We start from the raw sequence: 72,089 nt of genomic DNA, 5'->3' as shown, positions 1-72,089 counted from the left end.
ACAAAAAAGGTGATATCGGTAAGACTCCTTATGAATTATGGTTCGATCATACTCCTACTATCAATTATTTCTAAATTTTCAGAAGTAAATGCTATATCATAAGAGATGGTGGAATAGAGAAATTTGATCCTAGATATGATGAAGGAATATTATTGGGTTATTCTACTAAGAGAAAAGCATATAGATGCTTTAACAAAACATTGAAAAGGATAGTGGAAAGCACAAATGTCAGAGGGGATGAGCAAAGCAACAATCAAATCAAATCATATGACCATGGACCGGAAGATGAGATTGTCAAATCAGAACCAGTAATGCAAGAAGCAGATCAGAGCATTGATCTAGTTGCTCTAGTAACATCAAAAAATTCCACAGTAACTGTTGAAAAGTATAAAGAGTCAAAAAGTCAAGATAATCCAAAGACTCCCAGGTATGTAAAGTTGAATCATTCTGAAGATCAAATCATTGGAGATAAGAGAAAAGGTGTGATGACAAGAAGAAGGTTAGCTACTAAAGAGGTATGTTTAATCTCTCAAATTGAACTAAAATCAATTATTGAAGCATGCAAAGATGTGAATTGGATGAAAGCAATAGAAGAGGAATTAAATCAAGTAGAAAAGAATAACACATGGGAATTGTTTCCTAGGCCTAAAGATAAAAATGTTATTACAACTAAATGGGTATTCGAAAACAATATAAATGAAGAAGGATAGGTTGTAAGAAACAAAGCTAGATTGGTTTGTAAGGGATACTCACAACAAGAAGGAATTGATTATGATGAAACTTATAATTTGGTTGCAAGGATTGAAGTAGTACAACTATTTCTTGCCTATGTTGCATACAAGAACTACAAGGTATATCAGATGGATGTCAAATGTGCATTCCTAAATGGATATCTTGAAGAAGAAGTCTACATTGAGCATCCCGATGGATTTTTACTATCAAAGGACAAGGACACAGTTTGTAGATTGAGGAAAGCCTTATATGGATTGAAACAAGCTCCTAGAGCCTGGTATGCTAGATTGGATAAACATCTTTTGAAGCTTGGATTTAAGGTAATGCTAATAGAAACTTATATTATAAGATTGAGAATGATGACATATTGATCATTGAAGTCTTTGTTGATGATATCATTTTTGGAGGAAAAGAAAATCTATACATGACATTTGTCGATGACATGAAGAATGAATTTGAAATGTCTATGATTGGTGAGATGAATTTTTTCTTAGGTCTACAGATCACTCAGATCGATAAAGGTATTTTCATTTGTCGAACAAAATATATGAAAGAATTGCTAAAGAAACTTGGACTTGAAAACTCAAAACTAGTTGGAACCCCTATGATAACCGATTGCAAAGTGTCAAAGAAAGATGAATCTCCTACAACAAACTCAACTAGATATAAATCAATGATTGGTGGACTACTGTACTTAACTCAGACTAGATCGGATATAATGAATGATGTCTTCATTGCTTCTAGATTTCAATCTGATCCAAGAGAAAATCATGAAATTTCTATTAAAAGGATATTCAGATATTTGAAAGGAACAACAAATTATGGGTTATGGTATCCGAAGGATGATGATTTCATATTATGTGCATATACAGACTCAAACTAGATAGGAGATGTTGATGACCGGAAGAGCACTACAAGTGGTGCATTCTTTTTTGGGAATAAATTAGTCTCATGGCTTAGCAAAAAATAATCATGCACTTCATTATCTACTGTTGAAGTTGAATATGTAGTTGTTGCAACAAATTGTACTTAGATCTTATGGATGAAGCAAATGTTGAGGGATATAAGGATAATTTATGATGAGAATATTCCTATTCATTGTGATAATACAGTTGCTATTGATATGTCAAATAATCTGGTATTTCATTCCAAAGAAAAATACATATCTATAAGATATAATTTCTTGAAAGAAAAGGTTGAAGAAAAGGAAGTCAGATTGGTATATGTACCCACTCAGGAACAACTTGTAGATATTCTAACAAAACCATTGCCTAAAGATACTTTTGAATATCTCAAAAATCAATTGGGGGTCACCACCCCTCCGGAAGAGACTTAGAAATGTAGAGATGCATCAATCCAGCGAGCTTATTAGAAATATCTTCTGACCTGGGTTGATGAGATGGTGCTACCACTTAGGGAGAGTAGTTAGCTGATTGGCTCAATACCTTGGCATCAACCCTTCAACATTGATGTCAAAGGGGTAGAGATGTCCATGTGAATAGAAAAACATATTCCAGTATGGGGGAGAGATATTGCGAAAAGTGAGAACCAGATATATCAGATCAGTCAAAGATCAGTCGGTTCTTTTGTTATTATCTTGCGAGAGATTTTTACTTGGCTTCCGTGGGGAAGACTGTTTGAGAGTTTGATTTTGATTGCTAACATTTCTTGATTTTTGTGAGAGAGTTTCTTGGAGATTGTTGTCATTCCTTGGCACTTGGAATTTTTTCACATTCAGTGTTGTCATCAATGCCAAAGGGGGAGATTGTTGGCAATATGCGGGAATTGATTATGTGTTGTCATTGATGTCAACACAGCTTCGGTTGGTTGTTGACCTGCTCCAATTGGACATGGTTTTGGCAGAGGATATCAGATATTCTTCTCTGGTATGTCCAGATTGTTGGATTTGATTTTGGAAGGATATTCATGATGATTATATGTATGTCATAATCAATTGGTTCATGATTTGGTTCTCCGAAAGCTATTGATTATGTTTTAGACTGTCGGTTGATGTTCTTGGTCCCGGTTGGTGATATTTGATGAAATGGTTAAGTGGTTTTAATGTGGCTTCTAGAAATGGTTCTTAACATGCTAAAGGTGTTCTTGATCATGTCCCAATTGTTTGGTGACTTTTCATTGGCTAACGTGAAGATTTGGTGATCCTATTTGGGTCCGGTAGGATATTCAGTGTTATTGACACTAAGGGTTTTTTTTGACTAGTGTAATGTGTTGCCGTTGATCCATAATCCTCTTTTAAAGTGTTTGATGATTTGAGGATATTATTTGGGTCCCTGGTCGACATGGGTTGTGATCCAATTATTGTTTTATGCATTGTAATGATAAATTTATATTAGGGTGGCCAACCTACTTCTTTAGGTCTATGTAACGTATAAATATGATTGTAAGATCTCATTATAGATCATGATGGATGGATGGATTGGATGCATATATGAGCGATTAATGAATATATGTAGATGTGAAATAAGGTATGCAAGGTTGATAGAGGTTGTCGATCAAGTTGTATAAGGATTTAGTCCTTTGGTTGTGTTACAGACAATATGCTTAACTAGAACTGTAACCAAGCATTAGGAGATGCTATTTCCATAGTTCATTTCTCTGGATTGTAGTCTGATGACTATGTAAGTCAATGAGACTTCCCTTTTGTGTTGAGGAGTGTCCTCTAGGTAGTTGTCCTGATTGCAAGTGTAATCCCCATTGTAATATTTTCACATATTGCTACAGAAGTATTATTTGATTGTGGGTAGGGTTTTCCATCATGGTTTCTCCCTTCACCTGGTTTTCCATATTAAAATATTTGTGTTGTGTGTTGTGTACTCTCATGCTTTATCTTTCATAGTGCTATTCTCATTTTGCTCTAGTAGAAGGTTTATAATCTACAATAATTGTTTAACATGTGGAAAAATGATTACCCCCCCTCTCAATTTTCATTCGGTTAATTCTAACAAAAATATGTTTTTGGATTGACTGAGTGATCTATTGTCAATGATGTCAACATATTCCTCTGCATGTTCTAATGTTGTAGTCAGATTAAGTGAGTTGGTTTGGACAATGTGTTGCAGATGATTTGTTGCAGATTAAAGGGTTTTGAGATAAGTGTATCTAGTCGATTTAGCTATAGTTTCAGTCGTTCGTAAGGATATTTGATGGAGTTATGTGATCCAGTATTGTGGTTGCTTTATCAGTTGTTCGATGTTGATCAGTGTTCTAGATTTTTCTCTGTGTTGCAATATCTTGGTTTGCAGATTTGGCAAAGTGTTTGGGACATTCTGGTGTATCCTTAATTCATATGGTTCATGATTTGGAGGTCTGCAAGTGAATCTTTTGATTTGACAGTCAGTTCAATTAGTGTTCTTGAAGTTCAATATAATGGTAATGAAGATTCTAGTAAGTGGTATTGGTGCAATTGTTTATGTGGTAATTCATGATGCTTGTGGATGTTTCTAAATTGTGTCCTATCCACGTTGGTGGTCTGCATTGATCGTAGTATGTGTTATGGAGGATTTTCCTTAATCTGGTGGTGTTCTTCACATTCTTAGCTGACATAATGGTTGTAGTCTATTGTGGATGTTTGAGGCATAATTATTGGAGGTGTTTCATGTTTGAGATGTTGATTTAGGTTCATACTATGCCTTAGCTAACATTGTTTTGGTTTGCATGTAATTTTGTAACATCTATGGTTATAGATTTGTAATTTGTGATGTGTATTGAGTTGACCTTGAAAGATATGTTAATGATATGTATAAATAAATGTAATACTCATGTGAGAGTGTGATCTGTGTGTGTGAATAATGCTTTGATCTTTCAAAAGCAATGAAGTAGTGGAGATGCTATTTTCTCAATTCATGATCAGTTGTAGCCCTCCTTGTTATGTGTTTTGAGCAGTGAGCTCTAGGAAGTGTGCTTGAATGCATGTGCATTCCCTATTGTAATATTTCATATACCTCTAACAGGGTATCATCATATTGTGGGTAGGTTCCCACCGTGGTTTTTCCCTTGATCGGGTTTTCCATGTCAAAAATATTGGTAACATTATGTCTGTTATTGGTGTGGTGTTGATTTATGCTTAAATTGTTAATTATCAAATTTGAAATTATGTTTGAGGTAAGAAGAGATTTTGAAAAAACTGATTCAGCCCCACCCCCCCTCCCCCTCTCAGTTTTCTGCCTTGTTGCCAACACACCTATCATTGTTAGAGAAAGATCCCATAATAAAATTGGGGTATAGACCTAAGAGAAAAGAATCACTACCACTTAACATACAAGATGACACTAAACTTATGGCTTTAAGTCATGGATTAAAACATACCTATATTAACTTTATGTTATATGATAAATTGCAACATATTTCTTTGAAAATATAGATATCAATGCTAGTTAAAAAATAATTAAACTCATATCTCCAACGACATGAATGAATCCTTTGTTACTAAATATAAAACACATGTAAATTTCAGCCATAATTTGAATAAAATAATTTACTCTATAGCATATAAGAACCATAATGGTTAGCATTTCTATACATGCTTACATCAAATAGTTAATACCACATTCTTAATAATTATATTATCTAAAAAATTTATCTCAATGGAAAGGGATATTAAACACAACATAATCTATTATAACACTAATATTATTAGTGCTAGCATTATCCATAATTTTAGAATTATATTATTTTTTTCAATTCAAGAGATCTCTAAAATAATATATAATTATCAAATTGATTAACATCTAAAATTTATCAGCCCAATCCTCATAAAAGATGTATATTTTAAGAAATTATTCAAGTCGGTTGCACAAATGAAATCACAAGGATCCTCATGATGATAACTCATCCTTCCTCACATCAACAATAATATCCTAATAAAAAAATATTGAAGTAAATGAATTAAAAAATTAGATGATTCATCCTCTATCCAATTATCACTTTTCAAATCAATGTCTTGAAGATATTTATTTCTTTCCTTTCCTCTTCCTCCAAGATGACTATAATAAAATAGAATATAAAACTATTATTAAAATTATACACAATTTTTTTTACAATTATAATTAAACTTAAATTAAAATATATAATATTCACATACATATAAATTTTTCAACCATAATCTTCTAACATTCCAACTATAATACTTTCTAAAACAATTTAAACATTAAACTATAATCTTATTAAAAAAATAAAACCTTAAATTTAATCAATAAATTAACTATTTCAACTGCCTCTTACTAATTAAAGATCGATAAATATATTAATTAATATGTAAAGAGTATGAGAATATATAATGCCTTAACATACGTAGAGTTTTTAGCTTGGCTGGGAGAATACTATACCAGCTATTTTCTTTATTCTACTCTATATCTATATCTGTATCTATAATTATTTGCTTTAAACTCTGACTAAGCCGGAAATAGGTGAACCCTATCAACGGATTATGTTAACCAAACTGATAAATCTCTCAAGAAGTGAGATGAACCCAAAACAGTTTGAAACAATCTAAGCAATAGTTGATTAAAAAATATAATATGGATAAAAATATTATGAAGATGTTGTGGAGAAAATCGATGACGGATAAATCAGAGCAATTACTTAGGGAAAAAGCTATCCAGCACCCAAAATTGGACCCATCATCCATCATGCCTGATGATGGATATCATACATAATTCGAGCGCAAAATTAAGCGCAAAATTAGTGATAGTAAAATCTAAAAGACTTCAGTTAACTCCATTAAAACTTCGAGTCGAGACTTAAGTGATGTAAAATCGGGAAGACTTCAGTTAGGCTAACTCCCTTAAAACTTGTATTTTCAAATTTTAATTGCCATAAATTGTGAATTCTATCTTTCTTTCTATTGTTTACTGCTTTCTGAGAAAAATCATTGCAGGTTTTGGTGAAATCAGCTAGAACTTCGTTCTGTGCATGTCGTCCTTTTAAATGGAACTGGCTATCATTGCCGTGAATTACGATTTAACTCTTTTTTGCTGCCGTAAATTGTGAATTTTCTTTACTTTCTATTTTACTGGCTTCAGAAAAATCATTGCAGGTTTTGCTGGAACTTCTTTTTGTGCATATCGTTCTTTTGAATGGAAGCGGCTTACCGTAAATTACGATTTTACACTTTTACTCTTTCTTTTTCACTACCGTAAATTGTGAATTTCCTCTTTGTTTATATTCTTTACAAGCTTTGATGAAATCGGCTGGAACTTGTTTGTGCTTCTGGCTGCAATTCATTCTGTGCATGTACTTCTGAATGGAAGAGATTATCTGTTTCAATGAAAGTTTCATTATCCCAGTTCCCCAATCAATGCCTGTTAATTCTGACCTTGCATGCATTCTTTGCATGTAGTTAAGTGTTAAAAATCTATAAAACCAATTTTATTACTAAAAGAAAGAAAGAAGCGGATCACCTTCAAAGCTGCAAATTCTCTGGATCACGTTCAAAGCTTCAAATTCGCTGGGTTGCTCATTACCACCTCTGTTCATTTCTGCGAATCCAAGCCACTCGTTTTCAGGTTAGAGTGAAGCCAATGCTATGTAACTTAGATCAATTTTAATATTATTTGATTTTGTGTTGATCAATATGTATTTATACATTTAGCTGTGATTGTACAGATTTTTTAACTAGACTTCAATGGCTTTAATAAAGGATTGTATATCTTTGTTTTAACTGAAGATTATAATTTTGATGTACTATTTTTTATTTTTTTTGACACTTTAAAGGCAATTAAAATTCCAAACAGAATGAAACTAAATTCAAGTTTGATCCATAAATAGATAGAGATAAAGAGATCAGATTAAATGATCACAAAGTTGTGGAAATTTCAAAAATAAAAATTAAAATTAAAAATTAAAAATAAATAAATAAATCAGATTTACACGATATTCATCTGCATTCATCAAATTATCAATACAAAATTATTTTATCTTTATAATATTTATCTTAAAATAATGATTTTTCTAGAACTAATTACTGCCTAGAACAACTAAGGATCATAGCCTGTAGCTATGACTTTGGCATACCTTCAGCCAAGGCCATTTTAAAATATTTTTGTGTAGCCATGCCAACATCTTCCTTGTAGCCAGTAGCCAACGATGCACTTTAAAGCCCATACTGCTTCCTTTTCTTGTTTCTTTTATTATGCTTGTCCATACTTTGTTATCCGTGATAATTATGAAATTATTTAGTTAAAGATACAACTATTCTCATATTTATTTTCTTTATATCAATAACATATTTCTACAAGTTTGATGTGAAATGATAAGAATACTTATATAGTGATCTTATATAGTGATCAGATTTTGTAGTTGTCATAAATCAAGCTTTATGAACTTTCTTATTTATTTTTCTCTTTATGCAAATTGTAATTTAAGAAAAATAATATAATCATTGTTATTATTTTTGGATTACATTGTGTATATTTTTATTACATCAAATTTCATATCAAATTCATTTATCCATCATCTGAATTACAATATATAATTACAACCATCACAACTCTATTTGTTTTGTCCAAATGTAGTATCAACATTTAAGTAGGTTTCTCATAATCATGATTTTGCTTCCAGCTATCAAGCAACCTCTTTTTTCATAGTCACAACTCCCCAAAACAAAGTACAAAGTAGAATGCTTATAGAATATTTTAGAATTAATAACAACAATTTTTTTTATTATATAAATAGTTTTAGATTGAAATAAAAAATGAGATGTAATAAAATGAATGTATCATGATCTAAAAGTTCATTGCTTGTCAAATTGCTCATTATTAGGGGGAAAGTGTTTATCATATGAATTCATTTGAATACAAATATGTACAAAATGAACTCTATTAAACATCTATATATATTATTTGTAAAATATTATAGTTTATACTTCATTTGATTGTCAAAAATTCATTTTTTTTGTGTCAATTTGCTTTTGGAAATCTTCATTTATCATGCAATATCTCTAAATTGAATTGAAAATTTAATAAACACATTTGCATTATCTTACTCTAATGATTGAAATCACAACCTTATAACTTATATATTATATTTTTATCCTTGTTTTCGTGTTAGTGTCTATAATATATCTGAGGTTGACTTATAGGTCCTATTGCTAGTCATCTTGGTGAATATAGTTTAACAATGCAAACTCATTAACTCTTAGCCAAACACCTCTAACCACCTCTAAGAAGTAGAATAGGTCTATAACATGCAAGGTCATCTATGTCTTAAGGAATCCCTTGATCTTGTGAATTCTTCAAACCAAACATGTAAGGTCATCTATGTCTTAAGGAACCCCTTGATCTTGTGGATTCTTCAAACCAAACATGTAAGGTCATCTATCTCTTAAGGAATCCCTTGATCTTGTGGATTCTTCAAACCAAAAATATAAGGTCATCTATGTCTAAAGGAAACGATCTTGTGGACTCTTCAATCAAATATCCCCTACATAATTTTCCTAAGCCTAACAATATTTTTTTAGTCATTTATTTTGAAACTTAGTATAAGTGTACATTTAAGCCTCTTTTATATAGAACATTTTATTAATTAGACCTCATTGTTAAAAAAACCTACTTTACTCCCTCAACTTCAAAAGGCATTTTGTAGGCACATTATCAAGGAAATATGAAAACATTTTTTAGGTGCTAGAGAGGGGACATGCCATATGAATTATTTATTTCTATCCATTAATTTACTCCTAAGGGGGTTATGTAATTTAAAATGTTTAATTAAATATATGGGACAAGACCACAACTAGATTGTATTTAAAAATTTATTGTATTTTTTATGATATCCTCATAGTCAATAGTATGCATTTAGTTCATGGAGTGAATATAAAAATCAATATAGCTCATAATTTTTTTAACAAGAGTAGGGACTATTGATCATCTTTTTTTTTTCTTTTTTTTTTTCTCAGAATGGTCAAAATAAATAAATGGGAATCACTCATTGAACTACATGTGCAAGACATTTACAACCAAGGAAATCACTTCTCAAGTGAGGACCTTGAATTGACACCTATTGGAGCTGATAATGGTGAAGAGGACTTATGTGTTGCAATCCCTCTTGAAAGACTCCCTCATTTTATCAAAGGAGAAGGTTTGTTGGATAGTACAAAGACATCATTTATACCCAAAATGCATAGAGAGTACAAATTAACAAGCCCTACAAACCATGCTACCAAGATATACACAAGGTTTGTCTAGATTTGATATAACCAATAACTATGTTATTTTTAGATTTAATTTTTGTTGTCTCTAAATTTTTTTATTTTTTGTGTGTGTATAAATAGATATTGGTGTGCTTATGGCTTTGAAGACAATAGAAACAAACCTGAAAACACAAAAAGGATAAGAAATTTTACCCAAAAAAGGGGTTGTCAAGCCCACTTTCATGTTAAGGTCATGTATGGTAGACCACAAGTTGCAATAATTAGATATAATGAGTGGAGCCATTGTGATTATAACAATGAATTTTTTCATGGGAAAAATGACTGTTCTGCTGATCCAAGAGTCAATTTTGCACCAAGGTTATCTAATGAATGCAAATCATATTTTGAATCCTTATTACTAATGGGTGTGGGGATTGACACAATATGTGAAAAAAACTACTTATACCATAGTTTGATTAAGCTAATGAATAAGAGAGATGCATGTTTATTAAGAAAAGATGTATTGAATGCACGGAAAAGAGTGCACTCCATTCGATCTCAAAAGAATGAAGATGATGCAATAAGTGTCAGCTTGTGGCATGCATAGGAAAATGATAACTTATTCTACTACAAAAGACCAAACAACATAGATAATGTTCCTTTTATCATAGGCATCCAAACACAATGGATGCAAGAAATGATGGTTAAACATTCTCACAACTCAATTATTGCAATGGATTGAACATTCTCAACAAATAAGTATGGTGTAAATGTAAACATGTTATTTATATTTATAAATTTTATTTGATCATTTATTTTACTTGATTAAATATATTAGTTTAACAATGATATACTTATGTGCAGTATCCACTATATACCTTGCTTGTTTTTGATGAACAAGAGGCTGGTGTACCTATTGCATGGGCCATATCCTCAAGAAATAAAGTTGAGGATATAAATGAGTGGCTAACAAAAATTTATAAATGAGGGAAGCAATATAAAGAAGATTGGCATGTCAGTGCATTCATGACAGATGATGCCAGTGTTGAGATTGAAGCCATCAGGTTTTTATTACCCTTACTTTCTATAGTTAAAGTAAATTCAACTCATCATAATTACTTGGTATTTAAATTATAAGAATATATCTTTTAATAATTTACAATTTAAAGCAATTTCAAGTTCAAAATTTATTTTGTTAGAATTATACTTATCATCTTCTTTAATGTAACTTGTAGATTATCCTTTGATTATTGAGTACTTCTATGCATTTGGCATGTACGCAGAGCATGGTTGAAAAATGTGTATAGGTAAGTCAATATTTGATAAAATTATGTAAAAAATTACATGTGTTGAATTCTATTGGTTAATATTGTCTTTCACAATCTAGGTATGTCAACAATAAGGATGTTGGAACAAAAATGTTTGATAGATTGGGTGAAATAATGTATAAATTGAGTGATAAAGAAGATATCACTACTCAGTTGATAAAAAAATTCATGGAGGAATTCAAAGAAGAGAAGAAATTCATTGATTATTTTCAAAAAACTTGGTGCCATGATGAGGGTCATATTGGTAATTTTGTCAGATTATTCAATTTTCTCTTTTATACAATTAAATCATTTTTGTTATTTTTTGTATTTACCAAGACATTACTATGTTTGTTTGTATAGAAATGTGGGCAAAAAGCTTTCGAAACTTCTCTCATGCAATTTAGGAAACTGATGCTTCTATAGAGTTGTACCATTTTCAAATCAAGAGTCGTTATCTAAGTGATCATGCTAAGAAATGCACAAGGAGAATGGATTGGCTTATTCATACACTTCTTCATAGGGTTGAGCCATTCTATAAAAACAAAAATATATTTGTAAATATCTAGATTTTTAACTAACTTCAAAAAGGGAAGATATTATACGACTACATTAGAGAGGTTAAAACTAATAGGAGATGCAGATTGTCATCCACATGAACTCCTCCCTAACACATATAAGATAAAAAGTCAATCTATTCCAATGAAATGGTATCTTGTGAGAATATTTGGACTGAATTTGCATGTGTGTGATTGTTAGTGGGCACAAAGGGGGAATACATGCAAGCATGTGTTAAAGATTTTGGATCTCCTAAAGAGAAACAAAACAAATGAGCATGAACAAGTTGTTGGTAAGTCTCATTCAACATTGAAGTATTTTATATCTATTTTTTAATAATTACTATACTTTTTTTGTTAAAACTAACTATAATTTTTTTGTTGAATTACAGGTGTTTCTCTATTGGTTAATGATGATGACGTTAGAGGGAAATTTAGTCATGGAAATAATACCATTGGTAATATTTATGTGATCTTTGTAATACAATATTAATTGAATTTCATGGTGCTTAAAATTTAATGAGCTCTTATTCTAATTATAGATTGTTGCAATCATTTTGAAGATCAAGATATGAATGAGGTTGCCACTGGTGAAGAACTAAGAACAGGTAATTTTATTATCACCATTTTTGTTAGTAAATTATTATGTTTTTCCATTTTTTTTGACATTATCTTTTTGGTTTATAGTATAGATGCCTATAAATCATCTAATACCTCCAATGTTCCAAAATTCAATTGATTATTTAAATTCGCTACTCCAAGATTTACCAAGCAAAGAAGATTAAAAACTTATTTTCAGTGAATGTGTGAACAAATTTAAAAAAGGTCTCAAAGTATCTCTTGCTTCATCTTCCAAATTTACATTGATCCGTGGCTTGAAGAATATACTTATGAAACGAATACCGCCATGGTTTAGTCCAAGCAAACTGCGCAAACATCATTCTATGCATCCGAGAGGAAATGCCATTCGTCAAAGCTTAAATGAAAAATTCCAGTTCCCATCTATAAGTGGTAGAAAGAAAAAGAATAAAAAGGTGTTCAATCATTTAGGCATAGCAATATGTTACTACTTATCAAGTTGCCATTAGTTTAATATCCAAATTCATTCTATATACTCTAGTCGGTTACCTCTACCGAAACATGCAGTCGATATGCACAAAATAGTCGGTTAAAGAAGAAAGTATTCACAAAGCCCAGTATACACTAAGCTGTCTACCAAGTATCATTCCATGTCTACCGAGTAGCAACAATGATACACTGAGTTGATATTCACCGAGTGAAACGTTTTACCAGATTCATTGAATCTAGACACACATGGGAAAACGTGTTACAAGATTGAGGAACATAGAACCATTATCACATTGGAAATTGCACTTAAAGATTGTGTATGATTTTGAGGTCATCTAACCAATGAAATAATTTATATAGTTATTCATTCGATAAATCATCTTTATAAGATCGAAGCAATGAATCAGATCACCGACATAAGAGATCTATTTATACAACATGGATTGAGATTAGATATATAATATAGTGACAGAGAGAGAGATATAGAGGTGTATGAAGCAAGACATGTGTTATACATAAGAAAGCACTAAGTGTTATGACTGTTACAGAGACACAGAGGTCACCAAGAAGGATTTCAGAGAACACTCACAGAACAGAGTAAACAAAAGGGTTTACCGAGTTACTTTATGGATTACCGAAGTATGCTATAAGCAAGGTAATCTCATTTTGAGCACATAGAATCTGCTATAACATTTCAGATGTAAAGTTGCAGATATTTGTACAGATTTTATTGTAATATTTTGAAGTTGTAAGAGAAACCTTTAATAGGGTAAAAGACTCTAACTAAGTCTATAAACTGTAAAGCCTCTAACCAGGTGCAACATTTAGAATAAGTGTTGTAAAATCCTTTAGCAAGGTAGATCTAACAGATCTTGATACTCCTAATAGCGTAAGCTATCAGAAATTGTTGAACATGTAGCTCTAACCGAGCAACCTTTATTATTGCAGTAGTGAAATTGTGGGTGTCATCCCCACCGTAGTTTTTCTCTCTAACCAAGAGTTTCTACGTAACCAAAATATATGTGTTATGGAGTGAATCATGTATGATTGCTATCTATTTGTTTTAGCTTTATGTTATGTTGCAATAGTTTTTGGTTTATGCATAACAGTAAAGATATTGTTGATAAAAGGATTTGAAGTACTGATTCACCCCTCCCCTCTTAGTACATTAGCTTTCCATATTGGGCCTAACAATTGGTATCAAAGCTTGAATCTTGGAAAAAGGTTTAACAGCCTAGAGAAAAAGATCTTATCAATGGAAGGCTATAAACAATCTCAGAGAATTGTGTATCTCCAAGAAGAGTTGGATCATGCTAATCAAGTGATTGCAGACATGCAGAGACAAATGCAAAAATCATTGAAAGTTAGAAGGAGATTATCTGATGATTTACAGGACTCTCAAGAGTTAGTAGAACAAATTGAAACAACATCTAAGAACAATATATCTGAAGAGACTGAAGAAATGATTGGAGTATTGAAAGAAAAGAACAAAGCACTGACTGATCAGCTAAAAGCAATGAAAAGAGGACATGAACATTTCAACACATAGATGACTGGAAATCTTGAAGCATTGAGGGCAGCTGAAGATAAAGTAAGAGATCTAGAAAGAGAAAAACAACAGCTTGAAGCATTAGTATCTGAAAAGAATGATGAAATCATAAGGTTGACTGGGATTCAACAAAATCTATCAGATCAATTGGGTTATGCACATCATGAAGCAAATCTGAAGGATGATGAGAATCAAGCATTGAAACTTGAAATATCAAGGTTGACCAATGAACTTGAAACAGAAAGCAAATCCAAGGAAACACTGAAGAAGAGCTATGAAGCACCAAAGATGTTGGATGAGAAACTGAATACAAGAAGACCCAATAAAGAAGCAGGACTCAGTTACAAAGGAAAAGACTCTACCGAGAAGGGAATTCATACAACCGAGAGAGGAGAATCAGAAAAGGTAAGCAACTGAATGTCACTAAGTCTAATGGTTATTGTTACAATTGCAATAAATATGGTCACACATTTAACCAATGTAGGACAAAGTCTGTTAACAATTATCAGAAGGCAAAATTCAAAGGTTTTTGTAAAAACTGCAATAGATATGGACATAGTACCGAGAAGTGTTGGTTTAAGCAAAAGAACTATATGTGGTCTGCACACCGGGCAAATGCTAGAAGTTATCGAGCTCACATAGATCCTTACCAACAGTATTCTGCAGTACCATGGGATTACAATACAAGGATATGGTGTGAATGTTGTGGAAGATATGGACATATAAGTGCCAACTGCTTTATAAGGTTTAGAATGAACAATCGAAGATCATGGAGAAATCATGGTATGGCATGTTTTCATTGTCACAAAGTTGGACACTTGGCTAGAGATTGCAGAGATCAACCTAGAGGAGACACTGAAGAAATAAAAGGCAAATTACAGATGATTTGGAAAAAGAAGAAAATTGTGTCAAATGAAGAAAGCACCTTACCTATTGAGTTAGGTGCACCTATTCCAAATTAATCGGTAAAGGCATGAAGGGACTGCATTCTCTCAAAGGTCAAATCTTAACAATTCCTATTTTATTATGTACTTAATTCAAAATCTGCATAACTGAGATGTATTAGTAAGTTTGAAATTCTTTCAAAGTCTTTTGGAGCACTATACAGGAAGCCTGTCAAGTCGGTGAATACAGGAAGCCTGTCAAGTCAGTAAATGAAGGAAGTCCGGCTACTCAGTTAAAGTGCAAAAAGGAAAGAAGGTTTAGTGAAACTGAGTGCATTTAATGTTTTTTGACCTAACCCACACGAAGTCCGATAAGGTATATTGTGTACTTAAAGCATTTACGTGGTCATTTTTACTCACCAAGTTTTCATGAGAACAGAGTAAAGCAAATCTAAGGCGATCAAACCACCTCCCGAGCAAATTCAAAGGTATTTAAATCAATCTCAACGCATTGTTAAGATGGTTTACCAATCATATCAAGTTGTTATTATCTACTAAGTGTGAAGCGTTTGCTATGTGAAAATCTTCAAACCCTAAGGATCTTTTGTTAATTTTTTATCTGAAATCTACAATGGCACCTAAGATCCAGAATCCTATTGTTGTTGAGAACATCGAAAAGCCCTCACTAAAATACTATTTAACTAACAAAATTGCATCTGAATCGGATGACAAAACTGCATTCTCACTCATTCCGGATAAAGTTTTATTAGTCGAGGATGTGAGATTCTTTACCAAATGTCAAGTTGAAGAACTAAGTCACGTTGAAATCAAAGACACATATGATGAATTATGCACCGATGGTAAAATGGATAGCAAGTATGAGCACATTAAAATCAAGGGATTGACTGAAGCCCTAACCCATCCCTGTGTCTTCAAACCCCAATGGGTCAAGTTTGTTCTGAGCAGAGTTCATGATGACTTCATGTGGCTAGAAGAGCAACCATTTAAGATCACCAAGGAAATCATTCATCTGATCACCGGTTACCCTATTTATGATCATGCCCGAGCTCAAAAAATGATATCACAGAAGGAATTGATCAGTTTAACCAGAGTAGAATCAGATTGCAGACGACTGAAATTGAACAATGTCACTGATGCAGAGCTAAAGTTTGCCATTAGAGTAATAGGTTACTATTTCTTCCAATCAGCAAGGGAAAACAGTGTACCCTATGCAGCAGTAGACTTACCATATAAAATTGTGAAGAAAGGCATGAAAATTGATTTATGTGAGGTATTGCTGAAAAACCTATTTGAGAATCTGAACACCACAAGGAAGCCAAAGAAGAACAATTCAGCCAATACACTAAATTTTGGATCACTATTAATATGCATGTTTTTCTATTTTGAAAAATTCTTTCCATCAGTCAGTAAAGTTGTTTGGGAGCTACACCGACCAATCACCCATCAAATCAATGACTTCATCAAGAAGCTAGGTGATAATTTTAATGATATTATGGATGATTACTTTAGCAAGTTTCAGGAAAGGATGCATAACAGGTACCAGATTCCACCCAAGCTAGTGGAGAAATACAAAGATGACATATGTTTTGAAGTGGACACTGATTACTATTATGTGAATGTTGTCGAACCAAGAACTCAATCTTTGCCACCTATGGGTTACGAGATTGATTCTGACATCACACAACAACAAATAGATGCATTTCTTACATTATCAAGGCATGCTACTGAGCTGAGGTATGGAACATATGAAGAAGTAAAGGAAAAAGTAAAAATGAGCATTGTAGTACCCAAAGCTACAAGGAAGGCAACAAAGATGATAAAGGCATTAACAGAGAAATTCGGAGAAGGTTCTTCCTCCACACCTATCAAGGGCACTATAGCCATTACCGAAGAGGAATTTGAAGCCCAGGAGGTAGCTATAACACTGAGCACTGAATTACCTAAGGGAAAAGTGTTGAAAAGAAAGAAACAAGATACATCAAAAGTATCACTGACTCCTCCAGCAAAGCGACCTAACACAAGAGCATCTGCAACTTCACCGAGTAAGAAAACAAAGAGTGTTGTTGCAGCAAAGGTAACAAAAACTTACAAGAAATTTGTTGGCATTATGTTAACCGGTATAAGGACATAACGATATTGTATGTTGTCATTGATGTTAATATGTGATTGTACGTTAGGAAATTAGGAATCATCACAAGCAATATAAAAACTAATCTAGCTAAATCACGAAAGCTTAAATGCAATGATCTATCCTAAAACACACTCAATAGAGACATGAAATAAAAACATTCAATACTAAAGATTATGCAAACCAAATGTTGATTTGAATGCTCCTTCATGTGGCTCCATTGTCCTTCTTTCTTCTCCAAATAGCCTTTGTTTGTGGATCTCACCTTCAAGTGCATACACCTAATGTGAAAGCAAGATTGACATTGGCACAAGAATACTCAAAGCGTGATTGATTTGACAAAATGATTAGAAAAAGTGATTAATTTGACAATGTGATTATCTGATTATCTAATTAGTTGGGATTGAAGAAATTCATCCAATTTATAGAGAAATTGGAGAAAAAGATCAAATTAGCATGATTCGATTCAAATGGAAATTGCAAATCAAAAATGTCAATTATGACAAATTATGACAAATTATGCACCTTCTATGCAAAATTTGATTGATTGATAATTCATGACAATTTATGACAAATTTCTATGTCAAAATTGATTGATTGTCAATTATGACAAATTATGACAAATTGAAATGACATTCCCATGGAATTAGGAGATGAAATAGGAGGGAATAGAAATTAGATGAATTAGAAATTAGAAAATTAGAAAAAGATGAAAATTAGGAATTAAGAATTAGGTAAATTAATTAATAATTTGTCATTTATTAATTAATTCACAAAAAGAGGAATAATTAGCCAACGTTTAATTGTGATGAGAAGACTTAGGATAAATAAATAATTTATTAATCCTAGAGGAAGAAATGACACACAAGGTTAAATGATTAAATCATGAAACCCTAGAAGATGAATTAGCAATGTGAGAATGACAATTAGGTCTTGATTTGAAGATAATTAATGTCGATCATGATTTTGAATTGATAAATGACCAATGCAATAAATGATTCGATCGATTGAAAAACTAATCAAGATTGATAAAGAGATCAAATTGATAGGTGCCAATTGATGAGGAACAATGACTAATTGATCCAAATTGACATGATTGAGAAGACGATGACGATTGACGATAAATTAGTCACAAAATGACAAAATTTGACAAGAGAACAAGGATCGATGACAAAATAAACGACAAGATTGAAAAATGACCATGATCGATGACAACTCGATCGCAAAATGACAAGATTGAACAATGACAACGATCGATGACAAATCGATTGCCAGATGACCAAAATTGATAAGAGGACAACGATCGATGACAAATCGATCGTATGATGATAAGATTGAAAAGAGGACAAAACCCTAATTAGGATTGACGATGTCCAAAATGATGACAAATAAGTACGCACATTGATGCGACAAGATAAGATTGACCAAAATCATGACTGAAGATTGTTGCCAACAAGACCAAATTTGAGAACAAGATGATTGAAGAATGTAGAAGAATGACTCAATGCTCGCAAATGATAAAGATCAAGTGTGAATCATAGAAGAAATGTTAATGCGAAGCAAAAACCTAAAATGAGGCAATGCGCAAATGTTAAAGTATGACCTCGCAAGCGTTGACCATTTTTAGACATCTACATTTTGCCCCTCTTTGAGACAATGCGATTCTAAGCGTTGTTTCAAAGAACAATAATGAAAATGCCCCAGACATCTGACAATGACATATGCATGCCCCCTCAAGGAATTGGCTGGAAACATGCAGAAAAGAGGCCAATTGATCGATAAAAATGACAAAATCGAACGGACTGACAATCAGAGATCGGATGCATGAAGGACAAGCAATTTAAGGTGCAAAAGACTACGACCAGCATAAGATGGAGAGGGTTCATGTCCATATATGCACTGACAAAGATCTATAAATGAGACCAAGAGGGTGAAAAGAGCTCATTTGCACTAGCCAAAGAGGAGGATTTGTTGCTCTGGACAAGGACACTTGCAGAGAGATGGCGAACATTCCAATGGTGGATCACCTTGGAGAATGTGTACACACTTACAGGTGACCAGATGACACAGGAGCAGTGGTATGGATCTCAAAAACCCATATTTTCAATTTCATGAATTTTGATGGCTTGCGGGACATTGCGGGGCCCACAGGAACTGCAAAAATTGACTTATGCGCTTGTGTAGGGCGAATCCTGCACTTGTGTCATGTCTTCTGCACTTGTGTAGGGGTACATAGGTGCAAGATAAGTGACACAGGCGTAGGATACACAACACAGGCGCAGTTATGTCCTGGGTACTCAATTTAGGTCAAAAACAATATGCCAATGATCCGGAAAGAGGGGATAAGGGTAGGATAGGTCAAAATAGATAAAGAACACCCTAATTTGGCCATGAAATAAGGAAATGCAGCTCGTAGGAACAAACCCTAAAACTGACAAAATGTGCCCCAATTGTGATGCAGAGTTGACAGTATCCATTGATCACGCGGGAGAACCGACCAGACTGCTTCATGCTACGACATAGACTCAAGAGCACGGACAGAGATATCTTAGCAGGACTTGGGATATATTATATCACATTCATGCTTGAGATTAGGGCAAACACAGGATTGCTTACCGCATTGGCAGAGCAATGGCATTCGGAGACCTCCTCATTCCATTTGGCGACTAGAGAGGTGACTGTGACATTAGAGGACGTATGGTGCATCCTCCGCATTTCGATACATGGGGAGATGGTAGAGTATGACCCAGTGATAGGGAGAGACGTGTTGTGTAGACTATTCAAGTGTGATGCAGATGATCTGGACATCGTCGAGAGGGAGATCCACTAGGAGACTATGGCAGCAGAGTATGATCAGCGATATGTGGTGATAGCAGTGGTGATAGCATGTTTACTAGCAGGGGATAGACAAGGACATGGATTCCCTATTGGATGGGGAAGAGTGTTAGAGCGGATGAAAATAGAGGGGACGGTGTACGCATGGGGACCATGTGTACTAGCTATGCTATATTTTCAGCTGCATCAGATAGCATACCAAGGAGTGCAGACTTTGAGTTGTGGAGTCACATTGCTTCAGATATGGGCCTTTGAGCACATAGCCATATGTCGACCGATTACAGAGAGACAGGTAGTACCACACCGACCATATGTGTATTGCTATGGGGGAGTACTAAGATAGGGTCCATTTGGATACATATTGTATTGGCGACACAAGCTAGACAGATTGAGAGAGTTTACATGGAGGCCATATCTTGATTTCCCTGGATGGTCAGATGATCATGATGAGCTACCATATTGCAGATAGGAGAGATACCTGATTGGGCGACCAGTGAATCACCAGAGAGTGATCGAGATGTACCTGCCAGAGAGAGTTAGATGACAGTTTGGAGAGAGGCAGGATGTACCTAGGAGGACTGCACACTTTGCCCGATCGCATAGAGAGACGAGTCAGTGGGGGAGTATGATTCAGCCACACATAGCATATGCCAACTTTGCATAGCTATAGCAAAGACAGTGGGATTGGAGGTCAGATGTGGTGGATGTTGGGATGATAGAGGAGTATGAGATATGGTTTGCACGATGACGGCCAGTGCCATTGACTGATCCTGATATTCTAGTATCGAGGAGACAAGAGGACTTCCCACTCGTTGGAGAGGAGGGAGATGATGAGGATGAGGAGGATGACAAAGATGAGGGGGATGACGAGGACAAAGATGATGGGGATGGAGATGATGGGCTAGATTTAGCTGATCAGGAGGCATTGCATGATATACCCATAGAGCCAGAGACAGCTAGCATAGAAGAGATGGAGATGTGCAGGGCTACCATAGCGAGTCAGCAGGATCACATTACGACATTGGAGAGACAGCAAGATCAGTTTAGAGTGGAGATAGCCAAACTCACAGTGGCTCGAGATAGAGCAATAGCTCAGGCACAGCGAGAGGAATAAAGAGTCACTGAGTTCATTGGGTCAATTAGAGATGCCAGTGCACAGGAGTTGGCACAGATGCTGGTAGAAACTGGAGAGGAGATATGCCATTGGAGGACACTATATGAGGGTGCCATTCCACCAAAGTAGAGAGCGGCTTCATATCAGGCACGATCGAGGATAGAGAGCAGGGCACACTCTCGGAGGTCATTGAGTAGCATGGGGGTGAGTGGACCTATGAGACCACCACAACTAGGACCAGGGGCAGGAGGGACATCATCCATGAGACATGGCAGGGATGAGGAGGATAGAGGGAGCACCCAGTGACAGAGTTACGTACTCCTTAAGATAGACAAATGACATATGTAGTTTGATATTATGTAGTCAGCTTGCGGGCCATACTTAGGACAGACAGTCCGATTTTGTACTCCGATATTATTGTGATATGTGATATGCATCGATATGATGGGATGCAATGTGTTATGACTTATAGTTGTTTTTCATGTATGGATGGCTTATGCACTATTTATGAACATGTATGGATATATGTTTATGTATTTTTGATGCATTTATAATATAAAATGGATAAAATGCTTGATATGATGCTTGATGTAATGCAAATGTACTAACCAATGAATGCAGGATGCAGCTCATGTGTTTGGAGATCGGAGCACTAGATCGAATGGACTATCCAAACTGACGGAAGAAAACGTTAGTAAGAAGGAATGAGACAGAGGACAGTTAGAGACGGAGAAAAACTTGCTTTCAGTAATGCACTTTGTACGTGAGAACCTTTATTTTTATGTAGCAAAATGGATGCGTAGCATCATGGCATTGAAGGCCAGAGCTGAAATGCAACCCTTTTTGCAAAAGACAGACACATCACAGACAAACAATAATCACAACAAAAAAAGAAAGGAACCATGAACCATCCCGGTCACTCTAAATCACTCAGTGACATCATTGAGCAACATAGGAACATGATCGAAGCCAAAGATAAATCAAAAAAGATAAGATGCACAAATTCAAGCAATTCAAACAAACATCTTGATCTTCATTGTCAAAAGTTGAAAGTGTTGATAGGACGATCATGCTATCTGGTTTCAGGACATGTGGTACCCCGTCTAAGATAGGACACAGTCTGGTTTCGAGTATACCACACCCTGTATAAGACCCATGATAATAGGAACAAGGACAAATGACTTTTATGTTGATACTTGATTGATATGACAATTGTGATCAGTTTGAATGCTTGGTTTGATTGAAAAGTTCATCTGTTAATGCATGATTCTATTAAAGCATAGTGTTGGATTGTGAGTGTCGTTGGAGGAATGCTCAGTGATCTGTCGATGCTCAAAGGGGATTTATTTTTGTTTTTGCTTTTCTTTTCGAGTTTTTACAAAAAAAATTTGTTCATTTTTTCAAGACTTTATTTGACTTTTTAAGGATTTTTTTCAAGACATTATTTGATTTTTATGATTTTTTCAGGACATTTTTCAATTTTTTTGGATTATTTCAGGACATTTTTCAAATTTTTTGGATTATTTCAGGACATTTTTCAATTTTTTTGGATTATTTTAGGACATTTTTCAATTTTTTATTTTTTTTTGGATTATTTTAGGACATTTTTCATTTTTTTTTTTTTTGGATTATTTCAGGACATTTTTGAATTATTTCAGGACATTTTTCAATTTTTTTGGATTATTTATAATTTTGCCCCCAGTGTCTAGCAAGGCAAGGAATATGACAGGTGAATAAATAGGCTTTCTAAAGTGATGGTGGATAGAGGGAAGACAAAAGCCTTTTATTATGGAGACAATACAGATGCAATTTTCAAGGGCTATTGCGTGTTGGGACAAGAGACTGGATATGACAATGTAAAGCAATGACATGGCATGAGGGACATGTCAAGAGGTTTTTGAAAAACATGTTTTGCATTTCACGTCCTTATGTCAGATCAAGATCAAGGAACAATAAAAAAGTGTATGGATAGTGATAAGATATGGATAGGATAAGCAAGACCAAGAATGGATAAGGGACATGGACTGAAGGTCAGGGTAGGATACGGGATAGTGGCAAAAAGTTGCAATAAGCTAAGAAATATGGATGAAAGGTTATAATAAGCAAATGGAGAAAGACCAAAAGCTATGATAGACTAAAAGCTGTGAACAAGATGCATGATGCTCATGATGCTCCTCAGCCTTGTCAAGATCAAAGGTGGAAAAGGGAAACTAGACATGAGGGACAAGAGGATATGAAGGGTAATAAGACATGGGTTCGGGAGGATAATGAAGGGCAAAAGGATATGAAGGAGGAAACCTGCCCCCAAGTGTGGTGTGCATGAAGTTCATGGATTATGCATGACGCCTGTTTGCTAGGTTTTCATCATGGTACTTTCCCAAGGCGCCTGTTTGCCAGGTTTTCACCAGTGGACGAATTATTTTGCTTTACTTTTTTTCTTTTGTCTTTTTTTTCTTTTTTTCACTTTTTTTTTTTTTTGATTTTTGACTTTTTCAATAGAAGATGGAGACATGATAGGTGATGGAAGGACTCAAGCATCTTTTTTTTTTTGGATAGTAGCCTTGAAAAAATGGACCATGACCTTTAAAAGTATGCTCAAAGACGTTGGTAGGATAAGGACATGGATTATGAGATGAAACTAAGGAAAGGATTTATGCAAAGGATTGGATCAAAGGGATTGAAGGATGGAAAATATGCATTGGATAATGGATAGGGTATTGGAAGAATTGTGCTTTAGTGGATGGAAATGTTGGCAAGATCGACATTGGCACACACCTTGAGGGGTGATGGACTAATGGAGGAAAGATGTATTTTGGATAATGATATTTTGACGAAGGAACGACTATAGATTTTGGGACATAAGGGCCCAAAATGGATGAAGAAGGTGGTGGAGAAATAGACTTTGAAGGTTTGGATGGAGGAACAAAAATTTTAGATGCCAATCTAGGTTGTTCTATTTTTGCTTCAAGGAGCTTCTTGGGGATCCACATGGTATTTGATTTTTCATGCTTTTGTGGTTCCTTGGAGTGCATTGCTTGCACAAGGGATTTAGGAACCCATATATATTTTGACTTTTTTTTTTAGCAATGGACCTTTGTGGCCTTTTGGATATTTCTTTTTCTTTATAGATCATATTGTTCTTTGTTTTGACATGTCGATTATATTGGACATGTGGATTTTTAGACTTATAACTTTTATACTTGGCATCCAAATTGCTTGGAAGAGGGAATGAATGTTGGTGTGGATGGGAATGATATGGAGGCATGTGGGATGGATGGAAGGTTCTCCAAGATGTGTGCCTTTGCTGATGTTGCATAGGAGATGGAGGGATATAGGGACCTAGAATGGATGGAAGCAATGATGGGGAAGGTGGACATTTGGATTTTGACTTTTAAGGGATACCAATGCCTTGAGTGTGAGCTCTGTAGCCATGACCATTAGTATACTCTTTAACATGAAGGGATTCTTGCTTATGAAGGTCTACTCCTTTGCCCTTATGAATATCTTGACCTGTAGGATACTCTGTTCTTTGGGAAGAAGACACGAGTCCATTATGAGGTGGATATGATATGAGAGAAATAATTAGATCTTGAAGTGGATCAGATTGCACCAAAGTGGAAGAACCCATTATGCATGTCAAGGGTTCATGAACATCTTGCACTGACATGTCAGAATCATGAAGGGGATTAGGATCATGAGGGGGACTAGGATTGTGTAGTGGACATGGTTCAATGACAGGATCTTCAAGAGATGGAATGGGAGAAATAATGGGATCATCAAAAGAAATGCGATCTTGGAGTGTATATGGAGCATTAAGACAAGGAGATGGAGGAACAAAAGGATCTTGTGGGGGATCTGAAGGAAGAATTTGATCTTGACAAGGAGGAAGATCATTGGAATCCTCTTTAAAGGTGCTTTGCTCTTGACTTTTAATGGGATCATCGGAAAGGATGGAAGGAATATCTTGACCTTTCTTAGGAAGTGGAATGTCAATGGGATTTGAAAGGACATTGTTTTCATGAAATGGAAGGGGATCGTTTGGGATTGGATGGACTAGGATATCTTGATCTTGCTCAGGGAATGGAGTGTCAATAGGACTTTGGATAGGATGGACAAGAATAGGGGAATCATCGTGAGTGTCTGGGAAGATAGGGTCCTGGTCAACAATTGGATGGGATGATAAGGTTTCAAGATATTGATCTTGATCTGTTTCAAGACATGTTTCTTCATGCTCTAAATTATCCTCTTGACATGGAGTTAGACTTTGGATATGCATGGGGGATTCTGACAAGGGATCAATGGTTTGGCATGAAGGAAATGCACTTTGAACATTTGTGATGGATTCTGGCAAGGAATCAATGCTTGAACATGAGGAAGAGGGACTTCGAATGGGGTCCTCTAAAATAGGTAATGACAATAAAGTGCATGGTGGCCTTGGGTCTAATATTTCTAAAACATGACAAGGATGTGCATCATGAATTGGATTATTTTGGCAATCAATTATGGATAGCCCTTGGGTAATTGTATCCTTGGGTGTATTGTTTGATGAGGACAATATGGAAGGTTCTTGTGAAACTTCTAGAGGTGTAGGGATAGATGCCACTAGAGAGTCAATTTGCTTGCAAGGGGATGAGGCATTGCTAGACATAAGTGTATTATCTTGATCTTCCTCAAAGAACTCACTTGGTAGGTTCCTTAAGAGCATTGCAATAAAGCCACCTTTCTTTTGATGTTTTGACATGGTTGTATCTAAAATTTGAACTTGTTTGGCAAGAATTTGGTCTTGGTTTGATGTCATGTTTTGATATTGGACTTGGTTCAATTGTTCCAACATGTTTGAAACTTGGCTTGGTGTGTGTTGCAACCTTTGTTTTTGAATGTTTGGTTGTGGTTGTTGATATTGATATTCCACCATTGGTTGAACCATTTGTGGACATTGTATAGTTGGTTGGACATATTGTTGAAATTGGACCATTGGTTGTATTCGTTGTATATGTTGAACAATTGGTTGTATTGGTTCAAAATCTGATTGATAGTAAACACCTTCTTGTTCTTGTTCTGGAGACACATAATGTTGAAATTGATGTTGTCTCTTTTCTTGAAATTGTTTCATCATCTCTATTTGAGAGAGGAGAACTGGTATGTCTGATCGTTCAAGAAGAGATCTTACATAAATTGACTCAATCTTTGGATTTCAACTTGGAAATTTTCAAAACATTTTGGACATTTGTGATCTATTCTTCTCAATGCTTTTCACTCTTTGTTCCAAAATCTCATTTTCTTGAGCTAGTTTCTCCTCTAGTTTTTGTATTTGGAGATTTACATCATCATGATAAGTTTGATCCAAGTTCTGAGACATGTAGAGATTGGATTGACATGATTGATTGCTCAATTGTGATGACATGGCTTCGTAAGAAGGTTGAGACCTCATTTCAACAAACATGTCACTATGCAATGCAATATTTTTGGAATTTTTTTGATTTTAAAAGGATGATGTATGATATGCAACTAAATGCAAACTAAATAGACGAAAATGCAATCTATGACAAGAATACAACCTATGTTTTTGTTGTTTTTCAAGATTTTGACAAACTTATGAATGCAATTCTAAAAATGAGACCCTTAGGAAATTGAAATGATGTCTAGACCTCAAAGGACAAAAGGACCAAGTGACAAAAGGACAAGATGACAATGTCTCACCTATATGCTTGGATACTAAGCTAGGTTTGATGAAATGACAAAAGATAAAAGTTTGATAAGGTCAAGACTTCTTAACAATGACTTAGGGTTTATCAAAGATTTGGATTACTCAAGTATGACAAAACCTAGCTTTGACACTATATGCAAAGGGACAATTACTATGCAAGTGACCCTAATATGATATGATAATGACCTAAGCTTAATGAAGAGACCTAGGGTATGCAAATGTGAATGTGTGACAATGTCAACCTAAGACAACAACTAAGCTTGAATTATGAAATGGTATTACTCTAATGCAAGAGGACACATGCAAATGGATGACCTTTATTGATATGCAAAGGAGTATGACCTAAATGAAACCTAACCTTGGTACTTGACAATGACTTTGCAAAATGCAAACCTAAGATGAACCTAAATCTAAGTGACATGCATGTTGAGACAAGATTTTGAAGAATGTTTGACAACCATGTTTGAAGATGTTTTGAACTTTGTTGGATGAAATGTTCTTGTGTTTAACCTTGTTTTTGAATCAATTTGCATTGCTTTGAAATGAGATGCAATTCAACTTTTGACAAGCAAAGAAGACAAGATATTTCAACTTAGACTCAAGACAATCATGCTCATTCACACATCTCTTATGGTAGGCAAGGACATTAGGTACTTGAGAGGTAGACTCATTATGGGATTCAAGGAGAATACATAGATGCTTGACCCCACGGGCTCCCCTCCACGGCACTCACTTCTCATGGCAGCCAAACATCAGTCCCCATGGAAATCTCCCCATGGAAAACTTAGTATCTCTTCCAAGTATCCGAACTTGTCCTTCTCAAGCAACTAGAAGGGTTTTTGGCCTCTAAAAACAAGGTGTTTAGTAAGGATTTCTGTTAAGTGTTACTCCTTGATGTCATGCAAGCATGATTGAGACATTAAGCCCACCAAGATACCAAACAAATGTAGTCGCGCAAGCACGATTTAGACCATGAGGTCCTACTTAGATGTTGATATGAGAAAGAGTTCAAGGGTCATGACTTCCCAAGTAACTACAATTCCCACGTAACCCTTCCTTCAAAGCTTTCGCTCATCAGGTATTTGTTTATAGTGAGTTAGAATGCCAAGGTATTCTAGCCATACTCACTTTGGGTCGTTCCCTTCTCACGATTGTCACTTGCTTGCAAAAGCAAATGGTCAGGAAGGCAGGCCCTCTAAAGGTGACACACAATCCAAACAATGAGCATGGTATTGAAGATCTGGATTTCTGATCACCCTAAGAAGGATGAGAGCATACTCTCCTACTCCAATGTCAATACTCAACAATCCAAACAAACATAGATTCATTCCAACCTATTTAGAAATCATACTAGGTGCCTAAAAATTAATTGCAAACACAAAGTTTAGTTGTAATCCAAGGCAACTTGCAAAACCCAAGTCAGAAGTTTGATATGCTTATTCTTTGACTATCGAACCTACATAAAACATGTTAGTAGTTTCATTTGTTGTCTTTGTCATGCGTAATGCCAAGGTGCTACACAGATAATCAGTACCAAAAACCAAAAAGCAGAAACAGAATGCAAAACAAACCAATTTTTAAGCAAAACACTGCATTTTTTACCTCTGTTTCTGGACTTTACACAAGCGCAGAACTCATGACACAGGTGCAAAATGCATGACACAAGTGCAGAATGTCTTCAACACAAGTGCAGAATGCATGACACAGGCGTAGGTTGTCTTACATAGGCGTAGAAGTCCCCAGAAAGCCCTGCATTACCCTGTTTCTTGGGTTTTTGACCTGCAAAACATCTCAAAAGCACTCAAAAGAAAAATTAGTGGGTTAGTTCATGTCGGGTTCACCAATTAATGTGAGCTAGGAAATTGGAAATGATCAAAGCATATCAAAAACTAATCTAGCTCAATCACAAAAACTAAAATGCAACGATCTATCCTAAAACACACTCAATAGAGACATGAAATAAAAACATTCAATACTAAAGATTATGCAAACCAAATGTTGATTTGAATGCTCCTTCATGCGGCTCCATTGTCCTTCTTTCTTCTCCAAATAGCCTTTGTTTATGGATCTCACCTTCAAGTGCATACACCTAATGTGAAAGCAAGATTGACATTGGCACAAGAATACTCAAAGCGTGATTGATTTGACAAAATGATTAGAAAAGGTGATTAATTCAACGATGTGATTATCTGATTATGTGATTAGTTGGGATTGAAGAAATTCATCCAATTTATAGAGAAATTGGAGAAAAAGATCAAATTAGCATGATTCGATTCAAATGGAAATTGCAAATCAAAAATGTCAATTATGACAAATTATGCACCTTCTATGCAAAATTTGATTGATTGATAATTCATGACAATTTATGACAAATTTTTATGTCAAAATTGATTGATTGTCAATTATGACAAATTATGACAAATTGAAATGTCATTCCCATGGAATTAGGAGATGAAATGGGAGGGAATAGAAATTAGATGAATTAGAAATTAGAAAATTAGAAAAAGATGAAAATTAGGAATTAAGAATTAGGTAAATTAATTAATAATTTGTCATTTATTAATTAATTCACAAAAAGAGGAATAATTAGCCAACATTTAATTGCGATGAGAAGACTTAGGATAAATAAATAATTTATTAATCCTAGAGGAAGAAATGACACACAAGGTTAAATGATTAAATTATGAAACCCTAGAAGATGAATTAGCAATGCGAGAATGACAATTAGGTCTTGATTGAAGATAATTAATGTCGATCATGATTTTGAATTGATAAATGACCAATGCAATAAATGATTTGATCGATTGACAAACTAATCGAGATTGATAAAGAGATCAAATTGATAGGCGCCAATTGATGAGGAACAATGACTAATTGATCCAAATTGACATGATTGAGAAGACGATGACGATTGATGATAAATTGATCACAAAATGACAAAATTTGACAAGAGAACAAGGATCGATGACAAAATAGATGACAAGATTGAAAAATGACCATGATCGATGACAACTCGATCGCAAAATGACAAGATTGAACAATGACAACGATCGATGACAAATCGATCGTATGATGATAAGATTGAAAAGAGGACAAAACCCTAATTAGGATTGATGATGTCCAAAATGATGACAAATAAGTACGCACATTGATGCGACAAGATAAGATTGACAAAAATCATGACTGAAGATTGTTGCCAACAAGACCAAATTTGAGAATGAGATGATTGAAGAATGTAGAAGAATGACTCGATGCTCGCAAATGATAAAGATCAAGTGTGAATCATAGAAGAAATGTTAATGTGACGCAAAAACCTAAAATGAGGCAATGCGCAAATGTTAAAGTATGACCTCGCAAGCGTTGACCATTTTTAGACATCTACAGTGATATAAAGTGAACTAGCATATGTGGTATGTGAGAAGAGAGAACCGACATATGTGTGAACCGGTATATATGCCAAAGTGAAGCGGTATATTTGTTCAAGATGAATCGGCACCTGGAAGCACTGTGTGACTACTGGTTGGTAGGTAGTTTCAACTTCCCACTTAAGGATTTTTGGTTGGAGTGCCTCAAGCCTGTGTGACTCAATTGGTGATCTTTGTGTGATGAGTTAGCAGTATAATGGAGAGTAGATCATGTTGCCACATAAGCTCTGTGCACATGAAGGATCTTGCATGAAGAAGACTACTCCTATCTACCTTGGGAATGTGCCAAGTTTGTCAAATAGTGATAACACGTGATGGGTTATCAGCTGCCATGAAATCGGTGGATAATGGACGATGGAGAATGTCTTGAGATCGATTTAAGATTGTTGCATTTAATGCAATATGATTCAATAGTCAAGATTGAACCGCTTGAATTTCTTAACCTAACAGGTTTAGGGTTTAGGGTTTTTGCTACCGACCTGTTTGTTTCCTATAAGGTTGATGTTGTGTTTCTTTCTAAGGTTGTTGGAAAAAGTTGTGAGTGTGTATCCAAGGGAAGTGATGCATGATTCTTGCCAAACCAAAGGAGAGAAGAGATACCTGCAAAGTGAATGTGCAGAAGGTGAAGAGGAGCCAAAATGGATCTGCATTAGCATTGACTACTGTTACCAGATCATTGTAATTCCTGTTGATCTTTAACCACTTCAACAGTTGCTAAATCCCTTAATAGGGTAGCCTTAACTAGCTTGATACAAATCCGCTAATCGGGTAGCTTTAACTGACTTGAATCAAATCCCTTAATCGGGCAACTCGAAGTTAATGAGTTCTGGGAAGCTATAGAGCTCTTGAGATCCTTTAGCTATTGAGTTCTTGAAATCCTCTAACAAGGTAATCCTAACCAGGTTTAACCCCTAACAGGGTATTGTAGCCATCCCTTAACTAGGTGATCCCTAACAGGATCGGTTCCTAGCAGAACCTATTGTAATGTCTTTAACCGGACAAGGCTCCTAATAGAGTGGACTTCTAAAGAGTTCAAAAAGCAGCTTGTGGGTATTCATCCCCACCATGGTTTTTCCCAGTTGGGTTTCCATGTGAAAAATATGTGTGTCATGTGTGATGCTTTGTTATTACCTATTGAGCATATGATGGTTTTGTGTTTTATGCCTGTCTATAAAACATATTGAACTAACCATTATGAAGACCTGATGATAAGTTTACCTGCTCATGCATGAGGGTGTAATGGTACTATAGTATTGAGCTAAGAGGAAAGCTTAGTGAGTGATGGGTTTATGATTGTTTTAGTTGTTTTGGGTCTTACCGGTTGCACTCTATTTCAACTAGTTTCACCACTTGCCAGTCATTTGGAGTATTTGCAGTCAAACCGGTTTTGGACTGTAATTTTGTTTGTACTGATTCAGCCCCCCTCTCAGTACTGGTTTGGTACTATTGGTTCATCATTGAGTTATCAATTGGTATGAGAGCGTCCTCCAGGTCCTCTGTGTTTTAAGCTTAACCGCTTGAGGTAAAGATCCTAGTCAAATGATGAAGAGGGAAGGTCCAAAGTTTAACAGGGAAAATTTTGGCATATGGAAAGATAGGATGAAGATATTCATCAAAAGCATGGGTGCTCAACACTGGAGTTATGTTGAGAATGTCTATGTTGTCCCTACCGGTACTCTCACCGATGATCAAAAGAGAGAAATACAAGAAAATGGGCAAGTCATGGAAGCCCTCATTAGTAGTCTATTAGACGTTGAGTTTATTGATGTTCAGGACAAGGTAAATCCCAAAGAGGTATGAGATGCTCTTGAAAATATCTATGGTGGTGATGAACATGTAAAACAGGCTAAGGAAGAAAGCTTGAGAGGAAAGTTTGAAGATATGCGGATGGTTGAAGGTGAGACCATTCAGCAGTATGGAATAAGAATCAAAATAGTGGTTGGAGAAATCAAGAGTGCAGGTGGTAAAATAGAAGATTCCACTACGGTAAGCAAAGTCCCGAGATCCCTGTTGCCGGTCTATGCAATAAGGATTGCTGCTATTTAGGAGCTGAGATCAATAGACAAGTCTAAGGTATCCTTGGACTCCATCATAGCCAAGTTAACAACCTATGAGCTAAATAGTTTCGATGGCAGTGTTCAAAAGATTGAATCAGCATTCAAAGCCTCTGTTATACCATCTAGAAAAGGAAAAGAAGCTAGCACTAGTGGGGAGCCTAGCCAAAGCAGAGAAATGAATGATGAGGAGATTCTGATGGCATTTGAAGCTCTCCTTGCCAGGAAGCTTCCTAAAGGAACCGGTAAATACAAAGGTAAGCTACCTTTGAAATGCTTTTCTTGTAATTGGATAGGACATATTGCTATAAACTGTCCTAATGGCGATAATAAGGACAAACCAGAAAGGTTCAGGAAATTCAAAGGAGGAAACCAGAGAAATTGTTTTGTGGCAGTTGATGAAGGTGTCACAGATGAGGAATCAGAAGATGAAGAGAATGAAGACATTATGTTTGTTGCTATAAAGGAAGATGTGGCAGACAAGAAGGCTCTTGTCTCTTGGTTTGATAATTCCAATGAGTGGATCATTGATAGTGGCTGTTCTCACCATATGATAGGTGACCGGAGCAATTTTTTATCCTTGGAGGAGTATGATGGTGGTGTGGTTCGCTTTGGCAATGATGCACCATGTATGGTCAAAGGCAGAGGGTCCATCTCCCTGAATGGAAAGAGCAGTGCTGACAATGTGTACTGGGTTGATGGTCTTAGACACAACCTTCTGAGTGTTGCCCAGCTAAATGATAGTGGCCTCACTCTGGAATTCAAGAATGGAGTTTGCAAAATCAAAGGAAAAGATGGTAAATTGGTGGCCACCGGCATGCAGACCAAAGGTAACCTATTTCATCTGAATGCAAATATAAGTACATGTCTTATGGCTAAACTTGATGATAGTTGGATATGGCATAGGAGACTCTACCATGTAAACTTTGATAACATTGTGATGGCTAGTAAGATCAAAGTAGTTAGAGGGTTGTCGGTGCTAAGAAAACTAGATAATACCTTGTGCAGAGAGTGTCAATTGGGGAAAATGTCATCCTCAACCTTTAAAGGTAAATCTTTTACTACTGACAACTTGCTTGATCTTGTGCATACTGATTTGTGTGGTCCTATGAAAACTTTAAGTGTGCAGGGTGATAGGTACTTCATGATTCTCACTGATGACTGCTCAAGAATGATGTGGGTCACATTCTTGAAACACAAATCTAAAGCCTTTGTGAAATTCAAGGCTTTCAGAGCATTAGTGGAGAAGGAAAGCGGTAAAATAATCAAGTGTCCCAGAACTGATCAAGGAGGGGAATTCACTTCCAGTGAATTCAACAAGTACTGTGAAGAATTCAGCATCAAAAGGCAACTCTCTACCCCTCGGACTCCACAGTAGAATGGCCTAGCAGAGAGGAATAACCGGACTATAGTTGAAGTAGCTAGAACCATGTTGATTCAAGGAAAGGTAGATCACACCTTTTGGAGAGAAGCGGTGAGCACTGTAGTCTACACTATGAACCGGGTACTCATCAAGAAAGGTAAGGACAAAACTCATTATGAGTATTGGACCAGTAAGACACCTATGGTCAACTACTTTAGGGTATTTGGTAGCAAATTTTACATCAAGAGGAGTGAACATCATGGCAAATTTGAAGCTAAATGTGATGAGGGAATATTCCTAGGATATTCCACCAAGAGTAAAGCTTTCAAATGTTACAACAATAGGACTCAAAGATTTATGGAAAGTGTCAATGTAAGAATTGATGAATCCTCTGAGAAAACTAAGGAAACTGGCTATGAGCAAGCTGTAAATGAACCAGTTGCAACTTTCTGGGAACCGGTTGTCAGTCAACCTAGTACCAGTAATAGTGTTCCTAAACCGGTGAATGCTGACACTAATGAAGATGAGGATGAAGAGGAAAAGCAAGAAGAACCTGTCAAGACCATTCCTCGGTATGTCAAGTTGAATCATGATCCTAAGTAGATCATAGGAGCTAAGGATGCAGGAATCCTTGCAAGGAGAAAGATCAGAGAAAACTCGTGTATGATCTCTGAATTTGAGCCTAAATCATTCAAAGAGGCTCATAAAGATGAAGACTGGATCAAGGCAATGGAGGAGGAACTTGACCAAATAGAGAAAAATGGTACATGGTCCTTGGTACCTAGACCAGAGCATAAAAATGTCATTGGCACCAAATGGGTGTTCAGAAACAAGCTGAATGAGGATGGTACAGTGATTAGGAATAAAGCCAGATTGGTGTGCAAAGGATATGCTCAAGAAGAAGGAGAAGACTATGGAGAAACCTTTGTTCCTGTAGCTAGATTGGAAAGAGTTCGCATGCTTCTTGCATATGCAGCCTTTAAAGGCTTCAAAGTATATCAAATGGATGTAAAATATGCATTCCTAAATGGTATACTTGAAGAGGAAGTGTATATTGAGCAACCAGATGGGTTTGCCCTATCTGAAGACAGTGACATGGTATGTAGGCTACATAAAGCCTTATATGGTCTAAAGCAAGCACCTAGGGCATGGTATGAGCGCCTACATTCCCATCTTGTGAAGATTGGATTTGAAAGAACAAGTGAAGATAGCAATATCTACTTGAAGTCTAAAGGAGATCAGATCCTAATTTGTGAGGTTTTTGTTGATGACATTATCTTTGGTGGAGATGACAAGATGAGTCATGAGTTTGCTGATGAGATGAAGAAAGAGTTTGAGATGTCACTCATAGGGGAGATTAAGTTCTTCATTGGACTACAGATCCAGTAGATGAAAGATGGAATCTTTATCTCTTAGTCCAAATATGTCAAAGAGGTGTTGAAGACTTTTGGCATGGAAGATAGCAAACCGGTTGGTACACCGATGGTGACTGGTTGCAAATTGACAAAAGAGGATGATTCAGCACTGGTTGATGAGAAGGAATACCGATCAATGATTGGTAAGTTGCATTATGTAGTGCATAGTAGACTAGATATTGCACATGCAGTTGGCATTACTGTAAGATTCCAGAAAAGTCCAAGAGAATCCCACTTGATTGCAGTCAAGTGGATTCTTAGGTATCTGAAGGGAATAGTTGACTATGGATTGTGGTACCCATACAACAATAATTTCAATCTAAAAGTGTTCACAGATGTTGATTGGGCAGGTAATGTGGATGACCGAAAAAGCACAACCGGTGGTGCATTCTTTCTCGGTGGTATACTAGTCTCATGGATGAGTAAAAAGCAGAGTTGTATCTCTCAGTCTACAATGGAAGTGGAGTATGTTGCAGCTTTCATGAACTGCACTCAGACAATTTGGATGAAGCATGTATTGGAAGGCTTCAAAATCCCTGTATCTGAACCGGTAAGTATATTCTGTGATAACACAAGTGCTATCAATATCTCAAAGAATCTGGTTTTACATTCTAGAACCAAGCATTTTGAGCTTAAGTATCATTTCTTGAGGGAAAAGGTTCAGAATAAAGAGATTGCACTGGAACATGTTTCCAGTAAGGAGCAGTTAGCAGACATATTCACTAAGCCTCTCCCAAAGACTACATTTGTGCATTTAAGAGGTGAATTGGGGGTACTACCCCTTTAGGAGGTGAACTAAAAGGATGTGTTCCACATCAGTCAGGTATTGCACAGTCAATTTTTTTGTTGATTGATGTGTTGCAAGATGCTACTCCTCAGGGGGAGTAGCATAATGGAACAAGGATTCTTCTGCCTCCACTTTGGCATTGTTGTCAAAGGGGGAGAAGAAGTGAAGCGGAAAAGATATCTGCAGAAAATGGGGGAGAAGATGTGAAGCGAAGAGATATCTTTGTATATTGCCATCAATGCCAAAGGGAGAGATTGTTGGCATTATGTTAACCGGTATAAGGACATAATGATATTGTATGTTGTCATTGATGTCAATCTGTGATATAAAGTGAACCAGCATATGTGGTATGTGAGAAGAGAGAACCAGCGTATGTGTGAACCGATATATATGCCAAAGTGAAGCGGTATATTTGTTCAAGATGAACCGGCACATGGAAGCACTGTGTGACTACTGGTTGGTAGGTAGTTTCCACTTCCCACTTCAGGATTTCCGGTTGGAGTGCCTCAAGCCTGTGTGACTCAATCGGTGATCTTTGTGTGATGAGTTAGTAGTATAACAGAGAATAGATCATGTTGCCACGTAAGCTCTATGCACGTGAAGGATCTTGCATGAAGAAGACTACTCCTATCTACCTTGGGAATGTGCGAAGTTTGTCAAATGGTGATAACGCGTGATCTGTTATCAGTTGCCATGAAATCAGTAGATAATGGATGATGGAGAATGTCTTGAGATCAATTCAAGATTGTTGCATTTAATGCAATATAATTCAATGGTCAGGATTGAACCACTTGAATTGCTTAACCTAACAGGTTTAGGGTTTAGGGTTTTTGCTACCAACCTGTCTGTTTCCTATAAGGTCGATGTTGTGTTTCTTTCTAAGGTTGTTGGAAAAAGTTTTGAGTGTGTATCCAAGGGAAGTGATACATGATTCTTGCCAAACCAAAGGAGAGAAGAGATACCTGCAAAGTGAATGTGCAGAAGGTGAAGAGGAGGCAAAATGGATCTGCTTTAGCATTGAGTGTTGTTACCAGATCATTGTAATTCCTGTTGATCTTTAACCACTTCAATAGTTTCTAAATCCCTTAACAGGATAGCCTTAACTGGCTTGATACAAATCCCCTAACCGGGTAGCTTTAACCGGCTTGAATCAAATCCCTTAACCGGGTAACTCAAAGTTATTGAGTTATGGGAAGCTATAGAGCTCTTGAGATCCTTTAGCTATTGAGTTCTTGAAATCCTCTAACAAGGTAACCTTAACCAGGTTTAACCCCTAACTGGGTATTGTAGCCATCCCTTAACCAGGTGATCCCTAACAGGATCGGTTCCTAGCAGAACCTATTGTAATGTCTTTAACCGGACAAGGATGCTAACAGAGCGGACTTCTAAAGAGTTCAAAAATTAGCTTGTGGGTATTCATCCCCACCGTGGTTTTTCCCAGTTGGGTTTCCACGTGAAAAATATGTGTGTCATGTGTGATGCTTTGTTATTACCTGTTAAGCATATGATTGTTTTGTGTTTTATGTCTATCTATAAAACATATTGAACTAACCATTATGAAGATCTTATGATAAGGTTACCTATTCATGCATGAGGGTGTAATGGTACTATAGTATTGAGCTAAGAGGAAAGCTTAGTGAGTGACCGGTTTATGATTGTTTTAGTGGTTCTGGGTCTTACCGGTTGCACTCTGTTTCAACTAGTTTCACTGCTTGCTAGTCATTTAGAGTATTTCCAGTCAAACCGGTTTTGGACTGTAATTTTGTTTGTACTGATTCACCCCCCTCTTAGTACTGGTTTGGTACTATTGGTTCATCATTGAGTTATCAAAATCTACTCAGAGACTCATTTTGGCAAAAGAGTCTAGTGACACTGAATCTGAAGATGCAAGTAAATTTCAGATTGTCAAGAGCAAGAAGGTAAATGTACATAGTGTTGAAAATTTATGTGCTAATCTGAAGAAATATGGTGGTTTTGGATCATTCAGATATGTAAAATATGAATCCAGATCTGATGATGAAAAGAGACAAATAGAAGAAGTGGTTATTTGCACATTATGGAAATTTCGCTTGGTCCCATTGGAAGTATGTAAATCTCTTCCAAATGAATTATATTTACATATTGACAATAGGTGGAAGTATGCAATGGACTTAGAAAAATAGATGAGAGAACTAAGTCTGGTACATCTTTTCCCAATCATGTTGGTAGATGAGATCATCAAACATCTAAAAAACTGCCACACAAAATTCCTAGTCAAACAAAGAGCCTTGAAATTGATGAATGGCCTTTACTTGGATGTAGAGAATGAGACCAAAGAAAAATGGCAGGAAATATTTCGAATCAAGGATGCTGGTGAGCAAGCTGAAGTTTAAATAGTTGATGTCACCAAGAAAGATCCTAATATCAACGAGCAGGACCCTGCTAACACCATACAAGTAGATGAAGATATCATAGATACAGAGGCACCGGAACAAGAATGATAGAAGGGAATGCTTATGCCCAACTTGTATCCCGTGAATCAATTTTGGAGCAAGTTCAGCCCTATCCTCCGGTCACTCAGTCTACTACAACCGAGGTCCCTAAGGATACTAAACAAGGGATAGAAGGTCACAAATCTACAGAAGGAGAAACTGCTTCTCAGGCCACTGGGGAATAGTCTTCACAAGCTCCTTCCAGCACTAAAAATGTTACATCTGAGACCCAAAGCACTGAAGCACCAACGGACACAACAAAGGCTACATCGAAGACTAAAGGAACCGACCAAAGTGTTGCCTCTATCGAGCAACCTACCAAGGGTCAACAAGCCTCACAAGCAATTGTGTTAGTCCAACTAGTGAAAGGTAAAGAAAAGAAGATGAAAAAGCATAGTTTCAAACTAGATTTGTCAAAACCAATAGTGTTGCCCAATGTTGATATATCCAAATTAAAGGGGCAAGCACTCATTGAATTCGGTGAACTATGTAAAGCCAAAGATGAATAGGAGAAGCAAATGGCTATTCAAAAGAAAAATAAAGTACTTCAGAAGGTGAAAGCACTCTTAACCGATATGCTACCTGAAGCTATAGTCACCAAAGATGCAGCCATCCACATTCAATTGGATGAACTCCTAACCAAGATAGAGACATCTGGAGTAGATGCATCTGAATATTTGAGCAAGTTAAAAGACAAGGAGCTCACTGCTAAAATGATAGAATAGGTACAAAAAGCTATTGCCATTGGCAATGTTAAACTTGTCAAATTTATTACTGAGTTGACCCCTCAACTCAAGCACATTCTTTATTTATTTCAAAAACTTTGTACATTTTCTCTATTCATTAAGGACATCTAGAATAAAACTAATGTGATTGAGAAAGAGATCACCAACCTCTCTAATAAGTTGACCACTAAGCCTAATTCCATTCAGAATTTTTATACCAAGCTACAACAGCTCATGGCTCTACAGTTGGAACTAAGGAATGAAGAGCACAAGATAAGGATGGACATAATGACACTTCAAACATTATTCCTTCCTCATCTTTCCTCTGTCCAAGAATAGATCAACAAAACTACCTCCCTATCCACTCAGCAAGAGGGAATCACCTTAGATGGACTCATTTCACTGTTAGCTGACATTTAGGTGCAAAATTCACTCATGGATAGTGTTAAAGATGCCCTCTCTGCCGCTCTCACCGATGCTCGAACAAAGTATAAATCCATTTTTGATTAGTTGCCACCACCGAATGGTAACTAAGTTTTGATGTTTGTGAAAAAGGGGGAGTGAGTATAGCATCAAAGTATACAGGGGAATGTAATATATAGGGGGAGTATATACTGAGCAAAACAGAGTATTCATTCAATTGCAGAGTCAATTTTGACAAGGAACAGGGAACAGAGCTGTGAACCTAGCAGTTATCATAGAACATTGATCACGGAGCATGCAAAATCAGAGTTTTGTATAGTATAGTGATAAGGGGAGTATATCTGAGTATACTATTTCATTGACTAATGTATATACTATGTGCTTAGTCAAATTTTGCAAGTGTGTAGATTTTTGAGCTATGAATTTGAAAGTAGTTTTGTCAAACATCTCAACTAATGTCAAAAGGGGAGATTGTTACTACTTATCAAGTTGCCATTAGTTTTATATCCAAAGTCATTCTATATACTCTAGTCGGTTACCTCTACTGAAACATTCGGTCGGTATGCACAGAACAGTCGGTTAAAGAAGAAAGTATTCACAGAGCCCAGTATACACCGAGCTGTCTACCAAGTATCCATGTCTACCAAGCAACAACAACGATACATCGAGTTGATATTCACCGAGTGACATGTTTTACCAGATTCATTGAATCTAGACACACATGGGAAAATGTGTTCCAAGATCGAGGAACACAGAACCGTTATCACATTGGAAATTGTACTTAAAGATTGTGTATGATTTTTCATCTAACCAATGAAATATTTTATATAGTTATTCATTCGATAAATCATGTTTGTAAGATCGAAGCAATGAATCAAATCACCGACATAAGAGATCTATTTATACATCATGGATTGAGACCAGATATATAATATAGTGATAGAGAGAGATATATAGAGGTGTATGAAGCAAGACATGTGTTATACATAAGAGAGCACTAAGTGTTATGACTGTTACAGAGACACAGAGGTCACCGAGAAGGATTTCAGAGAACAGTCACAAAACAAAGTAAACAGAAGGGTTTACCGAGTTACTTTATGGATTACCGAGGTATGCTATAAGCAAGGTAATCTCATTTTGAGCACATAGAATCTACTATAACATTTCAAATGTAAAGTTGCAGATATTTGTAAAGATTTTATTGTAATATTTTGAAGTTGTAAGAGAAACCTTTAACAAGGTAAAAGACTCTAACTAAGTCTATAAACTATAAAGCCTCTAACCAGGTGCAGCATTTAGAATAAGTGTTGTAAAATCCTTTAGCAAGGTAGATCTAATAGATCTTGATACTCCTAATAGGGTAAGCTATCAGAAATAGCTGAACATGTAGCTCTAACCGAGCAACCTTTATTATTGCAGTAGTGAAGTTGTGGGTGCCATCCCCACCGCAGTTTTTCTCTCTAACCAAGAGTTTTTGCATAACCAAAATATATGTGTTATGGAGTGAATCATGTATGATTGTTATTTATTTGATTTAGCTTTATGTTATGTTGCAGCAGTTTTTGGTTTATGCATAACAATAAAGATATTGTTGATAAAAGGATTTGAAGTACTGATTCACCCCTCCCCTCTCAGTACATTATCTTTCCATATTGGGCCTAACACAATACTCAAAGAAAGTGCTAATATCAAGCAACAACATAGTGAGTACATGTTTTTAAAATTATTTTAATACTTTTACATAGAAATAATTCCTTTTTTGAATTTCATATATTAATAATATGCCATTATAGCTTTGGATGAAGAAAATAATGCTCGACAAGGTCGATTGCCCTTCTCTGTGGATCTAAATCAAGCAACAACAAATGAAGTACACATTATAGATGGTAATTTTTTTAGCTATTAAATGTGTGCTTAATTGAATGAAATATTTCTTAGTTCCTATTTAACCATTTTTTTAATATTTTATCAAATAAATAATAGGTGCAATTTGTGAAAGTCAGCCATCAGCACTCAATGATATCCCCACTCAGACATTTCAACAAACCATTCCAGTAATTAAGAATGCTAATGTTATTTAGAATTCTACATATTTTACTCTTAAACTTAAATTTTTATCCATGTTGTTCATTTATCAAAAGCACATATCATTGCAGCTTTACATGATCAACAAAACATTGGAGAAGAGAGGTTATCATTTTGTATTGATCTTAATGAGACACCAACAACAATGGATGCAATGGAAATTGGGGATGGTAAAAAAAGTATGAAATGATTTTTAACAATTTTGAATTTAAGATTTTGAATTGATTTTATAATTATTCTTTTTTTAATTTACAGGTTCTGATGACATTCTAATGGAGGATCATGATCAACACTCTTATGGATAAAATGATGGAGACTATTATGGATAGTCAAGACTATTATTGATAACTTGTTTATGTTCTGATTGATTGAAAAACAAGTTTTAAGGACCCGAAACCATTACATAATGGAAAGAAAAAGAGAAGAAAAAGGACTATAAGTTCACATACATAATGACTGGCCAAAAGACCAGCGAACAGAAAGAACAGCAAAACAACAAAACACAGCAAAGAAACTGGGGAGACGCTACAAAACATTGCAATTTTCTTTAGCAGGTCCAATTTTCTTTAACTTGTTTATGTTATAACAATTTCTGTGATTTATTTATTCTTTGATGTTGCTATATTTATGAAAAAAAATGATTTATTTATTCTCTGCTCTTCTAGCACTATTCTTCAAGCATTTGGATTGCACATAGACAAATTATTTTCTTGCTATATTGTTTTAAATCTAACATGACAAAATATCATTAATAAAGTAAAATAATAAATCTCTATAACCCCTTATCCTTTTTATTATTTATAATTATGTCTAACCAATTTCTACTATAAAATCCAATTAATTGTATTTCCAAAATAGTGCTAAAAATAAGATAAAATGTTGTTAGTAGAATATTATGAATTTTTTTATGTAATCTCTTGTTTTCCCCTTATTTTATAGTTATTTACAACCTACTTCTACTCTAACCTATTTCTATTATAAATTTGAATTAATTTTATATCCAAAATAGAGCTAAAAATAGGATAGAATGTTCTTAGTAGAATATTATGAAAATTTTTACAATTTCTTGTTTTCCCCCTATTTTATAGTTATTTACAACCTAATTCTACACTAAGATCCAACAATTGATCCAAAAGTTTGTAGGTGTATATATCTTATTTTTTGAGTTTCCTTTCCTCTTAATAATAAATATTAATGAAAATAATAATTAAAATTTTAATGATAAATAATAAATTTATTAAGCTAATAAATATTTAAAATTATTATTTTATTCATTACAATTCAAAATATTAGTAAAATATGCAATTAAGAAATATAATTAATTTATAATAAATAATGTCATATTTCTAAAATACTTTTATATAATTACATTCCATAAATGATAAATGATTTGCTATTCGATAATTAACAATCAAATTAATTTTATTCATGACTACATATCCTATATAGTACACTTGCAAATCTATAATATCAAGTAATATTATATTTAATTTTGTTAGCTTTATAAAAAATTGTTGATCTCTATTTTTATAATTTTTTATTTTTACTTTTATGTTTTAAATTATATATATTTATAGATATATATATTTTTTAAATTATGTGTATTATATTTACATATTTTAATTAGAATAACCTTTATATTTTATTTTTTTTTACTTTTTTACTTTTTTTCAACTCTATATTTTATATTGTAGATCTAATATTTAACATGAAATTTTATTGTTTCTATTCCATTTTTCATTCATTTTTAATTTTAGTTTTTTTTAATAATTAGAAATTATCTCTAATATTTGATATTTACTTAAATTCTACAATTTACATTATGTTTTATATTTTTACATTCTATATCTTTTTATTTAGTATTTCATATTTAACTTTACTTTTTTAACTTGCATTAATATTTAATATTTTATATTAATATTTCCAAACTTACATAGATCTTAATATTGCATTTCACTTGTAAGTTTCTTTTATGAAATAGTTTCCAAAGCAGCAAATTTTAAATTTCGCGTTTTTATCTTGCACGAGATGAGGCTAACCATTAGGACAAAAATCAAAAAGTAACTATCCATTAGGACAAAATGAACGAACAACAGTTATCCATGGCAATTTAAAATTTATTTAGGATGAAAATTTAGACTTTTCTAAGCATAGATTTACTAGGTGGGATTGTGCTTTCAAACCTTAGAAAAATAGTTGTCTTGGTCTTAGACTTTCAAAGTGTAATAGCCAAGCTTTAGCAACAAACCTGTTTTGGTAGCATGGTGTCAACATCAAGATCAACCATGGGCTCAACTTCTCTAAAATAAATGTTGGGTAATGTTATTACAAAGGAGATTCTACATGCTAATTTGAGTGGAAGAGTGGAAGAGGATCTATTATATGAAATTCTATGAAAAAAGGAGTAGCTTTGGTCAAGCATGATCTTTTTTGAATTCTCAATTCTAGAAATTATGCTCTTGTTTTGTTAGAGTCTTCAGACCTTAATCAACATATTCTCCATTATTTTTATCGCTTTCTTGATCTAAGGCATTTTTAGATGTTGTTTGGTCTTGAGTTGTTTATTTCAAATGTTCTTATTTGGTGGGTAAAAATCGCATTTATTCTTGGAAAGATGTGTTGTTGGTCTGTTAGGGGTAATTAAATGATTAGGCTACTCTCTCTTCAATTTTGGCTGATCGACCTTGTTCTTTAAAGGAGGCTAATACTCTTGTCTAGGGGTATAATCTAAAGTTGGCCCATTCAATTTTAAATGGTTATAAAATCTTAATGTAGGAGAAAAACATGGACAAAGCTTTTCCTTGGTAGAAAAAGATATTAAATTCATTTTGTTGGCAAAAGTGTGATTCTTTTCTTTGGCTTATTTCTTATAATGAATGTCTCACTTAGAATAACATACATAAAAAGAGTTTTCAAGGCACTTGTAGATGTGGTATATGTCAATCTACTGAGAAGAGTACATGTCTCATCCTTTCTTTCAATACTCTTTTTCTGTTGGTTTGTGGAGACAATGGTGTTCTATTTGGAATCACTCTTTTGGTCATGCTTCTTCTCTATCTAAATTTTGGAAAAATTAGGGTCAAACTCCTATGCGAACCTCTATTCTTTGATTGCATGAGGTATAGGACCTACTTTCATTCTTTGGCAAAATTGGCTAGAGAGAAATCATCAAATTTTCCAAGGCTATCAAAATCATATTGGGTATAGTTGAATAATGATTCTACTCTATATTAAAAATAACTAAATTTTAGGCTACTCAAGGCTAACCTCCTACTTCAACCTCTATTGTTTTGATTGCATGTGATATAGAACACACTTTCATTCTTTGGTGAAATTGGCTAGAGAAAAATCTTTGAATTTTCCAAGGCTAGGCTATCAAAATCTTATTGGGTATATTTGGCAAAATATTCTATGTATCTTAAAAATATCTAAATTTTAGGCCAATCAGGGCTGACCTCCTACTTCAACCTCTATAGTTTTGATTTCATGTGATATAGGACACACTTTTGTTCTTTGATGAAATTGGCTAGAGAAAAATCATTGAATTTTCCAAGGCTATGAAAATCTCATTGGGTATATTTGGAACAATGCTCTAAGCTCTCTAAAAAAAATTTGACAAGCCAAGTTCTCTTTGGATTTTGTTCTTTATTCTTTTGATAATCTAATTTTTCAAAAGTTAAATTTGGTGCAGTTGAATTTCTCAAGCAACATTACATCTAAGGTTAGATTGTTGAGTAAAGTGAATAGAGTTTTCTTCAGCTTTGGGGATTGCTACAAATAATCGCATGGAGGGTCATGTTATATTAGTAGCCATGGAGAAATCTTGTGAGAATGTTATGGATTGGATATCTTTCTTTCTTTAGCTCACAACTCATAACTTCTTTCACTCCATCATGATTTGAGCTAATAGTTTTCTTTCTTTTTCTTGCTGTCATTTTTGTTTTCTTATCCTCATTTGAAGCTTCTTGGAGTGGCTCTATATCAAACCTCCTTGAATTTTTACTGTCTAGACATTAATGATAGCTATCGCTGGTTGGAAATCTTGATGTAATTATTTCAGTTTGTTTGTTGTTTAATATAATTTCATCATTCTTGCCAAAACTTTTTATAAAATCTAACATTTAAATGAAAACTGCTTCTAAAACTAAAAATCAATTAAAATATTATTAAAAAAATAGACAAATTAAACGCTACACTAACATTCAAAACACACCTCAGATTAAATAAAAAATAAATATAAAAGGAAAAGTGAGCAATATATTCACTTTTCACCTGTGTATAGTAAATGTTATGTTAAAGACTTTTCAGGTTATCAGATGTAAATCAAAGCGCTAGAGTCCCATTTGTTTCTCTTTTCGCAATGTTTGGCTGTCTTCAACACTTTATACCCGATTCCCATGGTATAGCTGTAGATTATTTCGCCTTTTCGTGCCCTTTACATTCTATTCAGGTAATTTCCATGGTGTAGCCGAGCGCATTTGATAGCAAAATAATTTGAAGTAGAATAGACTGCGATGTGAGCACGGTTGGACTATTATTCATAAAATTCCAATTTTGTGAAAATGCAGGTTGCAGACATGATGTGCTATGGACGGTGTGCCACTTTCAGAATGAGTTGTGAGCTGTTAACTTTAGTGATGAAAAAGAAATGTTATCAAATTTTCTTCAGAATATCTAATTTGGTTTCGTCTGGTTCTGGTGGAAGACAGTTCAGTATGAAAATGAAACAGCATGTGCAATGTCTGTGGATAATACAAGAATGTCTCAATTTGCCAGCGTAAATTGCAATTCATGCCCTCCATTATTGAACGCGTCTTTCATGAACACTGTTTTTGTTTTTTACTCTACGAGATTGATGTTCACCTAACCTAGGTATACGAAGAGATAGAATATTTATAATAAACTTTTGAGGGTTAATCAGCCCACAAAGGAGATCACTATTCACCCCAATAAATAATAATAATTTATATACTTGTAAAAGAGGCTGGAAGCCTAAACATTTCAAGACTAAATTAGAAATTGATGCGGGCATTCAATCAACTCTTTTTTCTTCTTTAGAGTCTTCCAAAAAGAAACGATCGAAAAAACCCTTTAGCCCGCCGATTACAAAAGCCTTGGCTTCTAAGCGAAGTTTTCACAAGGCTTTTTTGGTAGACAAGGTTTCTCCAGTTTCTTTGGATGTTTCGAGGGGAGCTGATGGTTCCCCTCAGGCCCTCAGGGCCAATGAGGATTATATCTTGGAATGTTAAGGGCTTAAACACCCCTAACAAACGACGCTTGATTAAGTCTCAGTTGGACTTAATAAAGTGTGATGTGGTGATGGTACAAGAAACTAAGTTAAATTTATCATCTTCTAATAGGTTATTCTCTTCTTGGAAAACTTGGAAATTTAGTGCATCTCCCTCCTCAGGTGCTTCAGGTGGTCTTGTGGTCCTTTGGAAAGATGCTTGTGTGGATTTCTCATTGATTGCTTCCTCATCCAACTGGATGCTTGGTCTGGTTAAGAGTAGGTTATCAAATTCAAAATTCTGGTTTTTTAATGTTTATGGCCCGACTGGGGTTCTAGAAAAAAGAAACCTCTGGGAACTTTTGGTTTCCCTTGCTTCTCCTCTGCGTAATGTTTTTTTAATTTTTGGGGGGGATTTTAATGCAATTGCTAGTTTAGATGAGAAGGCTTGGGGAATCATCCCTAATAAGCATTCTATATCAGACTTTTGTCACTTTATTCATTCTTTGAATTTGGTTGATTGTAAACCTCTTAATGGGCCATTTACATGGACCAACATGAGGAGAGATTTTTGTCAAATCTCTAAAAGACTGGATTGCTTTTTGGTTTCTGAAAATTGGTTTAATTCGGGCCATGATTTTGTTTCCTCAGTTCTCCCCTTCACTAGTTCTGATCATTTCCCTATTCTGTTTACTATTTTTGAGGATAGTGTACCTAGGAAATTACCTTTTAAGTTTGAACCAATGTGGTTTAGGGATCGATCTTTCTTACCTTCATTAAAGCAATGGTGGCTTTATGCCCCATTTTTTCTTGGGTCTAGGATGTTTCAGATTGTTAAGAAACTGACCTTTTTAAAACATAAGATTAGGGATTGGAATGTGACACACTTTAAGAATATTTTTTGAGAAAAGGCTAGGATTCAGGAATAAATTGAGCAGCTTAATAAGAGTATTATTTCTTTAGGTATGTCCTCTCTCTTGTATGATGGGCTAAAGTTTTTGAACCTTCAATTGAGTGAGACCTTGGCTAGGGAAGAATCTTATTGGAGGCAGAAGTCTAGGGACCTTTGGCTTTCTGAAGGGGATAGAAATACTAAGTTCTTCCATTCTTCTTCTAAGCTTAAGAGGCTTCGCAATCGAATTTCCTGTATTATTGATTATAATGGTAACAGTCTGGTTGATGAGGATAATATTGCTTCTGAAGAAGTTAGGTTCTTTAAATCGTTGCTTACGGCTGACCAGTTGCTGTAGATAATGTTTTCGTAAATTTGATCCCCCCGTTAGTGTCTCAAGAAGATAATAAGATGCTTATGACTCCCTTTTTGTTGGCTGAGCTATAAGAGATAGTCTTTTCCATGCAACCGGAAAAGGCCTCAGGTCCGGATGGGTTTACGACTCTATTTTTTCAGAAGTGTTGGGACTTTATAAGAAATAGGTCGATATTGAAAGAGCTTAATACTACTCTTATCACTATTATTCTGAAAGTGGACAATCCTAGCTCTTTTTCTGATTTTTATCTGATTGCCTTGTGTACTACTTTATATAAAAATTTTACTAAGGAAATTTTGGTTAGGCTTTTTAGGCTCCTTCCTTGGATAGTTTCCTTGGAGCAGGGTGGCTTTGTGCCTAGTCGGGAGACATCTGAAGGTGCGATTGTAGCTCATGAAATTCTGCACTTCATATCACAACAAAAGGTTTCGGACATGATTATTAAACTAGACATGCTTAAGGCTTATGATCATGTCAATTGGTAGTCCCTTGTTGTTGTTTTGAATTTTTTGGGGCTTTTGCGTTGTTGGGTTAAATGGGTGTTTTCATGCATATCTTCTACCCGTTTCTCAGTTTTGATTAATGGTTCCCCTTCAGGGTTTTTTGCTTCCTCTCGGGGACTTAGGCAAGGGGATCCCTTGTCCCCTTTTTTGTTTATTCTTTTGGCAGAAGTGTTAAGTAGGGCCATCTCTAATGCTATGGCATCTAGTTTATGGTTGAGTGTCAAAATTGATGGCCTTCTTTCTTCACAATCCCATTGTTTGTTTGCTGATAACATGCTTCTGTTTGGGGCTTCCTCTTTGAGGGAAGCAGAGTTATAAAGAAAATTATCTCTGATTATGCTGCTTTTTTTGGACAGAAGGTTAATAATCAGAAGTCTAAAGTCTTCTTTGTGAATGTCTCCCCTCTAATTAAGGATAAACTCGTCCGCTTTTGGGGTTTCCAAGTAGGGACTTTTCCATGCATGTATTTGGGCATTCTTTTCTTTCTGGGCTCTGAAAAGACCTCCTTTTGGGATAAAGTTGTTCATTCGATAACTTCCATAATTTCCTGCTGGAGTCACAAGTGGCTTACGATGGCTAGTAAGATCCTTTTAATCAAATCATTTTTTAGTGTCATCCCCACATATTTGATGTCTATTTTGCAGCCCCCCCTAAAGTTATTAAGGACATTAAGGTTTCCCTTAGATCCTTCCTTTGGAATGATAACTTGGGAGGTAGAAAGAATATTCCTCTTCTTTCTTGGGATAATATTTGTCGTCCCAAAGAGCTGGGGAGTGTGGGTATTCATGATTTAGTTGTTCAAAATAAGGCTTTGGGGGCGAAATTGGTGTGGAAGTTATATGTAGATTCTTTTAGCAAATGGGCTTCCATCGTGCTTGCTAAGTATTTAAGGGGAGCTTCCAGAGAAAGGATTTTTACTGCTACATCTCTTCTAAAGGGTTCTACATTCTGGAACTTTTTGGTTTCTTGTAGGAGGGTTATCTTACCACATTTATCTTGGGTTGTCCATAATGGGAAGAAAGCCCGGTTTTGGGATGAAGTTTGGAATGGGAATCCTGCTCTTTCAACTATCCGAGATTGGTCCCCTTTGCCCGGCATTTTATCAGATCTTTGCGGGCCTTTTGTTGCAGATTATTCTAACATTGTTTCCATAGGTCCATGTTTAGTGGCTAAATGGAAGAATATTCCTCCCTTGCCTATTGACAGTGATCTCAGACTTTCTTTTGTGGAATAACTTCACAAAAGACCTCTTGTCTTTCATGATAAGGAGGACTCCTTGGTCTGGATTAAGAATGCTTCAGGTGCATATTTAGTAAAAGATGGCTATAATTCTTTGGTTCAGATTTCTTCATCCTCTTGTTGGCCTACTAAGATATTTTGGCATCCGACTTGTCTTCCTAAGGCAGGGTCTTTTGCTTGGTTGGCAATCCATGATAAAATCCTCACTGGGATGTGATTGGACAAGCTTGGGATTACAACAGTATTTCCTTGTGTTTTTTGTGGATATTGTATGGAATCCATGGACCATCTTTTTTTGCTTTGTCCATTTGCTTGTGAGTGTTGGTATTGGCTTTTTGGCATGTTTGGTTGGTCTTCTGCTCTTTGTCCTAATCTATTTTTGCAATTTATGGCCTGGCCCTTATTGTTCTCATCTTCGTTTTATTCGTCTCTTTGGGTTGTGGCCCCATCACCGGTGATCTGGAATCTCTAGCTTGAAAGGAATTCTAGGATCTTCAAACATAAATCTTCTACTCTGGTTGATGTGATTGGTAAAATCCAAACCTCCATTTGTGAGGTGGTGCTTTCTTACATCCATAAAAATTTAGACCACCTCAGGTCTTTTTCTCATTGGGACAATTGGGTCACTTGGAAATGGTCTTCGCTTCGTCTGATGCCTTCTCATGGGGCTATATCAGCTGGACTATCTTCTCTTGTTAAACGTAAGATGGCCAAATGGAGCCCTCCCCCCATGTCTTCATTCAAAATACAGTTTGATGGGGCTTCTAAGGGAAATCCGGGAAGGTTCGGTATTGGAGTAGTTATTTTTTATCATTCTTCTAAGATCATCAAAGCCATGGGAAAATACATTGGTCAGGGTACTAATAATGTGTCTGAGTTTCAGGCTTTATCCTTTGGGCTTGATCTCGCTATTTCTTTGAATATTAAAGATATTATTATTGAAGGGGACTCAATGGTGGTTTTTTAGGTGGTTGTTGCCAAAAAATGTCTCTCTTGGCATTTACAATATTTCTTAGATCACATTCTTGTGCAATTAAAGTACTTTTCCACTTTCTCTATCTCTCATTGTTTCAGGGAGATCAATGTCATTGTGGATTTCTTGGTGAATAAGGCTATTGCTGAGGGTGCTGATTTCTTAGAGGTTTCTCCTTCGGACATACCAATTTCTTGCATGAAGCTTCTTTTATAGCAAGATTTCTTTTTAGAAGCCTCCTTCATTTTCCATGCTGGATGTGGTTTTCTTTTGTAAGTATTTGCTGTGAGGGTGTTTCTATTCGGGACAATATCTTTGTTGTTGATATTTCCAGTTAGAATTTCCTCATGGAGTAGGGAGATTGTTGTGGCTTCTCCTGCCAGTTTGAGATCCTCTTTATGGTGTTGTCCTCTCTAGTCTCCTTGCTAAGTGTGGTTTTTACTTCCCTATATGGCTATAGGGGGGATGTTGTCTTGCCTTATGGCAACATCTTTGTTGTAGCTATATCCGACAGTATCTACTCACTAAGTATGGAGGATGGAGGGGTAACTTTTGATTGGCTGGTATTTTTTGTACTAGAGGGGTCTTTGTTTACCATTTTCTTGCCTTGTTTGGCCGTGTGTTTGTTCATTGGGGGTTACCTTGTTGGTGGGTGTCTTAGTTTCCTTTTGATGGCATAGTGGTTTGGTATCGAGTACTGATTGGTATCGGGCATTAATCAACCCTACTCATTACATGTTAAGCATTATTTATTCGGCATAGGTATGTCTATTTGATCCTCCGCATTATTTAGCAATCATTATATTTCGTGGTCGGGGTTTGGTGACTTTCTGGAGGGGTTTCACATCATGATGAAATGAGTTGGCCCTTTCTTTTTAATCATCTGGCATCGTGTTTGTTCTTATCTTTTGGGAGTTGCAATTTTATGATTGGAGGTGCTGTGAGGCATGAGTTTGTTTCACCATTTGTTGAGCAACTTCTTGCTCGCTGCTTTTTCTTATGATGGCAGGCTAATCGTGATCTGGTTATCTCTTTCTTAGTTATATTCTTGGTGGCGTGCAGTTATGGTATCCATTTTGTCTTTGCATTTATTTTTTCTAACAACAAAATGCTCTATTTGTTATGGAGAGTTCTTGTCAAAATCGGTGGCTAGTGGCTTTTTCTGAGGAATTGGAAGGAGCAGTTAGCATGGTGTTGTAGATGGTTTCTTATTCTGTAGTTTTTTCGTTGGATTTTGCTTTGGATTATCTTATGGATCAGTCTTATCCTGCTTCCTGAGGGTCTTCATCACCCTTCTCTTCTTTTTATCTGGATTGGCATATTTTTGCTCAGCATTTTTGTGTTGGCAGGATCACTTATTCTTGGTTCTCTACTAGTTTTGAGTTTTGTTCTTTTTAGAGCCTTGGATTCATGTGTTGTGTAGACAAGATGACTATGGGTTGATGGCAGTGGTTATGGTTGGACATGATTGGCTCCATTTTGAGATGTTCTCTTCTATACTGGATTTCACAACTTCCTTTATATCTAATGCGGTTGGCTATATATCTGGAGGGTTTATTTGGGATGCCTATGGGCTTATGTAATGGGCAGATAGGCTTATGTTCTCTTGAGAAATACTAAAGGGTTTTCTTATTGGTTCTTTCCCTTCAGTGCTCTTTGAACTAGACACCTATAAAAAACTCAATATTTAATATAATTTTAGTGGTTTCATCCACTTTTATAAAAAAAAATAATAATAATGTGTAGTGATTAAAATTTGTAGATTTATTAGCTAACTTTAATAGTAGTTAGAAGTTCATCTTCTAATTTAGAAGGATATTAGTAACTTAGTAGTAATTGGTATAATAAAGTGGGTTGTCTTAACTAAGTAAAAGTGAATAAGATAAGTTGTCAAGACAAGTTGAAGCTTGATTATACCCATGATAACTTTATTTAGTTAAAATATTTCAAAAAATTATTTTAGATAGATGAAAGACAATCACATAGGTCACGTTAAATCTTGGTAATTGAAAAAAGGGCAATCCTAGTTTTATCTCTAAGATGACTGGTTTTGTTCTTTAGAACGTACTTAACCACATTGTCGAAACATTATTAATTTAGGAAAGACTTGGATGTGCTCAAACATTTTCTCCACACAATTCATTCCATTAACATAAAATACAAGAATACAAAAAGGCTCTAACACTAGTAAAATAATGATCCACCTCACCTTCCTTTGGCCTATGCAACAAATAACTTGTTGACTAAATTTAATGATCTTCTTCAAGAAAAATCCCATTTGGCTTAGGATTGTACTATACCATCTTCTTCATCATTTTATTTCTTCATGAATAATGAATAGAAAAGTCAATCCATTAATTTTAGATAAGGAAAAACTTTTAGCTTCTACTCTTTCCATTTCTTTCCTCGATTAACATCTCCAATATGTTACCAAATAACAAGAATTTTATTAGATTAGAGACATAACTATAACATTGAGAATTGTACACCTTTTGAGTCAAACCAATCATGCCAAATATAATTTCACTATATTAAAAAATACCTATCAAATCCTATAGTTGTAGTGGAGAAAATACTAGATAGCCCATGCTTCATTACATCTTAATTACAAAATATCCATTATGTGACTTCTTAGAGTAGCACAGTGATCAAGGAAGAGAGAGTGTCATCTACTACCTAAGTAGGACATTTGTGGGATGTGAATTCAAGAAATTATCCATGGAGAAAGGTTTTTTTGTAGTATATTTTCCCCCTAAAACATCTAACATTACATTTTTAACAATACTACCCATCTTATCACCAAAAATGACCCACTAAATATTTTTTGTCTGAGGAAACCCTTATTGATAGAAGGAAATGTGGCTTATCTTCCCAAGTGAGTTTGATTTGGGTATGTCAAATAAAAGGAAATCAAGGGGAAATTTATTAAATATTAGTTAGTGAAGGCTCCAATTCTAGATTGTCATCCTTTGACCACATAATTCATAAATGAATCTGAGTTTCACATTAAAGAGTCCATACCACAGAAGTAATACTTTGTTGGATCTTTTATCTTGCATGGACTAGGTGTTCATCCCAAAAGAACCACACATGTTCTTCTCTTGTACAAACAACATTGGGGAATATGTGACATTAATATTCAATCTAGAAATAGTAATCTAATGGAAAATCCAACATATGGTTAAAAGATCAATGATGATTTCGTCATAGAGAATGATGATTTCGTCATAGAGAATGACGAATGTGTACCCTATAAATACATGTTTGATAGTGTTAAGCACTATTTCTTAAATATATCTTTTGAGAAAATTCCTCTTATCAAAAATAAAGTTATTGATGTAATGGCCATTATCAAATCTCTTTTGGATATGCTTGATGAAGCTCATGAGAATCACTTCCTTATAGAATAACTTCATATAACTATTTATGATATCGCAAAGTTTGACACAATATGTTATTTATTGATTATATGCTTATATCTACAAATCCAAATCGTTCTATTAGACAATTATCCACCACATGTAAATCATTTATTCAACACATATTTCATTTCAACATCCTTGGCATGCACTCTATAATAGGGTTTATGATAAAACTTTACATTGATGTATAAACTCAAATGAGGCTAACCTTGCACTTTAAAAAAATCATAAATGTATCTGGTGGTGGTCATATATATGTCATAATCCTTGCTAAGGATAGCCTTCACATACAATATTATTGGCATACCATAGAATAAATCCCTTCCAAAATGTCAAAAATTTGTTTCTTGTCAACAATATGGGGGCCTACTCATTTTGTATCCATGAATGGTAATCATAACAAGGGAGAAAATATCTTCCTTGAGTATATATTTTAAACTCATAGATTCCATAATAGATATTATCATAACCATATATACAAAAATATGAAAGAAATATTCTGAATGCACATAAAAGAAAACTAATAATCAAAAGGATAACAATCGACTACATAGATTCAAAATGTCTTCCGATTCGTTTGATTAAAAATTAGAGCTCATAGACTCTACATTCTTTGAATAAAAATAACCATGCTAGAAAAACACTCTTGTTCACTTCTTCCTTTCTAGAACTATAAAAAATCCCCCTTCTTTGACTCTCACTCTATCAACACAATATGATGGTGATAAAAAAATCAGATCCTTTAATAGTTTGTTAAACATATATTTATAATGTCCATATATGTAACTGCCTAACATTCTAGAAACTAATCCTTTTAAAGAATCATCTAAATAGGGTCCTAAAACTACATTTGAAATAATAACACATGGACTCTATAATTCCTCTTCCATGTGAAAGCTACTATGTGTCAAGCTCATGCATCTCCTTTCTATCCCAAAGCCTCAAATTACATATGCATTGCACTATTTTGCCTTGTGGCAACTCTATGCAATGTCAAAGGAAGGCAAGCATTTTTGGTATTTTCTTCATGTATCGATGTGCATCAAGAAGCTCACTCACCTCTTTGATCATGTACAATTACATAATGTATGACAATTATTGATGAGATGAAAGCTTGCACTTGTTTCTAATCAAGTTGGCACATCTTGTTTATTTATGTTCTTGTGCTACTACTTGGATTTTATAGCTCCCAAAATGAATGTTGGGTTTTAAATTTTTTCTAGCAACTTTCTCAAAGTTTGATAAAGGTTTTAGAACCACCTTATTTCTCCACCTTTTAATTATGTGTACCTTTGAAAAAATTGGAATTAAATATCATTGTTGAGAATTGGCTATCAAACAAGTTACAATATTGTGCCAATGAGTGATGATGTTATGATAACCTCTTCATGTATTGCTTCAATGCATCATTTCTTCCTTTCTTCACATTTCTCTTCATTTAGTTATAGATATCATTTTAGAATTCAACAAGGTTTCATGAACATTGTCAATTTCTGAAATTGATTTTGGAACATAAGATGTTTTTTTTCTTTCAAAGATTTTTTCTTTCTCTTGAGTAAAGCTTTTAGGGACATATTAGATTGTTCAAACCATGGAAACGTCCAAAAAACTTATCAAAAATTACCTTGTTTCTATTAAGAAGAATGGTTACTTTGAGAAAGATGTGTAGTCCAAAATTTCAAAGGAAGGGGATTAAAGAAAATGCAAAGTTTCATGGGCCCCAAATGGGTTGTGGAAACTATGTCAGAGTTTGACAAAGGTTTTAGAACTATATGCACAGTCCAACAAAATACATAAATGGATAAGTATTAGTATTTTACGATGAAGTTTTAGAACAAAGGTACATTACGTGAGATGCTAAGGTTTCTAAATAGTCATTGGACTAACACATAAGTCAATGTTTTTGAATATGGGGTGAAAACCCATTGCACCAAGCAAGGTTACTATTTTGAATTAGTTGTCATTTTTTCATGAAAACTTACAAAAACATCCAAAATGGTGAAATGAACTAAATGCTAAAAAAATCATCACTATATCTTGAGGCATTCAAGATATATTCATATTTTCTAGGAAAATTTTCGTAATACAACTTCAAATGCAATTTTGAGTGCCTTAGAGGCCTCATATGGGCTCAAAATTTGACCTTAGTGTGCATTAGCTTGTACACCGCCACTATAGGTCTCCTCACAAGCTTTCTAATGATATATGATAATTAAATATTAAATTATCTATTTGGAATTTATGGCTTCAAGAAGTTCAATTAATAAAAATCAAATACAATATTTTATTAAGTGGGAAAGGGGCTGATTAGACTTTTGGTTCTAAAAAATGATGGATTTCACTTTCTAGAATATTCTAGGGTAGTTATGCATTTAAGATAAAGAAGGTGAACACGCGTTACAAAACATAATTCCAATAATATAGATTGTTTCTTTAGCTTGTAGATTATTGTAATGAGAAAGCCCATGTGACTAAAATATGTTATTTTCTAAATGTTCCATTTTCATAAATCATTGGGATAATAGAAAGAAAGTTCTTCTTTCTTGCAATTTATCTTAATTATTCTTATTATTGTGTTTTCTAGGTTTCTAAGGGGAGTACCTTCATCAACTCTATTTTTTTATCTCTATAGATCTGGACTCCTTAAATGATGTTTACCAAAATTTAAAGCCATACAAGATATAGAAATATAAGAACTTACAAAGGACAAAGAGTAGTAAAAAAACTAATGTATTTATACTACCTAAAAAGTGTGAAAGACATTTTGATGAAACATTGAATAGGTAGGAAACTATTTTGGATTGAATGCGATGGAGCCGGGCAGAAACTTGTTGGGCGGGAACACTGGTGCTGGTTTTCGGTTTGCGATCTCAAGACCTATCCTACACAGTTCTCATGACTCAGATAGGTCTAAGGAAGGGAATGATGATGGGAAGTGTAACAAGGATGGGGACCCACAAGCCGTGGATCCTCCTTTTGACCCAAGAGATAACAAGGCTTCACGTGTTGACACCTCTAATCGAGAGGGAATCTTGAAAGGGGGAGTAGAGCTAGAGAAGAATGTCGTCTTTCAAGGCCCTCTAAAATCCTGGTCCGATTTATTAGGTACGAAACCAATAGGTAAATCCACTTTCCCTAAGGTTTCTGAAATTTCTAACATTTCGGTCGGAAACTTTGTCATTTCGATCCCGGACACTTTGATTGAACACAATATCTCTTTAATGGCGTTCACTCTAGTTGGTAAATTTATTGGCCCAGGACCTAATATTGAGATAGTGAGGGTTTTCACCAAGAAAAAATGGCATTTGAAGGGTCAAGTGGAAATATCAGCGATGCCAAAGGGGTTTTTTGCTTTCAACTTCTCCTGTATGGAAGATTTGGAAAGTGTTCTCTATGGAGGACCTTGGATGCTAGGTAAAACTTCTTTAACCCTAAGGAAATGGTCTCCTAGATTGGAGTTAAAGGATCTCTCCTTCTTGAGTCGACCCCTATTTGGGTGCGTCTTCCTAGGTTACCCTTGGAATTTTGGTTTGAGTATGTTTTTAACGGTATTATTGGTTCCTTTGGGGATCTTCTTGCTATGCACCTGATGACAGCAACTAGGAAGAGTTTGGTTTACACTATAATTTGTGTGAATGTATGCCAAAATTCTGATCTCCCACCATCAATTGATATTTTCTCCAAACTGGGGAAATGGGAACAACCAATAGAGTATGAATCCTTGCCTTTTGTATGCATTCATTGTAAAAAAGTTGGTCATTGGGCAAAAGGATATCCCAGTAACCCTAAAAATCTCTCTAAAAACTATTGGCAATTTGGAGGAATTGATTATGTGTTGCATTGATGTTTTTCATTGATGGAAACACTAGAAACATCGGCTACTCTAGCTACTTTGGTTGTTTACTAGTATCCTTCTGGTCTCGGTAGGCTATTTGGTTTCAGGTTGGATTGGATCATCCTAATCTAATATGATTCGATATGCTCTGGTATGTTTGGGTTATGGAATTGGCTTATTTATGCTACTCAGATTCATGTTCAGTTATTTGGTTTTGATTTAGTGTTCAGATACTATCCTGTATGCTGGAAAGCTTGGTTTGTTGTTTCAGCGAGGGTTTCCTTGGTAGAGATTTATTGAAGATCTTTGATTATATGCATAAGTGGTGTTGGTGCAGCTTCTAGTAGAGATTCAAGATGCTGATGGTGATCATGATTGAGACTTGGTTGATTGGGATCATTGCTTTAGAGTGTGTGGACCTATATTGGGTCCCAGTTTGTCTAGGTTATGGACCGGCTTAATGTAATGTGTGGACTGGACCTCTCGATGTGTTTCTAGGATATCTTATGGGTTGGATATTATTTTTTTGGTCTCTGGCTGACATGTTTTGTAATTATGTAATTGGTTTATTGTCTGGTGGCCGACCTAATTGTTTAGGTCTCGTGTTAGTATAAAATGATGTAAGATCTCATTGTAGATCATATAAGAAAAGGAAATGGATATGTAAGGAGTGAATAATGTAATAATCATTCAGGGAGAGGATTTGGTCGATCATTGGTGATCGAGTTGGGTTTATATAAGAGGATTTAGTCCTCTAGTATTGAGCTTAACCAGAACTATACTTAGGCATGGGAGATGCTATTTTTGTAGTTCAATCTTCATTCCAGATTGTTGTTTGATGTTTTATGTAGTTAGTAAGACTCCTTTTGTGATGAGCAGTGTGCTCTAGGTTGTTGGCCTTCTTGCATGTGTAGGAACCTCATTGTAATATTTATTCATCTGATTAGTGGATCTCCAATCCCCACCGTGGTTTTTCGTCTTTGAGGTTTTCCACATATAAATCTATGGTGTTATCGTGTTCATCTTTGTGATTACATTATTGCTTATTGTTATATGCTTTTATTTTTACTGGTTGATAAGGTATTGTATTAATAAAGTTTAAAATTCTCCATTCCGGTAGAACACTGATTCACCCCCACCCCCCTCTCAGTGTTCTTGGTTTCCAACAAAAACAAGGGGGCCCAAAAGCAAGTTTGGAAAGAAAAACCTATCAAGGATACTGGTAGCTTTGAAAGCCCTTGTCTGCGGGTTCCTAAGGCCCCTATCTCTGGGGATCAGGAGAATATAGAAGGAAAATCTACTAATATGGCTCCTCAAAATGGCTTTGGTGTATGTCCTATCTTGGATTCAAAGGCTCTTGAGAAGGAGTCTTTGTAAGAAGGAGAAATCGATGAATTGGTAGTTATGGGGAGATTCCTGTTAACGATATCAGTGATGAGAATAATGGTAGCAGTTACTCTGGAGTGTCAGAAACTATCTTTGAGAAGAGTGATGACCCAAAAAGATAAAACGGTTACTCCAATCTCCAACCATTGGAAGAGCCAAAATCTGGACTATAATAAGAATGAATCTAAGGAAGAGGAGCGTGAAGAATCATTTATGACAGCTGGGAAAAAGAAAAGTAAGAAGACTGGTAATGATATTGGAATGCATACTATAAATAGAGCTAAGGTTGATGTTGGAAACTCGAAGTCCCCTCCAGGCAGAAAATATGATGGCACGAAGAATTTGAAAGCAAGTAGAACATTGTTGATGGAAGTCAGCGAACCATTTTGGAGATCTTCTCTCCTCTTCCAAAATGAAGATAATTTCTTAGAACATTTGAGGCCTTAACGGATCCTACAAATAGGATATCCTCTTAAATTTGGTTAGAGACCATAAACCGCATGTCATTCTAATTCATGAAACTAAGATGAGTAAAGATAAAGTTGAACAAATTATCATTTTCAGCTTTGGGGATGTAGTTGGTAGTAGCTCTGATGGTGCCTCGAGTGATGTTGTTGTCTTCTAGAATAAGAAAGTTATTGAAGGTAAGTTGATTGTGGTTGATAGTAATTTGATCTGTATTAGACTAAGATACATAAGAGATGATTTCATTTGGGTCCTATCCAATATTTATTCTCCAAATACCAAAGTTGCAAGGTTCAAATTCTGGAAGAGTGTTGAGGTCAAAAGAAAACATTTTGATCGAGACTCTTGGTTGGTCATGGGAGATTTTAACACTCCTCTCTATGATTCTGAAAAATTCGGAGGGTCTCAAGTTCACATGGATAGCAGAATTGATCTTATGGACTTCATTAACAACATGTCTCTTTCAGATGTGGAGTTGAGTGAGGCCTCTTTCACCTAGAGCAACAGAAGAGATGGTGAGGATTTGATTCAGGTTAGATTGGACAGATCTTTAATCACTAATGATTGGTTATCTAAATATCATTGTTCTTTGTCTTTCATCAATAGAGTTGGCTCGGACCACTTTCCCATTTCTTTTATTGGTAATGCCCTTTCAAAAAGGAGAAGTTTTTCTTTCAGATTTGAAAAAATGTTGTTATCCCACCCTTCTCTGGAACAAAATATTGGACAGTGGTGGAGGATCCCAGTGGAAGGATCAACAATGTTTAAGGATTTTAAAAAACTTAGGTATGTGAAGGAAAGGGTCAAGGTTTGGAATAAAGAAGTTTTTGGAGATATCTTTGTCATGAAGAATGCTTTAAAGATAGAGGTGAAACAACTTCAGGATCTTATTCAGAAAATCTGTTACAAGGGATAAAGAGAATGAGGTCCTTGCCAGATATCACAAGATTATAACCAATGAAGAAGCTTTTTGGAGACAAAGGTCTAGGGTGTTGTGGTTGTCTGTTGGAGACAAAAATAGCAAATACTTTCTGTAAAGCGGAAAATGATCGAACCCTAGTTGCTCTCCCCTCTTTCAACTCCGAGGAGAGAGAAGGGAGGTTACTAGGGTTGATGGTTTTCACTTGGGAGACTTTACATTCAAAAGCGGGGTTGAAACCCACAAGATCCAATCCCACACAATGCAAGATTGGATTCTAAATGAGTTTCAAGGGTTAAGACATCAAGGCTACCCTCTTTTGTAAAGAATGTTGATAGAAGAATTAAGCTAGGAATGCATAGAAAGTGAGAAAGATTCGCTTATAAACTGAGATAGGGATATAGGATGAAGCTGCGGACCTGGAATTAGCAGTAAAATGTCGATACAACATTGCCCTGCAAATTTGAGAAAAAGTTGACAGGATGATGGCGCCCGGCGTGCACACAGTCCTCCGAAAAATCTGCGAAACGAAGGGGGATCTGTTCGTCTCTGCACAAGGATTCCAGATCTTCAATTTCAGCCGCGTACCTGCAACCTACACATAGAAAAGAGAAGACAATTGGGGGGTTAGGGATTAGGGGTTTTCCTTTAGGTCAAACCCTGGTTTTGGAATTAACCAAGAAATGAGAAATGCTGTAAATGTAAATGTCTGTAATGTAAAACAAGTACTAATACCTTGTTGTAAGGATGTTTGTATCCTTATGTGCGAAGGTATAGATGTTGTTGTTTGTTGTAGTAGTATGTTGTAGTATGTGATAAGTGATCTCCTCTTCAATGGTTGAATCCTTGTCTTGAATGCAACACTTAGCCTTGAATGGAGACTTAGAATGATCAATTGCTTGAAGGAATGCTTGAATGCTTGAATGCTTGAGTATCGTTTCCACGCTTGTACACATATGTCCTTTTTTTTATCTACCCAAATGGGAGAGGAAAATGTAGTTTATATACTTGTCAATTAGGGTTAATAGACTGATTTTCCCGATCTTAGGCCAACCAAGAAATGATAATTTCCAATTTGCAATCAAAAAGACCCGAAGTCCCATAGGAGACCGGGCCCAAAATAGGGCCAGGGACCAGGGCGCTGGGCGCCATGGTCTTGGGGGACCAGGGCGCTGGGCGCCCTGGTCCTGAAGGACCAGGGCGCTAGGCGCTCTGGTCCCACCTCCCGGGACAGCAGGGTGCAAAGGAGGTTCAGGCCAGGGTGCTTGAAAAATGCAGTTTTTAGTGTCATAATCAGGTTTCGGGGTCTCCATTCACGTTTCGTGTTGCGCCACCATCGTGAAGACCGAAATATAGTCGAAATTGCAAGTGTCGCAATTTTAGGACGCTACATTTAGCCCCCACTTTAGCAGGAGTATGTATGCTCATACTTCCGGTAAAGTACAAGGAAACAACATTGAAAGACTTTCACCACGTCAAGGAGGCAAGACACACCAAGCCCCCAGTGGACTAAGGATCTTACGACTTTGATTGACAAAGTAAAAGGGAAGATCACGAGGGAAAACCATGACTGTCAATAGTAAGGTTCCCTCACTATGAGTCATGCAAGAAAAATACCAAAAATTTTCAAGGCAAAGCTACGTTCGCCAAGAAATTTTCAAGTATCTTGAAAGGATAGACAGGGTGTATGCCCCCCTATGTTAAAGCGATCGCACATGCCTCAACGGGGGTGATTGTTTTAACGTAGTGATACACATAAGAAATGAGAAAGGAAAGGAGCACGTTATCACAAAGATTTAGCCCCCAAGTGTGAGATAAACCCAAGGATAATAGACACAAAACACAAAGCACGAGGTGACTTCGCTTTCCTCGGGATCAGTATGCTGTATGATAAGTCATGTATATATATCATATGTATGTATGCATAATTGTTCTTCATTCCCCAATCAAGGAAGGTCACCTAGAAGAAGGGAACACATGTGTCTTTTGAGTCAACATGAGAGAGACCAAAAGAGATCTCAATGCTTTGCATCGTCCTCAAGTAGACAACACTAAGGACAACAAATAGAAGAATGAGAATAACATATAGAAGAAGTAACAAAAGAGAGGAGGAGAGAATATGCTATGCTAATGAAACTAGTCTAGCAAGTCATCTACCCCCCGATCTTGCTGATCAATGTTTCAGGAAGGCAGGGAGCACGCTAGAGGAGGAACATCCAACACAGCAGATGGAGCTATCACAAGATCCAAACAAGGGCTATGTTCATGTTCCGAGCCACGTTGTTCTTGTCTAGGAGCTAGGATAAGTGCTTTAGAAAATTCGTTAGATAAATGGTTATCAATATCAACAAGTTCATATGCACTATCAGAAGCAAGAGGAGTAGCATTTTCATCATGAATAACATTTTCATCTATATCATCATCAAGATTTATAAAAATAGGATCTTTAACTCGCACAGGATCAAGACCATCATGCATCTTATGTTTAGGAGATTTTGGAGAAAATGGAATAATGCTTGTTGAAGGAGTTTTTGGAGATTGCAAAGTTTGAGAAGCAGCTGCTTGAGCTCTAAGATGATGCTTTCGTCGGCGTTCACGTGCAGAACGATTTCGTCTAGTCTTAGTAGGAAGTGGAGAAGATTGAGGAGGAGGGATGTTCTCATCCTTATCACTTGGGTGTTTAGGTTGTGGTCTCTTAGGCTGGATAATAGGAGAAGAAGAAGGTCTCTTCTCTCTATAAAAGGAAGGAGGAGGAACTGCTCCATATAAAGGAGGAATTTTTGGTTTAGGAAGGAGACCAAGTCCATCATGACGAGGAGGTATAGGTCTACTCTTAGAAGGTTTTTTAGGCATAGACATAGTCACATCCATAGGAATGGGTTGGGAATCTTCTTGAGGAAAGACATTAGTTTTATCTTTCAAAGGAAGAACTTCCTTCTCAAGAACGATAGGAATATCAAGTTTAGGTGTTCTAGGTTCACTTAGAGATAGGATCATATCTGTTTTCCACTTTTGATAAGATTTGAAAAGATGATCACTTCGAGGAGGAAGAGACTGGAATTGTTTAGGCCAAAAGTAATCAATAGGAATGCTAGATGTTCTTTCAGCTGGTTTAAAGAGACTATGATTGACAGTAACAACTTCACCATTATGGGGAAATTTCAAACATTTATGTATAGGAGAAGCTATAGCTTTCATGGAAGATAGCCAAGGATAGCCAAGCTTCACACGAAATTGTTCAGATGAAGGAATAATAGCAAAGTTCACATCAAGGGATTTGTTATGAACTTCAATAGGCAATGTAATAGAACCAATTGCAGGAGAAGAAAATGCATCAAATAATTTCACAATCACATTTGTTTTGTCATAGATTACTTGATTCAATTGCAAAGTAAAAAGAAATTCTTCAGTAATAACATTAACCATGCACGAAGGATCAATAAGCACTCCACGGCAAGGTGTATTCTTGACTTTTGCAACTATGTATAAAGGACCATCAGGTGCCCTAATGGTTTCACTAGAATCAAATGTGATGGAAGGTTCTTTAGGGTTTTCTTGCTGCTCTACAAAGTTAATCACATTCAGAGTCATAGACACAAGACCATCAGATGAGAGAGAGGAATCATTAGCCTCAATCGCATTAGAGGTATGAGAAGGTAATGGATCAGTAAAAATCTGAAGATTTTGGTTAGGAGGAGCTACAGATGTGTTGCCTTTATCATTCACTCCGGAAACAGAGATAGTATTATTATCAATCAAATCTTGAATTTTACCCTTTAAAGAAAAACATTTTTTAGTATCATGCCCAGGCTGACGATGAAATTGACAAAAAGATTTGTTATCAAAATAAGGTGAAGTAATCTTTGCAGGATCTATTTGCCTTATAGGAGGAAGAGTAAGCACATTTTGTTCCAATAACTTATTCATAATACTATGCAATGATTCATTCAAAGGAGTATACTTTCTTTCTTTCTTGAAAAACTTAGAAATAGGAGGCACACCTGATGCTGCATTCACATTGTTGCTGATGATGTTTTCATTGAATTTGATGGAATCTCTATTTGGTTTAAACTTTCCAAATGGTTGTTGACTGCTATCACCCTTATCACTCGGAGCCATAGGATGTGATTGTTCCATTTGACTCATAGTCAGTTGATAATTGTGAAGAGTTGCACACAACTGTTGGAAAGAAGTAAACTCAGAAAACAGAAGTTTGTCTCGAATATCTTTTTGTAAATTAGAAATAAATATTCTTTGAATATCATTGTCAGGCACTGGAAAAGAAATTTGAGCATACAAATGCTTATATCTACCAATGAAATCAGTCACTTTTTCCTTAACACCTTGTTTACAATGCATTAAATCAATCAAAGTAACTTTAGGACTTATATTGTTTTGAAATTGTTGAATGAAAGCATTTGCAAGTTGTTCGAAAGAGGTAATAGAATAAGAAGGCAACGAGCAATACCATTGTAGGGCTTTGTCTCTTAATGTTCTAGTAAACAGTTTTGCAAGCAACCTTTGGTCATAAGCAAAATCGGTACATATTGTTTGAAAAGTCTTAACATGTGTTAGAGGATCTCCTTTACCATTATAAAGCTCCAAATGCGGGATTTCAACATGTTTAGGAGGGATAGCTCGAACAATGTCAAGAGAAAGTGGGCTCGCAACATCAAATGTGGGCACACTAAACTTAGATTGATTCGTAGAGGCAATTTGTTGCTGTAAAGAAGAGACAGTTTGTGCAAGATTGTTAATGGTCGCTTCAGTTGAAGAATTCATATTAGATGTGTTAGATTGAGATGGAGGTGTTATGTTATTGAAAGAAGGTAAAGAGTAAGGTGGTGGGACACTATGATAGTTGGTCATAGGAGAGGATTGGAAAAGAGGAACACTACAAGGAGGAATGGAATGGTTAAATGAATTGCCCCCTTGCGTCATGTTCATTTGTGAAGATGTAATAGGAACACTCATTGAAGGAATGAATGAAGAAGTTGGATTAAAAGAAGGAAGATGGTTAATTGAAGAGGGAGGATTGCCCCCATGACTAGTGATCATAGGAGGAATGTCTTGTATAGAAGTAGCCATTATGTTTGATGTAAAGGTAGGTATGCTAGCAATAGAAGTTGTCAAAGGAATAGAATGATTGACTTGAGTGGGAGGTTGTGTATAACCTAAAGTTTTGGCAAAACTCTTCATAGGCATTACATTCGAATCCACAATGTGTGCAATACCACGCAAAATATCAATTCCATTCTTATCACTTTGAAGCATATGTTTTAGACCCTCAATTAAAGGAAGAGCTTGACTATCGGGGTATTCATGAGACATCCATTGGCGAAAATCATCAAATTGATTATCCAATTTCGAAAGTTGTTCTACAGAAACCTCATGGAGAGCTTCTTCATCATTAGGAGGATTAGAGGAATTACCCATGTCCTCGTTAAAAAGGCTATTCAAATTAGGTTCCATCTCCTCAGTAATTAAACCTCGGAAAGACTTAATTCTACAGCTTCGTCTAACGGGAATAGTGTAAGTAGGGCTTATTGTTGTAAAACTCATGCACTAGAGAGAGAGAGAAGATTTTGAATTTAGAGGTAGCAATTTTCAGTAAAATCAGCCAATCTCCTAGATTTAAGCTGTTAAATGCAATCACGACAGTTTCCCGAAATTTCGGAAAAAATGTCCGAGACCGTGGCGGTCGGAGTGCACACGGTCCTTGCAACTTTTTTCGAAATTTGCAGGGATGAAAGTTATGATGATTTTAGAGCTAATCTGAAAGAATTGAGTGATTTTATGATCTGTAGATAGGCCAAATTAAAGTTGCAATCTCGAAATTGAACCCTACCAAGATTGTCGAAAAATGCAAAAATTTGAATTTTGAAAAAGAGAGGGAAACTGAAATTTTGAATTTTATGATTTTAGAGGGAATGTCCAAAGCAATGCAAGTTTTGAAATTTAAAAATTGACTTAATTTCACGCAAAATTCAATTTTGAAAGCGGAAATCAAAGTTGTTGTAATTAAGCACTTAATTTCAAAAGTCACAAATTGCAAGAATTTGAATAAAGCACTGAAATTTCGAATGAATGCAAACACACTTTTCAGATTTAGGACAGTAAGAACACAATTTTGACACAAAATTTCAATTTCAATGATTTTTGAATAATTAGAAGCCCTAAACCAAGCAATCACAAGACCAACTTTGACTGTAATTTTGAAAGTGTTAGATTTGATAAAATCAGCCAAAATTCTGGATTATAGCAGGAAAATACAGTAAGATCTAGCTCCTGAAATTTTGGAAAAAATGTCGGGGACAATGGCGCTCGGAGTGCACATGGTCCTCGCAACTTTTTTCCAAATTTTCAGGGATGAAAGATATTGTGATTTTATTGCGAAATCCAAAGTTACAGCTGATTTGGAGATGTTTTGATCAGTGAAATTGTCGGACAAAGGTTGAATCAAGAAGGTTTCAAAAATTAGGGTTTTGACAATTAACCACTTAATTTTCAAAATTAAAGCACAAATATGAATTGATAATTTGTAATAGAAGGGCAGATCTGAAGCAAGCATTAACAATTAAATATTTCACAAGTTCAATTACTAAAAAGAAATTTTAGGGTTTTTATGCAATCACCTCTAAAATTTTGCAAAAGATCAAACATGGAAATGCAATCAAGGAAGCCAATTTTCAAATCTAAGCATGAATAATCAGAAAGGATGTTCACGTCAGGTTCACCAAAATGTAAAGCGGAAAATGATCGAACCCTAGTTGCTCTCCCCTCTTTCAACTCCGAGGAGAGAGAAGGGAGGTTACTAGGGTTGATGGTTTTCACTTGGGAGACTTTACATTCAAAAGAGGGGTTGAAACCCACAAGATCCAATCCCACACAATGCAAGATTGTATTCTAAATGAGTTTCAAGGGTTAAGACAGCAAGGCTACCCTCTTTTGTAAAGAATGTTGATAGAAGAATTAAGCTAGGAATGCATAGAAAGTGAGAAAGATTCGCTTATAAACTAAGATAGGGATATAGGATGAAGCTGCGGACCTGGAATTAGCAGTAAAATGTCGATACGGAGTTGTCCTGCAAATTTGAGCAAAAGTTGACAGGACGATAGCGCCCAGTGTGCACACGGTCCTCCGAAAAATCCACGAAACGAAGGGGGATCTGTTTGTCTCTGCACAAGGATTCCAGATCTTCAATTTCAGCCGTGTACCTGCAACCTACACACAGAAAAGCGAAGATGATTGGGGGGTTAGGGATTAGGGGTTTGCCTTTAGGTCAAACCCCGGTTTTTCGAATTAACCAAGAAATGAGAAATGCTGTAAATGTAAATGTCTGTAATGTAAAACAAGTACTAATACCTTGTTGTAAGGATGTTTGTATCCTTATGTGCGAAGGTATAGATGTTGTTGTTTGTTGTAGTAGTATGTTGTAGTATGTGATAAGTGATCTCCTCTTCAATGGTTGAATCCTTGTCTTGAATGCAACACTTAGCCTTGAATGAAGACTTAGAATGATCAATTGCTTGAAGGAATGCTTGAATGCTTGAATGCTTGAGTATCGTTTCCACGCTTGTACACATATGTCCTTCTTTTTTTTATCTACCCAAATGGGAGAGGAAAATGTAGTTGATATACTTGTCAATTAGGGTTAATAGACTGATTTTCCCGACCTTAGGCCGACCAGGAAATGATAATTTCCAATTTGCAATCAAAAAGACCCGAAGTCCCATAGGAGAACGGGCCCAAAATAGGGCCAGGGACCAGGGCGCTGGGTGCCATGGTCCTGGGGGACTAGGGCGCTGGGCGCGCTGGTCCTGAAGGACCAGGGCGCTGGGCGCTCTGGTCCCACCTCCCGGGACAGTAGGGTGCAAAGGAGGTTCAGGCCAGGGTGCTTGAAAAATGCAGTTTTTAGTGTCATAATTAGGTTTCGGGGTCTCCATTTAGGTTTCGTGTTGCGTCGCCATTGTGAAGACCGAAATGCAATCGAAATTGCAAGTGTCGCAATTTTAGGACGCTACACTTTCATATGTCCTCTATGAAACATAAAGCTGCTAACCGGATCACTAAGTTGGTGGTTGATGGTACAACTATTAATAGAGATGATGATATTGCTAAGGAGGTTGTTCATTTTTTCTCTAGTCTTCTGACTGCTGATCCAAATCTTTGTCTGAACGATCAAGAGTCTTTGCTGGAGAATATTCTTAAGGTTATTGGACTTGATCATAACAAAAGTATATGTGTCATCCCTTCTAATGAGGAAGTTATGAGAGCTATTTTTTCTTTCCAAGGGGATAAAGCCCCTAAACTTGATGAGTTACCCATGTTCTTCTTCCAACATCTTTGGCATACTGTTGGTAAGGATATTGTTCATGTTGTGAAGGAATTTTTTGGATCCAAGTCCCTTCTTAAAGAGGTTAACTCTACCTTCTTGGTTCTTATTCCTAAAAGGCCTGTTGTGGACTCTATGGATAGGTTTAGACATATTAGTCTCTACAAATCATTATATAAAATCATCTCTAAGGTTGTTACATCTAGATTGTTGGCAGTGCTACCTTCCACCATATCCTCGAATCAGAATGGATTCATGCCTGGGAGGAAAATCTTGGCTTCTATCATCTTGGTCCATGAGAATATTCGCTTGCTTCAAGCCTCTAGGAAAGATGGTTTCCTCATTAAGCTTGATCTGGCTAAAGCCTACGACAGAGTGGACTGGTTTTTTCTGCTAAGGATTCTGCAAGCATTAGGATTTGATGGTAAAGTAAATAACATCATTTGGTAGCTTATCTCTATTGCCTCCCTATCTATTGTTATTAATGGATCTCCTTCCTCCTTTTTTAAACTATCCAAGGGTTTAAGACAAGGGGATCCTATCTCCCCTATTGTATTCACTATTATGGCTGAAATTCCAAGCAGACACTTGCAAAAGTTGGTTGCTTCTAGAGTTATTAAAGGTGTTAGGCCTTCATCTTCTAATCTTGTTTTCTCTCATCAATAATTCATAGATGACATTATCCTTCTTAGTGTTGCCTCAGTTCATGAAGCTACATCCTTGAAAAGAGATTTACAACTTTATTCTAATTCTCCGGGTCAGCTGATAAATTGGAATAAGATGGCTATCCTTTTCATTAATACCCCTCCAGTTAGACAGAGGAAAATTGTTGATATTATTGGTTGTCCTATTGAGCCTTTTCCATCTATCTATTTGGGGCTTCCTTTGGGCAACTCCCCTCCTAATTCATTTTGGAGCTCTCTTGTGGATAGGTTTAACAAAAACTTGTTGGGTAGAAAGGAGCTTTACTTAGTCAAGCTGGTAAATTGTATCTCCTCAAAGCCTCTCTTTAGAATCTTCATGTTTATGTCTTAAGCTTATTCAAGATTCCAAGTAAATTTGTTGATGCCATTGAAAAAATTCAAAAGAGGTTTTTATGGTCTGGGGTTGAAGAGAAGAAAAGGTTGTCATTGGTTGCCTGTGAGAAGGTTTGCAATCTAAAAAATTTTGGGGGTCTTGGCCTAAGGTCTATTAAAGACTTTAATAATGCTCTGCTTGCAAAACAAGTTTGGAGGACTTTTGGTGATAGAAAGCATTGAAACTCTATTTGGTTTAGCAAGTATTTGCAAGGTAACACATGTTTGGCCTCCTTCTTTCATTCTAATGACATTCCAAATGGCTCTTTTTATTTGGAACAGTATCCTGAAGGCAAAGTGTTTGGCTGAAGCTGGTGTTGGTTGGGTTTTAGGCAATGGAACTAAAATCAGATTTTGGGAGGATGTTTGGATTTTTGATAAACCCCTTTTTTCTTTTAATATTTTTGTGCCTTTTATCAATATATGCAAGGAAAGGTTTGGATCACTTGTCTCTGAGTATTGGCAGCAGTCCTCTTGGGTCAAGTTGGTTGATATTGATGTTGTCTTTTCCCCCTTTCAAAAAGCCTTGATGTCTCTTTTTGTGAACCCAGCCATTGAAGACCTTTTCATCTAGAAGTAGTCCCTAGATGGCTCTTATTTTGTTGCCTTTGCTATTAAGTTATTGAGTCCCACCCTCCCTCATCCCCCTATGTGGGCCAAGGCTTGGATTAAGAATCTTGTTCCTAAAGTTAATATTTTTTTTGGTTGCTTCTCCAAAACAAAATCCTCACCATTGATAATCTCATGAAGAAAGGCTTCCAAATCCCGAATAGATGCTTCCTATGTCATAATGATGTTGAATTTGTTTCTCACCTTGTTTTGCATTGCGCTTTCTCTGTTGACATTTGGAGAAAAATCCTTTCCATTTGGAAGATAGAGTGGGTCTTTCCTGAAAAGGTGGATGATTTCTTTGTTCAATGGAAGTGTCCTTCATCTAACCCAATCTTGAAAATCTTTTGGTCTTTGATTTTGCCTTTTGTTTCTTGGCATGTTTGCAAGGAAAGAAACAACCAAATTTTTAGAGAGACCTCTTGCTCTGCTAATATTGTCTTTGATAAAATATGTAGATCCATTAGAGAGAATTTGAAATTGATTGGTAGTAAGCTCATATCCTTCCCTTTGTTACATGCTGGGGAGGAGGATAAGGCTATTGCTTTGAGATGGGGTCTTCAAGTTGATATCAACAAATATAAAGCGAGAAGAATTAGAGATGGTGTGGTGTGGAGGTACCCCCCTGAGGGATGGATGAAAGTCAAATTTGATGGTATTGCAAAGGGGAACCCTGGGAAAGCTTGTTGTGGTGGTGTCACAAGGGACTCTAATGGTTTATGTGTGGCGGTCATAGCTTGTCCTTTGGGTATTCAAACTAATCACAATGCTAAAGCAAGGGGGCATTGCAAATCCTCAAGACTATCAAAAACTTAAAATTTAAAATAGTTTGGATTGAGGGAGATTCCCTAAATATTATTAGACATATCAAAAGGATGTATAAGCCCTAATGGGGAATTAAAAATATCATCTCTAATCCCCTTAACATTATTGATTATTTGGAGGAGTGTATTATCTCTCATACCTATAGGGAAGCTAATATGTATGCTGATTTCTTTGCTAACTTTGGAATGAGTTTAGAGGTCCCTATGCCATGG

This window comes from Cryptomeria japonica, chromosome 8, assembly GCF_030272615.1.
Source record: "Cryptomeria japonica chromosome 8, Sugi_1.0, whole genome shotgun sequence".
NCBI lineage: Eukaryota > Viridiplantae > Streptophyta > Pinopsida > Cupressales > Cupressaceae > Cryptomeria > Cryptomeria japonica.
Note: the sequence above shows the minus strand (reverse complement) of the source record.